The sequence below is a fragment of the Crotalus tigris genome, unplaced genomic scaffold (genome assembly GCF_016545835.1).
Source record: "Crotalus tigris isolate CLP2741 ecotype Arizona unplaced genomic scaffold, ASM1654583v1 scf7180000024167.7108832, whole genome shotgun sequence".
NCBI classification, from domain to species: Eukaryota; Metazoa; Chordata; class Lepidosauria; order Squamata; family Viperidae; genus Crotalus; species Crotalus tigris.
The window spans coordinates 410850-482753 of NW_024100417.1; the positions used below are offsets into that span (position 1 = coordinate 410850).

The window sequence follows — 71904 nt, forward strand, 5'->3', positions numbered from 1 at the left end:
CTCATCTATAAACAAATTCAATATTGTACCGTATTTTCTGGCGTATAAGACGACTTTCTAAACCCTGAAAATCTTCTCAAAAGTTGGGGGTTGTCTTATACGCCCAGTCGCCTTATACGCCAGAATATACGGTAAATAAAAATATTTTACTGCAGATTCCATTCTAATAAAACATAAAACAAAATAGAAACTACATAGTACAAGATAAAAACTATTAAATATAATTAATTACTTTTATTTTTATCTATAAAAGTACTTAGCAATTCAGTGAGATTATAAAACAGCCTACATTATCTGTAAGAAAACTGGGCAAGCTTTTACCCTGTGGAAAGCAGTACCAAATGATAACTTGTTATAAGCGATGAATTCATTTACCTTGTTTCAGTGACCTTGAGAGGACTGCCTGAGAAATGAGATGCTAACACTTTCCAAATCAAGTTTACTCCTTTACAAATCAAGTTTTTCGCTGCAGGTTTTCCTTCCCTTTACTAGCAAGGGTACAAACCGAAATGAAAAACCAGCAATCAGGAAATGGTTGCTGGAAGAATCAAGTAAAACTTACTGGACACAATTAACACTTAGGTTTGTAAGTTTCAGGTCATTTTAATTCTAAGGAAAAAATTATTTCTATTTTTAAAAGTAAGCAGAGTCAAATTAATCCCATAGCTGACTTGGATAGCGATTAAATATTGCCAAGCAAGTCTTTAGCTGGATTTACATAAGCCAAGATTTATTTTAATATACCAGTAATTGTTGAAGCACACAGTGGCTTCATTCACTCATGCTTTTGGTGCATAATCAGAATGCCTTTATTTTCACTCGTAGTAGACTCTTATATACCCATGTCATGCCCTACATCTAAGAGATTACAGCCAGACTAATTGTTGAAGCAGACACAGTGACTTCATTCACAATACAAATAGTTCACCACTAATTCAGCAATAGATTAAAAGTACGACAACACCAAATGAGGAGGACTTACAACTAGTCCACAAAGTTTCAACTGTGGCAATATGAGGTGCTAATACCACTTTATATTGTGAGACAGTGCATCTAGTTTTGGTCACCACTGTGCAAAAAAGATGCCAGACTCTAGAAAGAGTGCAAAGAGCAACAAAAATAATTAGGGGACTGAAGGTTAAAACATAAAATGAATGGTTGAGAGAATTTGGAATATCTAGTCTAATGAAGAGTAGGGTTAGGACATGATAGCAGTCTTTCAATATTCAAGGAGCTGTCACAGAGACGAGGGGGTCAACCTATTCTGCAAAGCACCTGAATGCAAGACAAGAAGTAACAGATAAAAGGTTTAACAAAGAGCGATCCAATCTAGCATTAAGGAGAATTTCCCTGTCAGTGAGAACAATAAATCACTGGAACAGCTTGCTTCAGAGGTTGTGGGTGCTCCATGAGTGGAGGTTTTTAAGAAAAGAGTAGACAGCCATTTGTCCAGAATGGTATACTTCTCCTGCTTGAGCAGGCGGTTGGAGCAGAAGGTCCTTTCCAACTCTGTTATTCTGAAAGTATTCTGTAACAACGATCATTGCAAATATATGAGACACTTTGTTTTTCCCAGATGAAAAACTGCTTAATTTCCCATGAAATATTTTTATAGAGGTGGGAGGGTATCTTTGAGAATAGCTAAGAAATTCTACAGCAACATGATTGACAGAGGAACTAGAACTGATTTGCAGATTCCGTTTTTAAACTTTTTGTTTTGTACAAGTGCTTCTGTTATGTTTGACAGCAGAAGTCCAATGGATTACTTCTTTGCAATTTCATTTACAGAATGCACAATTCCCCAAGGCCCTTTTTGTTTTCTGTCTTCATAGAGACGGCAAATATTTTCCTACTGATTAATACAAGTTCTTGATGCCACTATGACATGGCAAATGTCTACAGTGAGATTTCTGGTAAAAATTTTGAGTCCTCTTCTTTCTGCTCTTCATTGTTCAGCTACTCCAATTTACTGGCTGTGTACTGTTTTATTTCTCCAGGAACTTTTAGGAATCTGGAATTAAGCATTTAAAAAAATCAACTTTTTTTTTTCCTGATGATCCAATACCCATTCTATCTCTCCCCACTCCTTTCAGCAATACACACAGAGTACACACAAAAGCAAATGATCCAGGGATAAAAAGGAATCGTTCTGTATCTTTTAAAATAGTTAATTCCTCAAATCAAACAGTGTTGCACTGGATATGATAATATCCCTGCTTTGTTATATGAAAAGATGCTTTAAAATGAAAAATGTGCTTCTAATCTTATTCATATAGAACTTCAAAACACATTAGTCAAGCATTAAAATGCAATTGTAATTCATTTTGTTGATAGGGGATTATGCTCCAGAATTTCCAAGATTCAAAGAATAAAGTTGTAATGAAGGAGGAAAAAAGCATCCCAAGAAGTACATAAAAGTCATTGCACTTAAACCAATCAAGATTTAATTATGAAATTTATATAGCCACCCATCTCTCCTGGTGATCCTAGGCAGCTCATGGCAACCAGGAAAAATATCAACATAAAAACATATCACACCTTTCCTATCAAGATAACAGATATTGTTAATCCTCTGACTCAACCTCATGGGCAAAAATCAGCAAGGTCTGGAAAACATGAACTCTCAGCAACCAAGCAGGGGCAGGAATGTTCTCTCCACCAGAACAGTTTTAGAAATAAGATGGGGGAATTCCGTTTTCTTCTTTGTTCTTTTGCTTTACAAAGAGGCATCTCTTCAGACTGGCTTCTTATCAAGAAAGGAAAAGCACCTCAACCCAGAGAAGGGTTGGAGAATCAAAAGAAAATAGCCATCTTTTGAAATGTGGAGCTAGATACAGTTTAGAATTTTTTCTAACATTTATTTTATGGGCTGATTTATGCTGTGCTTTTTGTTGTGCTCTCTTTTGGATGGGTGGCTGTTCCCGAAAGATTCCTCTTGAGTTAAAGCAGTGTTTCCCAAACTTGACAATTTTAAGGCATGTGGACTTCAACTCCCAGAATTCCACAGCCAGCGTTGCTGGCTGTGGAATTCTGAGAGTTGAAGTCCTCATGCCTTAAAATTGTCAAGTTTGGGAAACACTGAGTTAAAGCATCCAGGAATTACCCTTTCTTTTTACCCTTTTCCCACTGTTTTTAATTCTGAATAAGTTTCATAAGCTTAATCTATATAATAAAAGACTTGTATCATCTTCTTGGTTCTGGTTATCAGTAGGGTCATTCAAACAGGAAACTTAGCCTTTCACACATCTCAACCATTGATAGAACAAACGATTTGAGAGAAGAATTTTTACTCTGTTCCTCCTAAATAAAGTTGCAGAGAGCATCTCCTAAACAAGGAGGGTGAGAGGGGAATGTGCAGGGAAGGCTCAGGGATACATCTTGACCTCACCTGAATAACAATTTCTGTCCAGTTTCCTTTTTGATGATGTTGAGTTTATAATAATGCCTCAAAGCTCTTGACATCTTCTCATATGTCATATTCCTTCGGTTCTGAAAATTGTTTAAAAATTGTGATTTTTGCTTTATCTTGCCTAATTACTAATTTGAAATAGAAAAGAGTTGTAAGAAACTGCATGCAGGCATAGCCTCTTTCAGTGGAGGTAGGATGCAAATTACGTAACCAAACATAAATATCTTGTTTTACCTACTGGCTTTATGAATTTATTTGGAATTAAAAGAATTAAAAGGGAACCACTCTGGTACAATTATAAGATAGCAAACTAAGACCTAGGAAATCCAGATTTAAGTCCCCATTCACTCTCTAGCTGATTCAGTTGTAATATTTCAAGGTATCGTGCCAAATTGTTCTGATTACAGGAATGCTAGTGCATGCTACCTTGAATTTTTACAGGAAAGTCAAGGCAGACATATAATAAATACATGCAAATACTCCTTTGTCCCAGACTGTATCAAATCATCTTGTGTGCTCTCCTTTAATCTGTCCTTCTAAATGTTTTAGAAGCTCAACATCTCAAGATGGAGATTATACTTTAATGCAGCGGTTCTCAACCTATGGGTCGCGACCCCATTTGGGGTTGATCGACCATTTTTCGGGGGTCGCCAAAGGCGGCAATCCGCCATTTTCTCCCCCAGGGGGCGGCGCCGCGCATGCGCATAACGTTTGTGTGACGGGGGTCGCCGTCACACAAACGTTGAGAACCACTGCTTTAATGTTACAGAGCCAGGCTGGGAAAGGCTGGACCGACTACTGTTGGAGTATTCCAACTGGCCATAGTTCATTATGAAGTCAGGTTAAGAATATTCCCAGCTCTACTTTTAGCAAGACTGACCAAGGTTATGGCAAATGAGGAGGCGCATTTACCCACCCTTTGAGAATATAACTTTGTTAAATTATCTCAAAAGAACATTGGGGGATTATAGGGGATGTACAAATTGGTGCCCTCCAGGTAGGCTGAGAGTGCTACTCCTAATAAGCACATCTGAACAGAAATGTATCTCTACTTATGGAATTTAGGAGGATTGCTTTATTTAGTACCTTTTGATTACCCCAGAGTCCAGCAAGGCCATTGGGATCTACAACCCGAAAGATCTTGGTTTCTTTGTCTTCCCACTTGATAAATGATTCATACTGGCTGTCAGAGAGGAGCTGGTAGATGTAATCCAAAAGTAACCTACAGTCTAAGAATTAGTTACATTGAGAGAGATGTTGTTCAAGTCAGAATAACAAAATAACTCCTACACCACTGCATTACTGTTAAAGACAACTGTAGGGTGTATTTGCAAGTGACCATAGCTGAGCAATGAAAAAAGTTGGAGTCACATGCTTTCAATTCTCTGCTGTTAACCAGTGGGGGGTGGGGGGGTGGAGCAAATGCTCTTGATGTGCAAAAACAGGTAAGCATTCCTGACAACCACATAGCAAAAGAGTAACAGATCTTGATAACCTTACCCTTACCTGCTATTTTACCATTGACTGAAGCAGCAGATTTTACAGGGAAAGAGCAAATATTTCCACCATGGCTGATCTCTGGGTTGCTATAAGCGAGAGGTTTCACCCCAGAAGTAGAGATTGTCTTGGTGGCAAATTGAGATGAGTCCAAATAGCCTGCATGACTAGTGAAGATTGTTGGATAGTCTGAAGGCAATGCAGGGATCTTAGCTGGGAAATTGTCTAAGTTGCACTTGGTACCTGTGAGAAGAGACCAGATTCAAAACAGAGCTTTTTACATTTTCTAAGCCAGCCCTCTTCACTCTGGAACTCACTAAAAACATCAGGTTGGGAAAGACAGATCTACCTCTAATCAACTGGAAATTGATGTAACAGAAGGTACTGCAATTAGATACATTAGCTGTGGTTGTTTTGCTATGAACATACTCATCTCTGAAGTCTGTTTGGTTATATATATATTTCTTTTCACATAAAGAAAACTCTTACCAGATTTGCCTCAGGCTATCCATGCCTAGACCCATTCTTGGACATTTTACAAATGTTTATGATAGAGATCCATACAAATTCATTATTCATTTACCTAAATGAGTAGGTAGGCTGACAGGCAGCAGAGATGGACAGATTCAACTGACTGCTCAGAATACTGGTTTGCTTAAGCCAATGCCATCTGAACTGATGTATCAGTAGAAAAGACTGTGGCTCTGCCATAAAGACCACTTAGTTTATTTTCATCTCAACTCTCCACTTTTTTTTTTTTTTGTCTTTTGAGTCATATCTTTAAATTAGAAAGTTGTGTGAAGGTATGTTTTGCCTACAGAACTATAGTTTCAATTGACTTCCCATAAACTGCTCTAGTGGTGTTGGAGAAAACTCCTGAGAATACCACAGATAAAGAATATAAACAAGTGGCTCAACAAATAAATCAATTCAGAGTTCCCACCTGAGGCACAACCAGGCTCAGATAATCATATTTTGAATACATTATGCAAAGTATCAGTTCCCTTATGAAATTTCTAATGTTGGAAAGGGTAGAAGAAAATAAATGAAGAGATGACCAGAAGCAAATTGGACAGACTCAATTTCAGTAGCAATGGGTACACTAAGGACCAGTTTGGGGACAATATATATGGTCACTAAGGGTCAACACAAACTTGATGGCACCTAATCAATTGAACCTGTTCTGTCAGCATGGTAACTAATAAGCTGATGAGCATTAACAATGCAAGATCTCAGGAAGAGGTAATTCCTAATTTAGGAAATGAGGTGCTTAAGATTGTATATGGAACCATCTGGAGAGATCAGTATGGATTTTGCCTATGTATCCTCCTGTACAGATACTGGCTCAAAATATGAGCCAAAGATTATCTAGCATGATGCATATAACCACTGTTCCATAACACTCACCTTCTGCAGTGTTCTCGGTCAGGTTATGGTCTGTATCCCAAAAGGGAGTGTTAAAGAGAGGGCTACACACAAGGGCTCTTCTCTGGGTCTTTATGTATTGGAGTAATTCATATAATACATCTCCTGTGAGATTAAAAAAAACCCCATAAATACCAATCCAACTTCATTTGTATCAATACCAACCGGTGACAAAAACAAAGCAATTTTGGAGCACCTCCACCCCTCCATTTGTTGTTTATTTCAAAAGGACTATTTCAACTTGGGGAACTTTTGCAAAGCAGAAATATAATTTCAATGCATACATTTGTGGGAATCTGAAATTTTCTGTTAAAACTTGCAATGCATTCAACACATTCAGTTTGAATTAATTTATTACCTCCTACCCTAAGGAAGCACATTTTTGAAAAATGTATTAATATAAAGATGATCAAACAGCTACTAGAGTAGCCTGGTTCTTTCCATCAGACATCTATCACATTGTAAAGCTGCTCGATCCATAGGGCTTTGGTTTCTACCAATAAGTCCTTGTCAAGAAAAGCCAATTTGGAAGGCAAATCTATTTCAAAGGACATTAGAGACTTCATTCATCTCATAGTCTTTGAGTTATTCCTCATTTATACTTGCTATATGGGATAATTTTGAGATAAGAATGCAAACACACAAAGCCTTGACCAAGGAGGGCAGCATGTCTAACCTGAATTAGGAGCCCGAAATTTGAAATCTTCCTTGGTTAGAATACAAAGGGCTTTTCCATTCATTTCAAAGTTACTATCGACGGATTTCCTGAGTGAATATTCTTTTTCAGCCCATCTTAGCCAGTGAATCACATCATCTTTGCTCCATAGAAAGGGTTGGATCCCTGAAATCAAATCAGGTTGCAGATAAATTAACATACTTACCCAGTCAGTTTTTGGCCCTTCTTTTGGAAAGAGCATAAAATGTCTCAAAAAGTAAGTAAAGGACATCTCAGCAATTATTATTAGAACTCATTCCCTCCCACTAATATCACTCCCCATAAGTTGTAAAGATAGATCAATACATTTTCAAAAGATTTTTTCTAAAAAAAAGTCTCTGTGATAGGAAGCAACTTTACACCAAGTCCGACTAACTGATCATCTACTCCTTATTTCCTCAACCAGATGTCTTCAAGATGTATCAGCCTAGAATCCCACCAACTGCAGGCAATTATTTATCTGATCTGATAGACTCCAATTTATGATGTGCTGGACTATAACTATAGCTGGGAAATACTGGAACTGTAGTCGAAACACAACTAATTTGTATAGTGTGTCTTTACATTAGGGACAGATAACACTTTCTAAGCCAAGATTGCTTAACCACAAATGGTAGTGGAACTGCACTCCAAAAAGTAGGAGAACCGCGCCAAAATTTAAGTTAGATTTAATTTAAATGTAATCAAAATCAAAATAAATAAACTTATTTAATACAGATAAGAAGAAAAAATATATGTAATCCTTCTGTTTAGTGTCATATTAAAAGTACAACTTGGTGGCCCTGCTTGGAGAATCCTGTAGAGCACATATCCAAGGCTTTAAGGAACCACCTTTGAAAAGCTGCCTTAAATAATACTTCTTCTACTCACTCAGTCGGCCTGGCAATGTGCAGATTTGTCCATCATAGAGCGACTTTATTGATGTCTTCGAAGTGGGGTGCAATGGTAAGGGCAAAGCTGATGTGGCCACAGGGGTCAAAGAGCCAGCTGCCACTTCAACCTTAAGGGAGGAGAAAGATATTGAAGCTGTATAGATTCCCTACAAGAAATCAGCTGTATTTCCACAGTGCCTCTTCTGGTACTTTGCACTGCCTAGAAGTAGGATAAATGAGAATCTATGAAGGAAAACCGTTTCAGCAGAAATTCTGCTATATAGTCAGGAGAGAGATCCAGGTCAAAAATCTTTGTGGGATGACAATTGCTTTCAAAGCTAAACTATACCCCAGAATCGCTAGGCAGATAAAATGGATCAATTACACAGAGAAAGGATGGGATAAAGGTTGTAGACATATAAAAGGGTAGAAGCATTAAGTAATCAAACAAAAGTTGCTAGAACCATTTTTGAAGACTGTGGACTGGTGAAACTCTGTTTATCAAAGAGAGATATGCAATTGAAGTGACAACAATGGCAAGCAAGAGAAGGGAAAGAAACAGAGAGATTTGCTGAACAAACTGGCTGGTGAAAAAGACTATTGTACACTTTTGGAAAACAGAGCAGATTGGTAAATGTGTTTTGAATCCAAGAAGTCCAAAAAAGAGTCTATCTTCCCTCAGATAGAAGGAAGTCTAAAAGGGAAACTACAGAAAGGAACAGCAGAAGACTGAGAAACAGATAAGACACTATAAAAAGCTTTGTTTGAAATCATCTACTCTATATTAATTATGAATATTAATTTTTTTGGCCTCACTCTGCAGACACTCCTGAAATCTTGAAAGAAAGTAGCTGCAGATTATTAAAACTCACAAATCAAGAAATACCTAAGTTTAGATACTCTACCTAAGAGTAGAGTTCACCAAATATTTGATGAAGTAAACTCTAATTCATAAATGTAGATGCCATAATAAACAAATTACTCTTCACAAGAACTATTGTTGATTTTGCAGCCGCAATTGCTTTACCATTGGATAAATATCTTATGCAGATTTACTTTTAAAAAGTTTCAGATTCATTCTTAAACACCAGGCAATAAAGAAAATGAAAGTGAAAGATGCCTACATGTTTTCATTTCAGTTTTGTTCTGGTAGCTTGTTTAAAAAAAATAATTATAATGGTATAGAGTATAAGGGTGTCAATTTTTACTCGTTTGATATTTTATATATCTATATTTATACGTGTGGTACTTATAATTTGACTGTAAATTGCTCTGTCCTGCCAAGCAGTACATTAATTCATGCATATAAATAAGTAAATGATGTCCAAAGATCTTTGTTTTAAAATAAGTAAATGATTTCCAAAGATCTTTGTTTTAAAAGAAAGAGTAGCATACCATCTCAATGTACACAACAATAATGCCTGGTTTAAACAAATGTTCCCACAGATGGTGTTATCCTCCTCTGTAGAGAAATATACTTTGATAAGGCTTGTACAACTTCTCATACAGGAATGCATAACCCACATGGTCTACGCCAGCATTTTTCAGACATGGCAACTTTAAGATGTGTGGAGTTCAACTCAACTTGCTGGCTGGGGAATTGTAGGAGTTGACCTCTACATATCTTAAAGTTGCCAAGTGTGAAAAAAAAAAACCTGGTTTAAAGTAGAGGGCTAATTGGGAAAGAAAGGGAATAAAGAGAGGGTACAAAGTTCCCCTCCACCCCTGATCTGAAGTAAATTTTCCCAATCAGGCACTATCATTTGTATTAAAGTGCATTACCCATAATTCCCAACAATGGCATGTTATGAATCCCATCAGTTAAGGAATGCTGGCTTGCAGGGACTATGAAGCATGCCTTCTGCCATAGTTCCTGCCCTCTGGATCATTCTTTTTTCAGACCTGAGGATGATCCAGACCCTATTGTCCTTTAGAAAAGACTTGGAAGACTTATTTGAGATGGGCAGCTATGGGAATTGATTGATTTGATTGACTAAATGAATAAATAAACATGCCCTAAAGCAATGTTGATTGGGAATCAATGCAGCACCCCAGGTTGAGGAAAGCTGGTTGAAAATGTACTTTTAAAATAGTTCCCTTCCATTTTGTATCCCAGAATTTAAAACAGAGGGAAAGATACAATCCAGATTTTAAAAAAGTGTTTAAGCTTTGCTTGCGTGAATCAAGCATTAGAACAAGGGATACACTATTTTCCTATTTGAAACAGCTTCACGAACTCACATCTGAATTATTTTTGCCCAACAAAACACTGTTTCTCACAGAAAACAATTAGCTGCTTAATGTCTCCTTTTTCTTGTGAAAAGTCTGGGGAATTCCAGACTTTGTCCATGTTGAAACGCTTTTATTTTGAACCACCAGAGAAATGATTTCAGTGGGGATTCAGCCTAGTCAAGAGAACCCCAATGCTTTCTGAAGCGGGGGAAGCACCCTTGCCAAGACGCCTCAGTTTATGCATCCCGTGTTTCCAGCCCGTAGGAAGGAGAGCAATATAAGAATCGGGGAAGCCGCCTGGCGAAAACGCAGAAGCAACTGTCCTGGTCGGACCTTGGGATGGCTGAGCATTAGGCGAGAACACATGGGGGAAATCTACGGCACTGGGCCAAGGCAGGGAAAGCCCGGGAAGATCGAGGGGTCGGAGCGCCTGCTGCTCTCCCCAAGTTCTTACCTGCATTACAAGGGGAAGCGAGAGGGGAAACGGCAGAGCCGGGATCGTCCGGGTGCGCGCAGAATCCTAGCCAACTCCCCACCAGCCTCCCTTCAGTTCAGGCGGTGCTAGTTGTCCTTCCGGAAAACGAAAACGAAAGGCGCCGCTCCGAAAGCTGCTGGAGTTTGGCCGCGAGTCTTTCTCGCCCCTGTAGCTGCCTTATTCCGCCCCTTGGCAAACCGCCCGCGGGACTGGTGGCGCTCCCAAAGACCCGCGCTGCACTCTCACGATGTCTTTGCCCCTCGCCCGACGCTGCTCGGACCGCAAAGCTCCCCAGACGGGTTGGGTGGATCCGTTGTGCCTGCTAGATAGACCCAGATTGGAATTTCGCACCCGAAAACTAGGGCCATTTGCCCCGAGGCAGGAAAGCCGAAACGAAACCTTGCGGGAGGAAAGGGCGCTTTCTGAGGGAAGCCTGATCTCCGCAGCTTAGCTCACCTCCCATCAATGTTGGCTTATGGTGCGGCGTCAAACCAGGCCGGCGTGCTTATATTTGTTACATTTAATTCCAATATCAACTGGTGCCTCTCGACGAAGTGTGGCTGCAGGTGCACTTTAGGTTCAGAGTCATACATGCAAAATGATTAATTTAAATAGCTTGTACACAAATCATGCATCACAGTTCAATATAATACCGAAATGTATTATAAATAGAAGGGAAAGTGGTGTTTTACTTTCTCCTGGAAACTATGTAAACAAAATTCTGAGATAGCCAAGTCAGAGCCGAAGGCCTGCACAACTTTTTCTGGCTGAGGGTGTGTCAAATCTTTTTCACCTATTAAAAAGTAATGAAGCTAGGACAAAAGAGGATGAAGCCAGGACAAAACTAAACCTAGTTAAACTCACTGTAATTAATCTTTAAATTTCCAAAGTGGTTTCTGACCCATTTTAAAATGTGAAATGGCTGGCAACTTTTGGGGATCAACTGTCACTTCAAGTGATACTTGTTAGGGGGCAATTCTCCTGATACATTAAGGCAATCATGTTCATACACAAGCATAGAATCCTTGAGTTACTTCTGATCTATGCTACTAGTAGAGATTGTCCCGATAGTTAAATGTGATAAGTTTTGAACTACCAATTTGCTTTTTCTTGCTGTAAACTGTCTGGCAGCCTTGGGTGATATACAGATTCATGTAATAAATAAATAACCAACCCACACACTACTTGAATGAAAGGGTAAGGTTCCAGGAACTTTGTTGCCCAAATCTCATTATTAATCTCAGCCTAGATCAGTCAATACTGATTAGTTTTCTGGGCATCAGCGAATGTAGGAAATCAAGTGACTGCCTATTAGCACCAGTTTACAATACATTGAGAACACACCATTATTGAATTGTAAAATTACCAGATCTAGAAGGCTAAAATCTGGATGATCTCTAGATGCAGCAAAGGGTTAACATTGTCTGAATATCTTTAATATCTTTTCTGCCTTCTAGTGAGTATCCAGATTTTTGTAGCTGGGGTCTGGTGACCTTCATAAAAGTTAATTGTACTGATATGAATGTGGTCACGCTTGCTGATGGTCTTTGGCAGAGCTGGTATGGGATGGTGCATCTATCCTTATGCTCCATTTCTTAGTGACTTTTGATGCCATCAATCTCAGTATCCTTCTGGACCAGCTGTAGGGACTAAGAGTGGAGGATGCCATATTAATGGTTCCCCTCCTTTTATGGTCTGTTTCAATTGCTGCCAATGTTAGGAGAATGGTCAAATCCACATGCAATCTTTGTGGCATGATGTGATGGTGAACCTTTTAGAGACCGAATGCCCCAAAACCACCATCCCCAGTCCTGTCCCCACTCCGCCGTGCCCGCTGGACCATCCACCACCTCCACAGCCCACCACAGATCACCCAGGCAGCCCAGCAGCTCCATGGTGGCCACGCCCTCCTCCCACGCCCTGCAGCATCATCATGATGGGGGGCAAGGGTGGAGTCTTGTCCCCACTGCCCGGCTACCATGTCCTTGGCTGTACAGCATTGCGTGGGCCGTGCTCGGGGGCGACTCTCCTCCGGAGGGCTCCTGTTGAGGGGGCCGTGGGAGGAGGCGGGGCTAGGGTGGTGGTGCGTGTGCCCACAGAGAGGGCTCCGAGTGCCACCTCTGGCACATGTGCCATAGGTTCACCACCACTGATGTAGGGGCTTGATTCTTTCCCCCTCCTCTTCAACATCTACGTGAAACTACTGCTTGAGTTCATGCATTGATTTGGGGTTTGCTATCATCAGTATACTATTCCATTGTGCATCTTGATCTTGGACCATCCTTGATTTTCTGTCAATGTTCTGTCCCAATGTCTAGAGGCTGTGAAGATTTGATCCTGGAAAGCTTCCATTTCTAGTCTTGGATAAGGCAGCATTATTCTTTGAGATGAATGGGCAATCTGGGGGTTGCTCTGGATTCAAACTCCTGCTTGAGGAGGATATAGCAGCTATTGCCAAGAGAGTCTTCACATAGACCAGGGGTGTCAAACTGCCGGCCCACAGGCCGGATGCGTCACGACAAAACCACACCCACCCCATTGCCGGCAATGGGGAAAAAGCTCCGATACATTGCGCAACGTCATATGATGTCGCGAGTTTGACATATCTGACATAGACCCATCTAATATGCTTATTGTGCCTGTTCCTGGTTTGGGAGGCCCTCCAGATGGTCATTCATGCCCTAACCACTTCATGAATGAAGTGTTGGGTTCTGTAAGGGTTTGCCTTTGAGAATTTTTGAACTAGAATGTGGCAGCATAGGCAGTAATTAGCATGCCACGGTTTTGGGGAACATAAAACTGTGTGTTTCCATTGTTTTCTATGGTTGAAATGTTTTGGATTTATAGAATTGCTTTAAGTTCTGTCAATATATACTTCAGACTTTTTGATGAGATATTTTGGGTGAAATTTTTTTTTCCAAGCTCAAAACAGCAATTCGCATTTCATGTTTGATCATTTTAAACAAACAAACAAACAAATGGGAAGCCGGCTCATAGCAAAGCAGAGCATTAGCCTCAACCACCAGCTTGATTTCCACAAAGGCCAGTAGATTCTACATGCAGCCCAGTTCTCAGAAACAGAAGATAAATATTGCAGGTGACTGAAGTTCAGGTTTTCTTTGGAAAATAAAAATTGATTGAGCTAATAGAGAACATCCTGGGAGGAAGAATGGGTAGCAGGAAGTAATTTCACCAGCTTGTGACCAACCACTGGTGTTCATGCTTATTGCTGGAAATTACTGAGGGGAATTTCCAGATATCCAGCACATTCTCAGTCATTCTCTCTATCCAGATCAGAGCAAGCACAGAAGCCATTCAGTTTGGATAGCAAACCATCTAGCTTGATCTTTATTTATTAAACGCCAGCAAACACTCTGTCAAACAGAGTTAACTGGCGAATCCAGGATAAAAAGCAAGAAAAATAGACAGCAAGAACAACAAACCACAGGCAACAATTTACATTACGGTATCTATGTACAGTATCTATATCTATCAAAAAGCACAGAATTTTCCAGCACCACTGAAAATAATGCTGTGCATGTTAGCAGGAGAAATCTCAAAGGGAACAGCCTTTACTTATTGCAGCTTTAATCTTTTTATGTACATAACAGTAGCAGAATAAAGATGGAAAATAGGAAACCAGACCACTTCTATTCTGAGCCGTGAAAGAAACAATCTAATGAGTGGGGTTGATGTGTCCAAGACGATGTGTTTTACGACATTTTCTCAACAAGGGTCCCTTGATAGTGAGATGGGCAGCATATAATTTAATAAATAAAATAAAAAATAAAATAAGTTTCAAATGTACCCACTAATCCCAAAAATGTCAAGGGGTGGGGAATAATGTTCACAGAGATACAGTATGCCAACATTTATAAGATGGTAGACAAGAGATCATGACCAGTATATGTTTTTTGCATTTCAAAGACTTTGTGATCTCTTTCTTATTTTCTTTCACATGCTATTCACCTTTACAGCTTGAGATCTCTATATTAAATACCTTTGTGTTTCCTAAATATACCCTATACAGTCTACCATCCTTCAAGCTCTTAGATCTTACCACCAAGGAGGAGGGGTGTGTCGCTTTTGTACACGGTGCATATTCCATGAAGAGTTTTCAGATATATGAGTCACCAGGAGGCAGGTACTATGTGATTGGTTTCCTCCTACTGAGGAGACATCACATATAGTTAGTGGGATTATTCTATGGGGCTCAAACCCTAATAGGGTCTGATGAGTCCTCAATATATGCAGTCCTCAACTTTCAAACTGGGATGAAACTGGGAACTGAAAACATTACACAGTCGTCTCTCAAGCTTTTTAATGTGTTCATGGTAATAGCTAGGCTGCATTAATAGAGGGATAGAATCAAGATCACGTGAAGTTCTAGTACCACTTTACAAAGCCTTAGTAAGACCACACTTGGAATACTGCATCCAGTTCTAGTCACCACAATATAAAAAAGATGTTGAGACTCTGAAAGAGTGTAGAGAAGAGCAACAAGAATGATGAGGGGGCTGGAGCCTAAAACATAGGAAGAACTGTTACAGGAATTGAATAGCTTGCCTTCAGAAGTTGTGGGTGCTCCATCACAGGAGGCTTTCAAAAAGAAACTGGACAGCCATTTGCCTGAAATGATATAGGGCAATGGTTCTCAACCTTCCTAATGCCGCGACACTTTAATACAGTTACTCATGTTGTGGTGACCACCAACCCTCCATCCAGCTGGCCGGGGAGGGGGGGCAGGAAGGCTGCTCTGCCCAGCCTGGTTGGAGAAGCACCATTCCTCTCCCTCTTTCCTCTTTCTCTCTCTCTCTTTCCTCCCTCTTTCTCTTTCTCTTTCCTCTCTTCCTGTTTCTCTCTTTCCCCTCTCTCTTTCTCTTTCCTCTTTCTTTCCTCTTTCTCTTTCCTCTCTTTTTCTCTTTCCTCTCCCCCTCGTTCTCTTTCCCTCTCTTTCCTCTCTTTCTCTCTTTCCTCTTTCTTTTTCCTCTCTCACTCTCTTTCTCTGTTTCCTCCCTCTTTCTCTTTCTCTCTTTCCTCTCTCTTTCTCTTTCTCCCTCTCTTTCCTCTCTCTTATGACAGCATCGTCAGGGGTCCCCGCTGCCCCCGGCCCGGCCTCCGCCGCGTCCTCAGCCGAATGGGCGAGGAGGAGGAGCAGGAAGGGAGGCAGCAGCTCTGGTGGCAGCGGCGGCACGGCTGCATCGTCGAGGGTCCCCGCTGCCCCCGGGCCGGCCGCTGCCCCCACCGGGACTCCGCACTGCCCGGCCTCACCTCCGCCCATCAATGGAGCCGCAGTGGGGACAGCGCCCGACTGAGCCGCCTGGGGGGCAGCAGGAGGAAGAAGGAGAGGAGGAGGAGGACAAGGAAGCAGCTGCCCTAGCCAGGACTCCGCGCTGCCCGGCCTCGCCCTCTGCCCATCGATGGAGCCACGGTGGGGGCTGGTGCCTCGCGGCCCCCGCCAGCCCCTTCGTCAGCCTGGCTGCTCCCCTCCAGGCACCCCTCTTGTCCCGGCGCCCACTCGAGCCGCCTGGGGGGGGCAGCAGGAGGAAGGAGAGGAGGAAGAGGAGGGCAAGGAAGCTGCCGCTAGCGCCAGGCCCCAGGAGGAGGCTCTCCTCTCCTACCATTGCTGCATCTCCTTCTTCCCGGCAGCCTGGACTCTGGCGCACCTTCCCGGCCAGCTGGGCCAATGGTCAGGCTGGCTGGGGATCGCAGGGGCTGGTCTCCCTTGGGCTGCGGCTTGTGGGAGGGCTGGCCCGCTCAGTGGAGCCTCCAGCAGGCTGCTCCCAGCAGGGATCCTGGGGCTTCGCCAGGCGGCTCCAAGGCCACGAGGTCCTGGCCATGCTTCTCCCAGGGGGTGGGGCACCCAGGCGCAGGGCCAATCTCTGAGAGAGAGAGAAGGGAAGCGAAAGTGCCTCTCTCTCTCTCTCTCTCTCTCTCTCTCTCTCTCTCTCTCTGCAAATGGCGGAGGAGGTCATGCGAAGACGGACGCGGAGCAGTATCTCAGTTCCTAAGACCATCGAAAATATGTGTTTTCCGATGGTCTTAGGCGACCCCTGTGAAAGGGTCGTTTGACCCCCAAAGGGGTCGCGACCCACAGGTTGAGAACCGCTGATATAGGGTCTCCTGCTCGAGCAGGGGGTTGGACTAGAAGACATCCAAGGCCACTTCCAACTATTAGTATATGTTCTGTGTTTTAATGTTGTTGCTATTTTTTGTTGTTTAATTCCCTTGTTTTCATTCTTAGGTTTTGCTTTTATCATGTTAGAAATATTTTAGATAAAAAGACAAGTCAATCAATCAGCACTTTCAGATTTCCTTCCTTAGTAGATAGCCACATTGTGCTAGGCCACCGTTTAAGCATGGTTTATTAATAAACCACAAATGGGTTCACACCATATTAAACAAAGTTTAGTTTACAGACCATTAGAGATGGATTGCCTTAACATAAAAATCAAACAATCACTGTTGTTTGATGGTATGTGTTTGGTATCGTATAGATACATTTTAATGAAAGCTTACTTTTAATTAAATTATTAAACTTTTATAATGTGGATATTAAGGTAGAATATATTAGAACAGTTTAAATGTGGAAAGAAGTATGCCCCAAAGACTCAGTGACATTCATCAACAGTATATAGATTTTAGACAAATTACCAACAAGTGGATAGAGAGCAATTATCCAAAGCCAAGAAAGAAAGCAGCTGCTCTTGTAAGAAGCTCCGAATAGCTCTGTCCCTTGCTATTACAAAGCAGTAGAAAAGGGTAGGGCCTTGATCATCCAATCCCAGTCTCTGTCTTTGCTTTTTAGATATTTGTCCCTTTTCTGCAGACATCCCTGGTTCATAAATTCTTGAAACTATATTGTGCTCTTTGAATCCAGATCTCTGCCTATTTCTAGTGGCAAGTGTCTCTCCATTATCTCTGAGAAAGACTGGAGAATAGGGGAAAATATCAGCTCACTGGAGTTATAGGCCTCCACAGGGGCGGGAAAGAGAGTGACAAAATTTGTGCTGTTCTATTGTAATGCAAGCATAAAAGGAAGAGTTTGTATTATGATTTTACTAGATGCCTGGGGACATTGTGGGCAGGAACAGATCCTATACAGCAAATATTTTTGTTTTCAGAAAAGGGTCCAGGAAATATAAATTAATTGGCATTGGTTCTTGGGAACATTCCAAAGTAGTGTTTTTCAAACTTGGCAACTTTAAGATGCATGGACTTCAACTCCCAGAATTCTCCAGTTGGTCCCATGGAAATTATGTAAATACTGTTGTTCTCCATTTGAAATACCTATTTCACCATATATATGGCTTACAGGGATGTGCCACAGAATGAGAATTAGAACTGGTGACTTTATTAGTGAATCCACTCCTTACAAATGTCATGTTGGCTGGGGAATTGTGGGAGTTGAAGTCCACTGATCTTTAACTTGTCAAGATTGAGAAACACTGGGAACCCCTCAGTTAGAGGGGGGCAATAATGGATTAATAGAGCAATATAAGATGAGGGAATAAATATGTAGTATTTTATACTTGTTAAATTAGAAAAAAGTCTCCTTGTAGGGGAGATGGGCGGCATAAAAAATTAATAAATAAAAATAATAAATAAAACGGTGGTTATTGCGATTGTTAAGGCATGCAGTTTGAACACATCCTTTGCAGGGCAGTATTCCCAAAGCAAAGGCGCTTACCGTACAGTATACGCATGTTGCCTCTTGTTTTCCTTTGCTGGGCAGGGACTCTTAATTTGAAATAATGCTCATGAATAACCATTTGGATTTAGAAGGGGTGGGGATTGTTAATATCAGCTCCTCTGCCGCTTCGGTTTATCCACATTGTTATTAAAAGTAGGTTTCCAGGCTGCAGAGCTGATTCATTAGCTGGGATCCTTTAGTGAATGCCGGTAAGTAGATGCTAATAATTGCCTCTCTACATTTTTCTGGAGGAACTTGAGTTCAGAATAGAAATTAATGTCGATCAGACCAAAGTTTTCCACGCGTATATTTGACTGCGGCCTGAAAGAAACAGAAAGTGTATTTCAATCGTTCTGAGATTTCTGGCCATTTAAAGCTAGATTACATTACGTAATTTGAGGCATGGGAAAAGTATTGTCGGAAAGGTTAAACATCAGAATGTGGAAATCTCCCCAGGACGGTTGAAACCAGCCATGAGAAAGAAAGAAAAACTATAGGGGAAAAAATGCCCAGGGTTTTTGTGTTGGAAGGATTCTTTTGCAGGTTTCGTGCAGGGCGCAAAGCGAGCAGGGACCTTGAGTTCATTTTCCTTGCTATCTCTTCTTACAAAGACCCGGGGTTGGGCAGAGGTTGGATTCAGCAATGGCCTACTTTCTTCCAGGGCGATGCTCCTCCATGAAGAAAGAAAGCCCTTCTCAAGGTTAATGGTATCGTACATTGCAGCTTTACTGGTATCGTTTTTCTTTTAATTGTTGTCTACATAAATGCGCAGATTTACTCCCACGTCATTCCGAGATGCAGTTTAAAAAAATACTATATTCGGATCCAAGGGATTGATTCATTTTTCTAAGGCAAATTATCTGACAATTTTGGCGGACAATTTTGGCGGTGTTATTCAGCCGATCTTCAGATAAATTGCTTTGGATATTAGATTTTTTTTTTTCCTAGCAATGAACAAATATAATTTGAGACGGAGGTTTCTCGACACTGTTTTAATAATTAATGCAAATTATAATGTGGGAATATTTTAAAATATGTGCCTTTTCTGTTATGTGAAATAAGATAGTCTGGCAAAACAATAGGTAAAGGCATTTTAAAAATCTAAAATAATTTATTCTTTTTTTAAATTGTCAATGCAGACCAAGGAATAGTAGCAAAATCTGCGTGTTGTGATAAACTAAGTATAACATATTCTCAAATAGCTTGAAGCTGTGAAATCTCAGAAATAAATTAGAGAAGCAAAATGATAAATCGGGTTTTAGAGACCAAATTCAGGAAATTTGAAAGGAAACATTAAAAATGTCATACCTGGCATATTATGCTGCTTTCTGTCACCTGAGCTTTCTGTAACGTCCTGATTAATAGGTAAATTGAAGGACCTTAGTGTTTAATGCAGGGATGGGCAACTTTACAACCTGAGGGCTACAATTCCCAGAATTCCTGTCTCACCATGGTTGGCTCTGGAATTCTGGGAGTTGAAGTCCACGGGTCATAAAGCTGCCATAATTGCCTATCCCTGCCTCAATGTCTTCTGTATTGATGAGGTCAAGAATGTTGCACTTTTTCCTAAAAAAATCTTACCACCACTTTTTCATCCAAGTCATTAATTAAAAATTTGAACAGGCCAGACACAACATCACACTTGGTGAATCTAGTTTTTACTCCACAAAATGACAGAACATTGTCATATGATACTTTAATAGAACTGGAGTCGGAAATCCGTGTTGTTGGGTTCTCTTTTTTTGTTAAAATACAAAGATGGCTTTTCTTTTATTAGATGTGCTCAAGCAGAGGCCAGAGAGCCATCTGTTTTATAGAATCATAAAATTAAATGGTTGAAATAGATTTGAAGCTGATCTAGTCCCACTATTAAGTAAAATATTTTCTATCCAATAGGGAATGCAGTATCATACATCACTGTAACATATGAATTGGCATCTAGAGCACCATGTCTTTAATCATCAGCTGGACCCATTAGTTGCTTCCAGAAAAAGACACATGGCGGAATGCATATGAAATACAGTGGTATTTTTTATTGAATTAGTTGTAGTTTTAAACCCCCCATGTTTGTGTAAATCAAGAATGATAAATAAGTGTCAAGATAGTCTTCATGTTCATGTAGTAGACATTCCCAGTTTTTTCCCATGACTCCTTAGATTTTTGAGCATCTGATTTTGCATCTAAAAATAATTTATAAATTGCTGTTATTACATTTGTAAATAACATCTGTAAAGGATCTTCTAGTACTGTACTAGAGAGAATTCTTCAACTTAATAATAACCCATTCCATTTCTTGAATTAAAGCGTTTTCTTGCTGTTTTGTGGTTTGGATTCTCTGTAGGTAATCTTTGAGGATCAAGTGGGAGCTGCATGCCACACCTCTCTAATAAATTAACATGGCAAAAGGGGAAACTGTGCTTTACAAGTTATTTCTAATGGTCAAATTTTTCCATCCATTCTTCTGAAAAAGAAGTTAATAATTTCTGCTTCTGACAGTTAAAACTTCCTAACTGAAAAATGACTGTTCCTCAAACCTTCTTGTTTTCCAAATAAATAAGAAAAAAAGCATTAAATGTCTGGAAATATGCTTGTCATGTATACTACAAGTTGCTTGAACCAAAGTAATTTTTCTCCAGATGTTTTTTAATGGATGGCTCACCTGTCCATATCTGTTGCTATTTGAATATTAAATGTTGTTCGGGAAGAGCTTCTGGTTTTGTAGGTCTCTTCCTTTTAATTATATATCAACAGTATGGAAAATAGCAGGAGAATGAAGGGAATCATCTTCAGTGCTTCTGTGGTTGCAGAGTGAGTAATGCTAGTAAGCTAGAAGAGCAGCCATTGTCCATCAATTATACATTGGTCTGAATTGCTTACTTCTCTTTCTATATTTAGATGAGCCTTGCATTTCTATTTTTATTCCTTTTTATCTACTTTGTGTTAGTTTTTAATCTTTTTAATTGTGATGTTTAATAAAATTATTATAAAAAGAAGTCAGTGCACCGAGAAAAGCATTTTTCTAATATAAACAATCCCAGTCTCTAGAGCAGGCGTCTCAAACTGCCAGCCTGCAGGCCGGTTGCATCATACAGAGGCCGCGCCCACCCCAGCTCCGGCAATGCAAAATAAGTCATGATACGTCGCAACACATCATGTGATGTGGCGAGTTTGACACCCGTGCTCTAGAGGGACCGCCTTGGAAAAATCAGTTCTAGATGGCTTTCTTGGATTGCAAAAGATTAGAGCCTCCCTAGTCCTAGAATGGGTGGCAGATGCAATGATACAGGGGAAGCGCAGCACAAAGAAGACCCAATTCCAGAGGTTCTGTAGTGGCAAGACTCTTTCAGAGTGGATAGTTAATGCTTTATTTTTCTCCTTACTTGTCCTTATATGTTAATAATTTATATAATTTGACATCTATATATCTAGGACCATCTTTAACACACAAGAAATGTATTCTTTTGTGGGCTTTACTTTTTTCTTCTCCATTTCATTTTTTCTTTTCTTCTGCAGATATTTGCAATGGTGGCAAATTGCAGTATTGCAGGCTAACTCTGCCCACTGCCAGGAATTCAGTCCTGACAGGTTCAAAGTTGACGTAGCCTTCTATCTTCCTGAGGTCGGTAAAATGAGGACTCAGATTGTTGGGGGCATTATGTTGACTCTGTAAACCAGTTAGAGAGGGCTGTAAAGCACTATGAGGCAATATGTAAGTCTAAATGCTATTGCTAGCATTACTTAAAATATATTTTATAAAGTCAATTACAAGAGTACTCCACCAGCCTTCAAGTCTTTCTGGTATGATACAGAGGTCTTCCCTGGAAAGTGGTCTCTCTGCCAGCTGTCTTTACCAATAATAGGTCCCAACTGCAGTGATTATATCTAAGGATATGGAAATTCATCGCCAATTTGTCATCCTTTCCAATTTTCTCTAATCTGCCCTAATAACAAAAGCAAAACCAGACTTTGTGTAAACTGCCTTGGTTAACATAAAAATGGAATTGGTCCCCACCCTTTTCTCTGGGAGAAGATCCAGTAAAAGGAAAAACAGAATTGTTGCACAGTGTCTTTTATTGGCAATATTGCCTCAAAGTTTCCTTTACAGTTGACAGAATGCCCTGAAATAGTCCCAAGCTGATAAAGTTGCCCATGAAGAAATTGGGGTGGAGATAGCTTGACTATGAGAGGAACATGAAGGAAATCCTGCTCTGCAAACATTTATGGAAACTTTAGTTTCTTGGCCTTAACTTAAACCACAAGTTCTTTTCCAAGCATAGTTTGCATTGTCTTTAGGAAATGTCTATGGAAATTCTCAGTTATCCAGGTCATGGTTGTCCCAAAGGTACTTTTTCAAAAGGCAACTGGGCTTTCTTTATTTTTCCTTGAAGACGTTACGCTTCTCATCCAAGAAACTTCTTCAGAAAGCCCAGTTGCCTTTTGAAAAAGCATCTTTGGGGCAGTCTTCAGCAAGATTTCTTGAGAAGAAAGAGATGGGGTACAAGAATTCCAGCAGCTGAATTATATCCCATCTGCAGCCAACATATCCCTATAGTATGTTATGGTGAAATGTTCCCTTGTTTGTTTTTTCTTGCTGATCCCTGTCTGGAAAGCTGGAAGGTGATTCTTTTAAAAAATTGTCTCCTGAATCCTTGTCAATCTGGAAACTAATCAGTTCAGAAGCACTGAGCTCTAGAATCAATTCTGTAGTGTTTATAAATATATCCTGATAGAAATTTAATATTTCATAATGAAACATAAGCATACCTTTTAATATTTCCATATTGGGGGAAAGTGTAATGTGAGAGGGTAAGCAAATCACATTAGGTTTTTATGGTAGTACTTGGAACTGTATGTGCTTCAGAAATAAAGTAAAATGATTTTTTTCTGGGCTCTATGCAGCTCCCCCTCTCAATATGCCATTGCTTAAAGAGCTGCATTAACTTTAATAGTAGATATCTTAAAATATCTGCATGTTTTTCAGACTTCTGCATGTTCCAATGCAGTTCCTTCACATCTTTTTTGGAAACATGCACAGATCTAGTAACCATTCCTCTGTATTCATAGTCCAAACTAAGTTGCCCCATGCCTTGTTTTGATTTTGGTTTAGCTTGTTCAAATATAGCAATTGTGGTTAGTTCAATAAACCATAGTTGATTAAGGCTTGGTATGCATGAAACCAGGCATTATTATATACAGTATACATACAAAGACTAGATGTAATATGTTAATCATAAGAAGAATTAAAAAATACATTAAGCACATATCTTAAGTCAATTTTGCAAAAAAAAAAATTGAAAATTTTAAGTTTGTTGGAACTTCATCAAACAAGACGAGGGTTTGATTGACCAATAATATCTCTCAATTCCTGTAGCTGGCTAAACCATACTGTAATTTGATGATGATTTTAAGTAGGAAGATGAAGAGTCAGAAAAGCAAATCTCTGGAACAAAATTTTTGTAAGTTGCATGTTGTTTTTGAGACATGCAGTGAAATGTGCTGTGTTGAGAAAAGAAATTAAACACATTGATATGTCAGTCTCGTGATACTATTTACAGAACTGGATTTATTTTTAAATGGGAGTATATCAATAGGACAGTTTTGGGCTGCTAATAAAAATGGCTAACTGGAGGACTGGAAAAACAAATAGATATTTCATTAGATTTACAGTATGATCTTAAATATTGTTCAACAGCATTTCACATTGTTATTAGCTGCTAACTTAGAAACTTAGATTATTATTTGGTGTTGTAGTTAAAAGAGCCAGTTTAGTGTGACGGTTAAGGCACCAGGCTAGAAACTGGCTGACTTTGAGTTACAGTCCTCCTTTAGGCACAAAGTCAGTTGGGTGACCTTGGGCCAGTCACCTACTCTCAGCCCTAGGAAGTAGGCAATGGCAAGTCACTTCTGAAATCTTGTTATTAAGAGTCAAGACTAACTCAAAGCACCTCCCCTCCCAAAAGATCCTGTTTTCTGTTTTGCTTTTTTACAGTCAAAGACTTGAGCTAAGAAGGAATGGGCAGCATTATATTGAAAATGTAACAGAAAAGTGAATTCATCACAAAAAAGGAAATTAATTTGCTTTTATTTAATTTTGATATTTATTATTCCCGTGTGCTGTTTCTTCAAACTTCCAGTATGGCAGTTTGGCTTATGAGGCTGCTTCACAAAAGGCATTTTTTGCGGGATGATGTGCAAATCTCAATATTAGTGTCCATGTCTCTTGTTTTGTTTGCTGTGTGTAAACTGTTGAGAATCTGCTGTTAAGCTTTCCAATAAGAATACATCTAACAGAATAGATATTTTTACTATCTGAACATGTGATGCACTGCATTGATGTTCTTCTCCCCATTCAAGAACAAGATCTTGTACGAAATCTATATTCATATTTACCTGCCTATTTGATTGATTAGATGCCATCACGTCATTGTTGATCCCTAGCAACCATATTGATTTTTCTCCACAATGATCTTTCAGATCTTCGAATGATGCACTCATTATCACTATAACTCAGACTGTCCACCTTATTGCTGGTCATCCTTTTCTTTCCATCCTCTTGAACTGCATTTGAGCTTTCTCCAACAAGATAGATCTTTGTAAAATGTTTTGGTAAATGTAAAGCCCAAGTAAGAAAGAAAAACATTTAAATTCTAAGAGAAAAAAAATATCATATGAAGTCACAGTCCACATGGTGAACTGATTAGAGACATACCTTGTGCAGGCTAAACATTTCTCATGGGCACCAAATTGAGTTAAGCTGAGGTAAGAATATGCTGCTGAGACCACAGTCTAAATTTACATTCAGGTTTTATTGGTTTATGATTTGGCCATGTTTTGTGAAAGCCTTGAGCAGTTGTTAAAATTTGGATAGTGGAATTAAAAGATAGAAAGTGAATAGAAACCTTTCACACATATCGTTAAGAGACTTTGGCACCTGGCCTTTGTTTTTATGGGTGATATAATATTCCAGAGTTTATACTGCTTTTCCATATATTTTCTATCTTTTTTGTATTAGCAAAGCATGCGGAGGGGCCTTCAAGGGCTACCTATGGCCTTAGCATCTGCATGTTGCTGGAGGAAAGAATAGACAGAGAGATTTTGTCTTGATGTAAATCCTTTTTTTCTTTCCTGTAGGATTACTTTTCCAGTTAAATATTAATTATGCCAGTGGAATGGAGAAATTGAGTAATCAAGAACTTGAGAATTTAGCTTCTTCAACCCATGATCAGGACAAAGGCAGTGTGAAACAGGGCAGTCACCGCATTAACATGTTTCCTTTGTGCAGAAATCATGGTAAGGACAAAGGTTTTTTTAACATTTAAAATGTACCACAAAACATGATTTTGTGTACCTCTTTGGGATCAAGTTATTAATAGCTGCATTTCCATGGAATCTGTAAGCCAATTGTTACCATACTGTAGCAACCATACTGTGAATAAGATGTACTGTAATGTGTGTAACCCATTAAGTTATATTTATCTCTTCTTGATAGTGCAAAACCTAAATAAATCAATTGTAATCAAGTGAAATGAGCCAAGTGTGGACAGAGTGTGAATCAGTCTTCTGTGTGATGAAACTACTACAGATCTTTAAACATAATACTTTTATTATGTAATCAACCTGCCTAGGACAGGTCAAGCCATTCACAATTTCCATCTCGACTCTTTTTCTTCCATCTTTTTTATATCACAAGAAGGAAGTGTGGAACAATTCTGCATATATTAATTCGGCTAGAAGGGTCTGTCTATATGTATTCTAAATCAGTGATGTTTTTTCTTATGACATTAGGGTATTTATGTGGTAACCATAATTAATGTATTAAATATAAATTAATAATGTATACTGTATTAACCACATTAACCAGTTTGGTTTAGTACTTAAGGCACCAGGCTAGAAAGCCAGAGATTGTGCATTCTAATTCTGCCTTAGCCATGAAAGTCAGCTGGGTGACCTTGGGCCAGTTACTCTCTCTCAGTCTAACCCACCTCACAGGGTTGTTGTTGGGGGGAAATAGAAGGAGGAAGGTGTGTTGAGTATGTTCGCCGCTTTGAGTTATTTATAAAAATAATAAAGGCAAGATACAAATAAATACTCATTCTGAGTTATAGATGAACTTTTTAAATCTAATTATTGATTGCAAATATTCAGATGCTCCTCATATCTGATGTCTTTAGGAGAACAGCTCAGATCTGCTTTTCACCCAGCAAGTGCTCTAAGTTCTAATGGCTTTGAATATGCCAATATTATTTTCTTCCCAGGAGGGAGTAAACGAAATCAAGGCTACTATAGTACACAAGAACAGTCTGGGAGCAGTACTAACAACTTGAGCAATAGTCCACAAGTCCAAGCCCCAGAGAAAGTGACTCTTGTTGTAGATGGAACAAGATTTGTTGTAAACCCACAAATTTTCATAGCCCATCCTGATACAATGCTGGGAAGGTAAGTGACTCTTGAGTTGTAAAGACTTCCAGAAGCCGTTTTGCATGCTTTCCTATCTTAGAGATATGACCAGGCTAAGCAGGAGTCTGAATGGTATGTGTAAAGTTATAACAAGTGCTTAGATTCAGTTTTCCTATTTCAGCGTTTCAAAAAGTAGAAAACTTTGTAAAGCCTAAATAGTTTTCATGATAGTCCCAAATGACAACTTGCTCATATAGAAATTATTCTTTGCTTAAGTGGTCTTAATCTGATCTACCTGCCTTAATTTCTTTCTGCTTTCCAGAATGTTTGGACCAGGACGAGAATATAACTTCACTCGTCCAAATGAGAAGGGCGAATATGAAATTGCAGAAGGCATCAGTGCTGCTGTTTTTCGGATTGTGCTGGTGAGGAATTCCATGATGTTTCAAAAGCAGAGCTATTCTTCCTATTTATAAAGTTCCTATTCTTGCTTTCAACTTCAAGAGAATTCTGAATTTCTTGATAAGTATTTTCTATTCTGTTTAGACTCCAGATTTCTCTCTTTCATTTTCCCCCATTTTGTTCTTTTAAGGGAGTCCATATCATTTGATTTGTTAGATGTATATTTCATCTTCCCTCTAAGAGCTCACACAGTTATATAGGGATCTTGGTGCATTTTATTCCCATAACATCAAACCTGTTAGGTAGGTTAGCCTGAGATAGTGATTGATCTAAAATAACCCAGTGAGTTACAGTGGTTAAGAGCAGAGCTGAACCTAGATTAAATGTATTGCTCTCCATTAAATATATTGCTCAAAGCCCATATTGAGTTTTGAATCCCAAATCCACATGGGAAAAGACTTGGAATTCTTGGAGTTGAATTCAACTCATCTAGCAAAAACAAAGTGAACATGGTTGATATATATCAACATTTTTATCATATGATTTATTCTGTATTCCTTATTTAGGGAGAAAGGAAGAATATAACACTATTAATGGTCAGCTTTTAAAAATAATCTAGGAAAAAATTATGTGCCAACTATATATAAAACCTAACAATATGCTTAAACTATCAGTAGATGACAGATTGCCTGTGCATGCTGTTTTGAATGTTTTTGTTGGAGAAATTTAATAATATTTTATCCTTTGACTTTTCAGGATTATTACAAAACTGGAATCATTCACTGTCCCGATGGAATTTCTATTCCTGATCTCAGAGATACTTGTGACTATCTTTGCATCAATTTTGATTTCAACACAATCAGGTGTCAAGATTTAAGTAAGTATTAAAGCATTTATAATAGCCTTCCCAAAGAAGTGCTCTCCAGACATGCTGTCTTTAGTTCCAGAATCTTCTAGCCATCATGGGTCCATTCATCATGCTGGCTAACATTTTAGAGAGATTTAAAGTAAGTGAGGACACTCACTTAAAGGAGAAATGTATCAATTCTATATATATTTATGTGTTTTATGTTTTGCGCTAGATCTTTCTGTGGAGATGAAATTGGACTGATAGAGTTAGACCACAGATAGGCAACTTTGGCTCTTTTATGACTTGTGGACTTCAACTCCCAGAATTCCTGAGCCAGCCATGCTAAGGGGAGAGGTTTCCAAGCTGAGCCATGCTGGCTCAGGAATTCTGGGAGTTGAAGTCCACGAGTCATAAAAGCCATGGTTGCCTACCCATGAATTAGACGTATAACATTCAACCATATTCAGGAAAACCATATATTTATTTCCTTAGGTGCATTATTGCATGAACTGTCTAATGATGGGGCTCATAAGCAGTTTGATAGCTATCTGGAAGAGTTAATCCTGCCAATAATGGTTAGTAGTGCTAAAAAAGGAGAGCGTGAATGTCATATTGTCGTATTAACGGATGAAGACATAGTGGACTGGGATGAAGACTATCCACCCCCAATGGGGGAAGAATATTCACAAAGTAAGTATTTTTAAATGTTACATAAAATACTTTTTAAACCTAAAATAACATTGCACTTTTATAAAGAAATTCTCTGTTAGTGTCTTATGCAAATATCAATTTCCAAGGGTCTTTGCATTCCAGTATACAATTAAGAATATAAAAGTCATAATGATTGTGATACACTACATTGCTGAATGTAAAATTATATGCTTAAGGCCATATATCGTTATAAATTACAAAATATAATCCTTGCAATAGATGTACAATTTTAGTCTGTTAATTGCTTGGGTGAGAGATAATTTCCTTGTTACAGGAATATAACATTGTTTCTTTTAAAAGCAGTATTTTTCCATGGGAAAAATGCAGTGCTTCCTGAAGTATTGAATGTAAAATATTTTGTATTTTTTAAAATATGATTGTGAAAGTGATACAGATATGAAATGCCTTACAATCAGACAGGGAAATGGGTGGCATATAAACCAAACAAGCAAATAAACGAAACAAACAAATACATCAACCAAACAAATCAGTATTACATTACTAATGATAAGTCATACTATTTATTCCCTCCTCATGTCACACAGTAGGATCTTGTGCTTGGATTGAGCTAGACAATCTAATAGACTTCTTCATCTTACCCAGTCCAGGTGTGTGAATCTATTTCTGTTGCCAAGGCATAAAAAAGTGGCTCTTGGAGTCCCCCGTTTTCCAAAATTTATAAAGTTTTCTTGATCAATGTCCAAAGTATTCATTGTATTTCTGGGTCCTTCCAGAGCATCAGCCTTTGATTTTTCAAGCTTTTACAACCCAGTGTAAATGAAGTGAGTTTTCTACTACATTTCTTATTTGTTGTTGATATAGAGACATCTCAAGTCTAAAACTTCTGCTGAAAAATATAGTCACTCACTGATCTACCTTTATCCTTTGCTTCCTAAAAGTAGGCCAATAGCTGACTGTCTCCCCTTCAGAGCTTCTGTTCATAATGAATTAGCAAAGAACCCTTCTCCTTCTACCAAAAACATTCTTAACATTTTTTTAAGCGCCATTTTGGTCTAGTAGTTAAAGCACCAGGCTAGAAAGCAGAAGATTGTAAGTTCAAATTCTGACTTATCCATGAAAGCCATCTGGGTGTCTTTGGGTCAGTCACTCTCTCTCAGTCCAGCCCATCTTACAGGTTGTGGAGAAAATAGGAGGAAGGTGTAATGGATAAAAACAGGATACAAATAAATAAATGTAAAAAAGAGCCATATCTGAGTGGGGTAATGAAGAAATATGAATATATAAATCAATACACTGAAAAGCTTCACTAACTTTTAGTGGCTATGGTGCCATGTCTATATTGCATTCCAATGTAGGGTAGCAAAGACATGGTGGTGCCAAGACAGCATTTCTCTCTTCAGATGCCTTTCCAGATGTGACCTTGGCAGAAAGGTACTAACCCATTGAAAGGTGGCTGGTGAGTTAAGGGCGAGAGTTTCTGAAGAACATTGGCAGCTTGAAAAACAGGATGACAAACAAGATGCTAAACCTCTTTAAGAAATTAAAAACATTTGTTCTAAGTAAAACATTCACAAACAAAAGGCTATTACAAGCTCCATGAGCAAGATGCAGAATCAATGGAATGGGAAGGGAACGAGAGAGAAGCGTCATCAGGACTGTAGTATTGCTTGGCAGAGCAGAAAGAGGTTGAGGCAAGAATTTGCTCTAGGGAAAATAAATCACACTGTGGCTGCTGAACCACAGTAAGATTTTTCTGAGAAAAGCAGGAACTTCCTAATTTAAGGAAAAGAAGTAAACATTTCTGCTTTTGCAGAAATAAGAACAAGGGAAGAAATAGAAATTGTATTTGAAAGGGAAGACTTTTGACATTATGAAACTGCAAGTCTTTCTTATAGGATAGTAATATGGTCATTGGAAATTGCCTCTATTTTCAACTGTTATTTTTGAAAAAAAGTTGTCCAATTATTGTTTGTCTCAGCAAATTTAAGAATAGCTGTTGTACTCATATTCATTAATTAATGTGGGTTTTTTTCCCCCTCACCTCAAAGTTCTATATAGTTCTAAGCTCTACAGATTCTTCAAGTATATTGAGAATCGGGATGTTGCAAAAACTGTTTTGAAAGAACGTGGCCTCAAAAATATAAGAATTGGCATTGAAGGTATGTACAGTGTTTCCTAAGTAATACAAAGTGATAAAAAGGAAAGTAGCTACACTTTCCTTTTTGAAACATCAATTTATTGATTTTATTAGTCAGCTCTATGTAGTTTTGCTGATTCCTTAATGATAAACTTTGTTGAGGTCTTTGGAATGACCTATCCAGTCAGTTCCTGAGAAACTGTTAATGCTTAACATTCCTTGAGCTTTGCCTATTTTGGGGTGGGGTGGGTGGATGTTATTTAAAGTCTGGTCCTCCCTTCTGAAATTAGCAGCAGTAACCTGACTCAAGGCCAAACTAGACATAACAGTTCAGCTTTGTGTACTGAACACACGAGTCAGTTCCATTTATATTTTCAGTGCAGAGAAAGTATTTTCTTTGTGTCACAGTCTTTTTCAATCTAGTGTCTGCCTCAAGATGTCTTGGGATCAGACCTCCCAGACCAAATGGCTTCCTTGAAGAAGTAATAAAGCTACATGTAGGGACTGGAGTTGGTTTGGGAGGATAATTATACCAGAATAACTGTGTTTCAGGTTATCCCACTTGTAAAGAGAAAGTGAAAAAGAGGCCTGGAGGACGCTCTGAAGTTATCTATAACTATGTTCAACGTCCATTCATCCAGATGTCTTGGGAAAAGGAAGAGGGAAAAAGTCGGCATGTTGATTTCCAGTGTGTTAGAAGCAAATCTCTAACAAATCTTGTAATGGCGGGTGAAGACATAGCAGAAGATCAAGAGATTGTGTTGCATCACCCTCCCCAGGTAGACGAGCTTGATCGATTAAATGCACCATCCTCTCAAATGGATGCTAATGAAGTGGCAGATTAACTACGCAGCACAAATGGCTCTTAAATGAACTTGATTTGGCTTTTGGATGGGGACTTAATGCCCACCTCAGAGCAGAAATTTCTTGCCATGGTTGCTATAGTTCCTAAAATAGTCTCTTCAAGCCCAGGGGACTATTTTTATCAAATTTGCTTCTGGGGTGGAGGCAAGCATTCTCTTAGGAGAACTGGAAATCTAAGGATTGAGTTAACATGCCGTAGCGAAGTAATTGAATTGGAACTAAAACAATGGAAACATATTTTCAACTCACTTGAACTGAAAGGATTGATTGATTATGTGACATCAAGTCGTTTTTTTTATTCCTACCACTTAAGATTTTCTCCATGATGATCTATCCCTAATTTGTTTGTTCAAGTCTCCCAACAGTGCAGTTCCAATGCCCCTGCAACTATCCATCCATCTTGCTGCTAGTTGTCCTCTTCTCTTTCCTTCCTGCTTTCCCAGTATTAGAGCCTTTTCTCTAAAGACTTTGTGTAAAATATTAGAAGTGAGATAATTTGACTCTGGTCATTTGTGCCTCGAGTGATAATTCTACATTGATTTGTTTGATGTTCTATTGAATTGCAAGGAATGCATAAAAATATGTACACTGACTCAGTTTTAAAAGGTACGATATCATGAAGGATTCCATTGTGGTATTACAACCATTGACATTGTCATAGCAATGAGTTTGATACCCTTCATCCTCCATTACCTGGCTGAGATAAGATACTTATACAGAAACATCACTCCTACAATGCATGCACTTCTGTCATCTTTCTTTTCAATTTCCTATCCTAACACTGATATAAAAACTCAAAAAGGAAGATCAGACACAAGGTAAGCACCTACAGAGAAAAATTGGAATCTGTGAATGCCCAATGGACCACTCAAATTAGTTACAAGGAAAGAACCCATTCTACTTTACACATATGACTAAGTAGTGTTTACTGGAAATAAAACTACTGGAATAGAAAGGAAAGTACCACTTGGAGAAAACAATGTGTCATCTTGGGCTCAAACATTCAAGCAGTAACACTGGATGAATGAATGTGGCTGAACATTCCCCCCCCCTCCCCCAAGCAAAGGCTGCAAAGCAGCATCTCTTGAAGGCAAAGAACTTGTGGAAGGATTCCACAGCATTTTTAAGAAAGTGACTTTTCGGGAAAACCTGCATTACAGTAGCTATCATATGAGTCTTGAATATGGAAAAGGCTTTGTTTCATATAATCCATCCTCTTGGCTAAGAATATTAATCTTTGAACTTTGATACTAGCAAGGATGTCAGGTTTCATGCCATCACTTCTCAACATTTTGGCTAAGAGAAGTTGTTTGGAGGAGTAAGTTTCCTAGCTGTCTCAGCACCTTGGGACAATCAGGATACTTAAGGCTGGCCCTTTAATCAATTAGGAAACATAATCAGCAGGACCAGTAGAAAGTCATATATAGCAGGGCTTCTCAAACTCATATACTGCACTTCACAAAATGATAAAATGAATTTGTATGATCCCTTCCCCCCATTAATTTCTATTGGGATTATGGTTGGGCGATAAATATTGTACCTTTTTAATAATTAAAATTGAATTCATGTATCAAATCAAGCCATGATAGAACTTTACATTTATACTCAAAACGACAAACAGTAAAATGAAAAGCTAAAATTTTTAGTGAGAAGGATTTTTTAGTTTTGTGCAATTCCTAAAATCTGGGTTTCATTTTAAAGACAGCTTTTTTCATTCTAAAGTTCGGAGTGGGAAGAGGGGAGAAAAGCAAGTCTAAAGTGCTGCGGTTTACAAAACGCTGGCGGCCTGTCAGTTGCTTTTGGCATTGGCATTCTCCCTGCACTGCCCCTTGACAGAATAGTCACAGCACATATTCTTTCACTTCAGTTCCCCCCTTCCCTTTTTTGTAACTCTCAGCAGGTGAGTTGGCATTAGATGCTCTGCATGGAAGCTTTGTGCCTTACAGGCATGATTGCTTCTCCATTGAAAGAGAAAGGCAGTTTGTTAAAGCAAAAAGAACATTATTTAAGGCTCTGGAACTTTCAGGATACTTTTGCATCAGACTGGAAAGCCTACTCAGAAAGACAAGGAAACATTCCAGACAACTCTCTATTATTTCATGACCCCATTAAGGATTGTGACCCACACTTTGATTAATGCTAGGAATGGCTGGGTTTAGTGAAGGCATTTACTAGTGATTCCGCATGGAACAAAATATAGAGTTTCATTGATAGTAGAAGAGCAGCTACTTTCCCTGATACAACAGCAATTGTGGATTTCTCCATCCATTTAAGATGCATCATTGTGAGAATAAAGAACGGATAGCCACAGTCCAGACGGTTGGGTTCCATCTGCTATTGCAAGGAATGGTATAGTTTTGGAGATATGCTCAATTTTGGAATGGAAAACGAGCTTTTAATGCAGGTGAGAAAATGTTGCAGAAGTTTGTGGATGCTTCCTTTGTCCACAGCATATACTGGAGTGAGTATAGAACTGGAGCTACAGAATCCCTGAAACTACAAAGATATCAATCTCCTGCAACTGATCAAACCAGGAGGCAGCTTATCATATATTTCCTTATTTCTGGGTTGAACTTCCACCCTTGAGTCAGTAGAAAACTGTTAGTGTGTCCTCTATCCCTATCTCTATTGCCTTGAATTCAGTCATCTAACTTTACTCCCAGGTGACAAAGCGTATCAGATAAAGACTGCACTTGGGCTGCGTCAGAAAGAGAGAAGCTATTTTCACACTAATACATGTAAGGATGACTTAGATCTATCTTGCTCATGGACTGTAGTTGATATGAAGGTCATATCACGGGGCACAGGAGAAATAAAAATGTCATCAAGGGTTTATTAGCTACAATCGGATCTAAGTGGAGAAAAGCCAGAAACTGAGTAAAAAAGCAAGATGGGGAATTGGCGTCTGCCTTATACAATTAATGTCTTTAAGATGTGTATAAAATGAATTGGGTTAGTATTCTCTTTGAGCTATTAATGGCTGAATAGTTTCAGCCAGGGAAGATAATGAGCACTTTAATGTAGACTGATAAATACAGATTTATAGATCAGTTAGACTGCAGGGTTTCTCAACTGTGACCATTTTAAGGCATGTGGACTTCAACTCCCAGAATTCCACAGCCAGCATTGCTGGTTGTGGAATTCTGGGAGTTGAAGTCCACATGCCTTAAAATGGTCAAGGTTGAGAAACACTGAGTTAGAGAAACCTCATGGATCAGTAGAAACACAGCTGGAATACTGCTGAATTTTATTGGCTTGAATATCAGGCTGTTTGTTCCCAGAAGGGCTTGCTAGAACTAGTGTAAGTCCTGCTGGACTTGATTAGAATTTTGCTGTTTCTTTAGGGCAAACTTTTCAATCCTGTGTTGTTTCACAACACATGGAGCTTACAATTGAAATGTGTTTTTTTTTAAAACAGATGCATCCAGCACTGAGCTAGATAAGTAGGATCTTTATAATATATATAGTTCCAATGTCCTGAGCAATCAGTGTATAATTGAATGGAAAATTCAAGCTTCTTTAGTCACTAGACATTGATAAGTATCATTTTGAGGCAAAATATAACTTCCTACAAAAAAAAGGAATTGTCCAACATTATAACTCCAGACAGCTTTTAGATTAAAGTTTTCAATCAATCTGTCATCTTCACTTCCAAAATAGATTAACACATTTTGGTATTATTTCATTGCAGAATCATTAGGATAAAGCAGACTTAATTTAATTTCTGTACACATTTAGTCAAGAGCCAGTTTGATATGGTGGTTGTGCAGTGTTTCTCAATGGTGGCTGTGGAATTCTGGGAGTTGAAGTCCACATGCCTTAAAATTGTCAAGGTTGAGAAACACTGGGTTAAGGCATCACGTTATAAACTGGAAGTCTGAATTCTAGTCCTGCCTTAGGCACAAAGCCAACTATGTGTCGTTCAGCAAGTTGTTCTTTCTCAGCCCTAGCAGGTAATGGTAAACCAACTCTGAAACTTACCAAGAAAATTTCAGGAACTTTTCCAGGCAGTCATCAGGAGTAGACACGGACTTGAAGGCAGCAGGAAAAACACACACACACAAACACATATTTACAGTAATGGGAATTTCAGAAAAAGACATACATTTCTGTATCAGAATTCAATAGCCAACTATAAAGCTACAATCAGGGACGTTCAAAAAAAATCTACATATTCTTCTGAAAGGATTCTCCCCTTTACTGTCAGGGAAACAAGTCATTTTGCATCTTTTAAAGATAATTTTATCATAAAAGATAATTTTATCATTGTTTTAACTTTGTACGCCGCCCTGAGTCCTTTGGGATTGGGCGGCATATAAATACTATAATAAATAAAATAAATAAATAATGACCAATAAATTATCCAAAGAATGATTTAAGTATTGGAAAAAAAATGTATCTACTGTAATCTTAAAAGTTGGTCATATTCAAAGACAACATTACATTGGCTAATACAGTTATCTCCAACTTTAGTAAAATTCAGAATAGAATTGGAAGATTGTATTTTGATACTGTCTTAACCGTGTTTTCAGGGCAGGGATGGCAATCAAAGTATTGCTGAGTTTGGAGTGACCTTGTACTTCCTGTTTGAATATATCCAGTGAGAGCATTCCCCACTTGATAAATGCCAAAGTTCTCTTAATATTAAGGGGGTGGAAGTTTTTTTTCCCTTTCTGTTCAATTACAATCTGCCTTCTTATAATTTGAAATGATTTATAGAGCATCTTGCACTTTGGAATGATGGAGAACCTGCCTTGTCCTTTTCATTCAGGTACAGTATTCCTTCAGGTACAAGAATATTGATATCACCCTGCCCTTTTCTTTTTCAAAGCTAAGCATTTCTAATTCCTAAATCTTTGTAATAAGACTTGGTTTCTAATTCCCTGCTAATTCTTATTTCCCTTTCTGAATCTGTTTATCTAAATCTTTTTAAAACTGTGGTACCTAGAATTGTATGCTGTAGTCAATATGGGGACCAGTGAATGCAAAATCTTACGCAAGCCACATTGTAAACTAAGTTTGAATAAGCAGTACAATCAGCTCATTCTCATACAAATTAAATATTTCCTTGGAGGCCAATCATCTTCTAGAGACAAATTTGTTTTAAATTTGGCCATTTCTAAATTGGTTGACAATTTTTTTTCCATTGTTGAAATGTGAATAATGCACATTTGATTAAGATATCTAATGTACTCCGTGGCATTTACATGTTGCTGGACTACATTGTTCAACAATGCCAAAAAATCATGATTGATGGTGAAGGGTGCAGGGCACCATAGTTCAGCAACATCTGGAGGCCATAGCTTTCTTGCACCTAGAAAAATTTGCTGTAGCAGATATAAGGCAATGATTATGCCATTGGACCCAGATCCAAGTCACAATTTTAGGAAAATCATTATTTCAGTGGGTACAGACCAAATCTGAATCTAACTCACTAGATAGATAAAATAAAAAGCAACTTTTAAATCAAAACGATGACAAATTCAGGTCTGTGAAGTTTAGGCTCATTGTATCCCAGTGAACTGAATATTACCTATCTCACATACAAAGGCCAGCAGCACTTCTTGTAGAATCACTCTGATCTGTAGAGTGAGCTGTAGAGGCAATACAATTCAGAAGTTATTCACACAGGTTTATTCTAAAAATATATTTCTTAACTGATGCAAGTATTTATTTTCCCATTCCATTGCATTTCGGAAAATGGAAAATTTCAATTCAGGAGTAATTACAACTTTATTCTTTTATTATTGTGATTTATAAGTTAATTCAATGCTTAGCATTTAGAAAATCATGTGGTTTCAGTATTTTTTGTAAAGGTAATTTTATATACTTCATAGACTTTATTAAAATACTTTTTAATCTGTTTTCCTGTGACTTTTCTTTTGATGCCTTGACAGCCATGTACCATCAGTAGAAATTACATACATGTGTATCTATATTCACTTAATAGGCTCCACCTAACGTAGATGTGCACATAGAAACAAGATACAGTATATATCTACAATTGATGTTACAAAGTCTAAATGCTGACGTATAATTTCTATCACATGTGAACCAGATTTGGTTATAACCAAGGTGGTTTGCATGATATGCCTGTAAATGAGCCGAGGTGGCGCAGCAGTTAGAGTGCAGTACTGCAGGCCACTTTAGCTGACTGTGTTCAGCAGGTCAGCGGTTCAAATCTCACCGGCTCAAGGTTGACTCAGCCTTCCATCCTTCCGGGGTAGGTAAAATGAGGACCCAGATTGTTGGGGGCAATGTAAATATATATATATATATATATACATTGCTTACTGGTGTACACTGCTTAGAGAGTGCTTGCACTTAAAGCGGTATATAAGTCTCATAAATAAATAAATAAATAAATTTCCCTATTATTGTAACAAAAAAGGTTTATATAGACAATTCTAGTTTTCCTTTAATCAACATCCTGATGCCATGTATCCTTTTCTTCCTGCCTTCCTTTCCTAAATGTTGATTTTTTGCAAGTATATAAATTTAGTAACGGGAATAAAATTTTGCATCAACTGCATTTGAAAAATATGCTGAACAAATACATCTACTCACATACTGATTATAAATTACAATGAAGCAACTTTTAGTACATTTTCAAATTCAGAAAACCACAAGAAATAGCAAAACTACATTTATTGAAAATGAATTTTAAACATTTCAGAATGCAAAGATTGTTCCATATAGAATTGGTCTCTAAATAAAACCAACAAATCACATACAAAGTGTACTAAATTGTACATTGCATTTCAGAACAGCCGTATGCAGATACAAAATAATTGTCATCTACCAAAATAAGGCAGAACCCAGGCACAGCGGTTAGTCAGTACCTAAGTGTAGTATAACCTGCTAGGAATCATACACAACCAGCAGTGTGTTGCTTATATTTAGCTTAGCCAGGATTTTTATTTTTTGCCATATCCCAACAGGCCAAAATTCAAAACTTTTGCAGTTTTGGAGGTATGTGGGAGATACACCAGTGATTACCTAATAATTCAGCTCAGCAAAATATAGCAACTTGCATTTAGTAGTATGATAGAATTGCTTGGCCAATTAGACCTAAAATTACTTTAGAACAAGGAAGTGTCATCCTAGAAAAGTGACTTTCAAAAAGTACTATGAGCTTGTGCAAGATGTCAAGAGCCAGCAATATGAAAGTGGCAGCCTATGGGAATTGTGTACTTCAGTGCAGCCAAATTATGCTTATGAGTTCCCAATAACATTGACAATAAGAGCAATTAAGGTTTAACAGGGTTCCCTTTAAGTTTGAACTTAATAATTTTAAATTTACTTAGCTGGGACTTTTAATTCACTTTGAGATCAATACCAATATAGCTGGGGTTAAGATGAGAAGGAATAAGGAGTCAAGTTCATATGGACCACTCACTAAACTGGGTTAGGTGCCAACATTATGCATTAAAATACATGACCCATTTTGTGAGAACCTTTAGTGTTCCCAAATCACTGGAATCCAAATTCTAATGCTTCCATGGAAGGAGAAATGGCAGGGTTTTTTAAAAAAAGAATGAAATAGATTTAATTTTCATAAGCTTGTTAATATACTATCCTTGTTTGTGAGTGTCCTTAATTTAGCCACAGTCATAATGGCAAACAAGCACACTACAGAGTATCAGGATAGTCTACTGAGATCTTGGCCACTGTCCAGTTGCAGAACTCCAAGTTAGTCTTTTGCTTATAGCAATATGCTTTATTCAACTTCACTAAAATAAAAAAAAAATCCCTCTAGATATTTCCTAATTACAAAAGACAAGTAAAATCACACCTTGTACTGTAAATTCAATTTACCGACATGCATACTATCCTTGCATTCATAATCTATCACACTGTGGCATAATGTCATAATGAAAAAGAAATACATTACTGTAATGGACATAGAATGTAACACAATGTTCTTCCCTTTGAAAAGTTATTGGCTGGTCAACTCTCTTAAGCTATCTGGTTACCCTGAGAGTTTTCTACAGCTTTTTTTTAAGGCTTATTAAGCACCAGTTATATATGCTACATGTTTTCAATATTTAGCAAGCACCAGAATCTAACTTCAAATCCATCATTATCTACAAGTAAGCAAAACCTTAGCCTCATTATGGATGAGACACGTCCAAACATGGTAGTTGTAAAACTAGGCACATAGATACTTAAAAGCAGAAGCAAGTCTTGCTTCCCTTTAGGCTTCTCCAAGTTAAATGCAAATATTTCATTTGCTTTTTCCTCACTGACGTTTCTATGTATATTCACATCTAGAAAGCTACTTGGAGTAGCAGCGTTTCTCAGACTCTTGGGAGATAGAAAGCAAAACTTGTGGCATTGAAAATAAGGATGAGGAGAGTTTACATTACTGCTTTATATGGTAGAAAGGCACATGCACATTCTCAGAGAACAGGTATGTCACTATGGCATGTATGTAGCTACGTTAAAAGAAGTTTTTGTTTTTTAAAAGTCCAGTGGGTAAGAACAGATGAAACAGAATGAAACAATTTATGGTCAATGTGAATGGTTGAAGCAATGTTCATTGTGATATTATTGCAAGCTGCTTCAGATCTTTCAAAAAGAACAGAAGCTTTTGAATAATCCTCCTAAACCGGAACTAACATATCCTTCCTGAATTTGATCTATATGAGCAAAAAACTTTAGCTGCTCTTTGCCTATTAATATATAAGAGCCAGAATATATTAAAGCTTCATAGTTTTATTCAATTATTTTATTAAAAAATTTAATGGACCTAAAAGTATTCTGCAACATAATTTTCAGGTCAATCCTGATTTTCCTTTTTTTTTTTTTTGTTTCCAAATGCATTAGGTGTATGTTTCTTTATAATCATTGTGCCGCAAGTGAAAATCAATCATTCTACGTACTTAAAAATTAAATCACAGGCACAGATCAGTAAATGAGAATAGTAAATGATACATTGTGCAGAGACTAGGGATTTGCGTGGATAACCTGAATATCATAATACTGTCAAAGAGCCCAGTGTATGCAACCACAATAACCAAATAGAAACTTCGATTTAATGATATCAATTCATGTAATTTGCATTACAAAACTATAGAAGCTCTCCACTCAGTGGTACCAAACATTTTAAAGATAAAATTCCAAATTCTGAAATCTTAGAATCATTTTCTTTTTATCACAATTTATTGGCTTTGATATGTAAAAGATCTGAAAGTATGAAGGGAAGGATGACATATTGTTTCCCATTTCCTTACAGTATTGCCTACAAAGTGTTAATATTGTTACTAGTGATCTGCTTTTTTTACCAAATAGAAAAAATGCTCTTTAAACAGGTTTTACTAGAAATTGCCCCCATTGCTCATAACATTGCTTATAGAATACATAATGTTATACATACCAGAAATTTATTAAAAGGCATAATACTTCCAGATGACTACTTTAGTACCAGCAGTAAAGTGCAGCAAGTTTTGAAGCCATTATTGGACCAAAAAGATGCTATCTCAAAAAAAAAAAAAAAAAAACCACCACGAATAGCCCTCTATTTAAGGCAAAAGAGATTTTGCCATCCTATGGGATAAACTACTGAGAATCAGCTCTCTCACCATAGTAATTACTGCTCTGCTTCTTCTGTAATGCCTTAGCCCTTAGAATTGAGCTGTATTTTCAGACAGCACTTGTAAGACAGAACATGTCATATTCGTAATTAAAAGCCTGCTCTTTCCTTTGTTGATGAAGTAACAGTCTTTAAAAAGTTACCTAAGCCCAAAGATTAATTAATAAAATCTGCAAATGCATCTGTAAGTGCGATTTGTGGAATTTCCCCATTCCATCACTTGTAATGTAAACAGAGCATAAGATGTTATTTTGCACTCTTCAAACATTCACAGCCCTGGGGTAAAAGTTTTGAGACAAAAGTAAACCATGTAGCAAAGAGCTGTTATTTTCCTGATTTCATGTAGGATGGTATTGCCCCTCGAGCAGTCAGGCCTTCAAACCGCTTGTATGTATAATTGATAAAGACCCAGTCTTTGTTCTTGTAGTCTGTTTCTGGATGGTTACCTGTGGTCACTGATGAAAAACAAAATTCAGAAGGAATATTAGACCATTTAATACAGGACAGAAATTTGTTGCAAATATTAGAGAATTGCAAGATGGAAGAATATTGTCATTCAGCTTGAGTGTGTATTATTGAAGTTAAAAAAAAAGAAAGGGAGGGAGGGAGGGAGGGAAGGAAGGAAGGAAGGAAGGAAGGAAGAAAGAAAAGAAAGAAAGAAAGAAAGAAAGAAAGAAAGAGAAAGAAAGAAAGAAAGCCATTAAAGAGCATGACATCAACCCTACCACAGAACGAGGAGGCAAATTAGATCGGTTGCTAAACTGAGAGAACTAGTTTCTCAAATAATTTTTTCAAGCATTTAATCATGTATGAAATTAAAAGGGATCCATGACAATGCATTTTATACCAAAAATATCAAAAAGGGGGAAAAAATTTTTAAGATCACAAAGATGCCAGCTGCTTTATATCATTCTTACTCTATAGCCCTGGCCAGCCTTCTTTTAGATGTGATCTTAAAACTGGACTGTAGCAAATTCTAAACTTTGGGGTTCTTTTTTTTTTTTTAAAGCTCCCAGTTCTGGGTTTTATCTACTGCAGTGGTTCTCAACCTGTGGGTCGGGACCCCATTTGGGGTCGAATGACCATTTCACGGGGGTCACCAAACCATGCTGTCCGCCATTTTTTTCCCTTTTCCCTAGCTGTCCTACTCCCTCTTATTGGTGGCCACACCCACTTGGGGGTCACCACAACATGGGGAATGTATTATGAGGTCACGGCATTAGAAAGGTTGAGAATCACTGATCTACTGTATCCAGGCACTAATAAGGATTACCCCAGCTTTGCTTCTGAGATCAGTCAAGGCCAGTTACGTATTGCCATCAGCTAAGGCAAAATTAACAGCATGGATATGCAAAACATACCATTCTAGGAAACCCTACAACATTCTGATTTTCTTTCTGATAATGTCAATCTGGACATTTCAGAACTGGTCTGCTAATTTTCTGAAATAAAACTTCTATAATGAGAAATAGTTTATTACGTGTTTTGTCAAAAGAAAAACAGAACATTTTAATGTTCCCAGAATCCTCTGTGTCTGGAGGAGAAACTTTTTCATACAACTTAAGAGTAGATATGTCATCCCCAAAGTAGAGACTGACTCTCTACTACAGATCCACCCTGATCCTAAGTGATATTTTTTTCTTTGAAAAGGCTATTTCTTGAGAGAATCAGTGAAAGCTAAGGCCCCACCCTAAGAATAAAATAAAACAAAAAGATTAATAATATACCTGCAGATTTAAGGATATCAGATTCCGGAAATTCATCAAAGTTTGATGTGTCATCAATACTTTTGATTTCTATGGAAATTGCCGCGGGTCTCTCCCTGTAAAAGAGAATCAGTGTTAAATAACTGGTCTTGCAAGGGAAAATAATATGTTCAAAACCAAATTTACCTCACAAGTGCTTTTGAAACTCAGTCTGGACCATGCTTACAGCTATTGCAGCCTTTCCACTGTGTGATTCGGTTAGAAAACTGAACAAAAGCTGAGAAGAAAATACTGCACCTGATATGCTCCCAGTCAACCCCTTCAAAAAAGGGATTTGTTTTAATTTCTTCAACACCTGGGGCACCGATTCGATGTTCCCATTCACAGCAAAATCTGAAGACAAAAGACACCATGGAGGATTCAGAAGTAGGTAAATAAGAACTACTAACTAGAAAAGAAAGTATCTGCAGTAGACAAATATATTCATTCCAACTGCTTCTTAAGGCAAGCCTTAATAACCTAAAAAAAAATAAGAGTGTAAGTGCTTATCCAACACTGGAGGTTTTTAAGAAGAGATTGGACAACCATTTGTCTGAAATGGTATAGGGTTTCCTGCCTGAGCAGGGGGTTGGACTAGATGATCTCCAAGGTCACTTCCAACTCTGTTACTCTGTTACTACTGCTATAAACAAACTGGAAAAAAGTGCAGGGCCTTACAACTTTCCAGGAAACTAGAGAACATACTGAAAAAATACTGTTTTTGATATATCAAAATGCTAAATGGATGAAATCAACATACTAATGAAATACTGTTTTTGTATGAAAAACACCGTTTTCCACAAGCCTTGAATGTCTTATAAGAACTTTTCTGTTGGACTTTCAGATACATAACTTTCAGTTTCTAGAAAGTAAAATATACAGGAATATGATCCCTCCCCACTTTCTACAATGTGATCAGGATAAATATTTTCTCACTGTAAGAGCAGGCTTTTCAAGAAAATAGGAAACAATTTAAGCCCCCACTGGATGGTGAAGGTGGACTTGGCCCAGCACAGTTCTATGCTAAAGTATTACGAGCTCTAGTATTCTACTTCTTAATAATCAGTCATATATTTAAGGGAATCCCACAGTAGAGACACAAGTGCAATAGCATCCACCCACTCATGTTCCTCAGTAATAGTATTCAGAATCAGACCACCTCCTGGACCAAACATTACATATAATCATGATTGCAGCAGCCATGTTAGCTATACATTCCATTAATTTATTCATGAAATGTTAGTTAAATAAGTACAACCAAACCTATGCACCATTTGGAACAAACTTAAATACAAAAGAAAATAGTCAAAAAACAAAGAAAAGACATGGTACCATTTTAAAAAAGCTATTTAGCTCTTTTGAATATAGTATATTCAGTTTATGCAGAATATGGACCAAGCCTGACAAATCTCGTTTGTTTGTTTGTGTGTTTGTTTGAAGGAAACAAACATGTTTCGTGATCTGGAATACACCCAACAGTCTCCAGTTTGTTTGTAACACTAAGTATAGGGAAAGTGCTAGGTGAACCAGATGGGAGGAGGGGGGCTGAAAGCACAGGCTGAGAGAAAGGAGGGAATGGTGAACCTGGGAAGATAAGAAGGCAGATGGGCCAACAAATTACTGTTGGAAGCAAGGTAGAGGACAATGTGCATCAACCTTGCTAGTTTTGCTCTCCAATCCAGATTCTGTTCTTCTGAAAATCAACCTAAATTTTTTGAATTCTATTTCTGCCAAATCATGGCTTACCCAACAGTTCAGGAAAATGTCTAGAACATGATGGTTCGTTCCTAGCTCAAAACAGAACTATTTTTTCATTTCTTGAACATCTCTACTTATATTCTTGAATATCAGTTGGATAGGTTATAAAAACACAATTTTATAATTTCAGAAAATGACAAGCCAAATCATTGAAGACTGAATATTAAAGGTTGTGCAATGAAAACCAAAATATCAGTTTCATCACTCTCAAAGACTTCAAAGTTAGCAATTATAGATTTAGGTACCTTAAAATGAGATCTTTGGCTCTCTCAGAAATAGGAACTTCTGGGGGGAATATCAAAGTCTCTTTCCAATTCATTACTTTCTTGTAAGTTTCTTGAGGAGTCTCTGAACAGAAAGGAGGGTAACCTGAGAAAAATATTATAAAAGTTAGATCAGGGATTTATGAAGCCTATACTGGTTATCAATTCCCATCTGTATACATTTCATTTCAAAGTTAAACATTACAACTTCAAATAAAAATCAAGATAATGTTATACCTCAAGTCATATTCTATTTAGAAATTAAGGAACAGATTAAGATCTGTGACCATATTATAGCTCTAATTTGGATCTACTATGTTATCCCTTACCAATTAGCATCTCATACATTATGACTCCAAGTGACCACCAGTCACAAAGCTTATTGTACCCTGTCTGCATGAAGACCTCTGGAGCAATATAATCTGGAGTTCCCACGGTGGAGAAAGCCTGAAATGAAACGGTATCTATTCAACGATTTTAGAAATATTCCATCTGTGAACAAAGGACTGGAGTAGCCAAAGAAAATTATGCAAGACATACTGCTTTTGTAATAATTCCCTGAAACATTCTTGGGATGTGAAACCTGGAGATGGGGTAGTCTGGATGGTATTTTCTAAGTCAATATTTAACACAAATGTTATACTTCTGGTGAGCAGTTTACTTCAGACTGAATTATTTATTAATGCAAATATTATAAGATATCATTTCTATTTGCTAAGTTGGTTTGGCTAACAGTTGCAATATTTAATATCAAGTCTAATGTCAACAAGTGTTAAGATTGTGCCATTGTTTGGATTCTATCCTGCAAAGCTTTTCCCAAATACATATACCTGGTGTCTGTCTGCAATGCCTTAAAGCAGCTGCTTTTCTCCAGGATTTCATAATCCTGAGAAAAGATAATTTGCTTCACAGCACTAAAAATCGATGATACAGTTTCACTTGTGCAAAGTCTGTCAGATCTTTCAAAAATCACATCTGAGGCACTGCTCAGCCTGAATATCTTTCACACAGGAAAAGTATGATTTACCAATGGAGGAAATCTAATATGCTGCTAGCTAGACCATGTCCTCTATCAATATCAACCTGATATTATAATGCAGGTTATTTTACTCCATCTTCCAATGCTCTCCAGGGGTTTGTAGGATCTTATAGACTAGTCACAATACTGCTCTTATGTGAATTCAGGCATTGTACCATCTACGTATGTAAAAGGTTCCCCTACACAAGAGGAATACAGTTTGGATGAAAGTCCCTCCTTGCCTTGACCAGTAGCAATGCTTACCACCTGTACTCTTCCTGTACAGAACAGCCTTATCTAACCTGCACTAACAGAACAGAGAAATATTAATTACAGAAGAGCCCCTCCCAGAAAAGGGTATCTCCTGCACCTGTTTTGCTGAGACCCCAGTTCCACTCATTTTTCACTTCCCTTCGCAACTATTTCCATTTGTTTTAAGAACTAGAACCCAAGTTTGTTTTTCTTCCCTTATCTTTTTTGTTTTGTTTGTTTGTTTTGGTGTTATTTATGATCACATACTTATTTGCAAGGACTCTCCTGTTTGTAACTAATTTTATGTGAGCCACTAAAGGAATTTCTTTCTTTCTTGGTTGAACAGCAGAGTATTGCTTCAAATGAACCAATACAAGATACATTATCCAGAGAGCGCTACCTACCAATTGTCTTCTGTTTCTTTTCCAAGTTTCTGCTTTTCTTTTGGAATTCATATTCTGAAAAGCTGAAGATAAATAACCAAAGATAAATGACACTGGTATTTTCCATGTGAAATTGTTTTAATCTAACAATACGCTGAAGAGAAGAAATATTTATAAAACGATTAATGTCTTTTTACATATTTGCTCTCAATTCTAATGGCCCACATTCTCTCCCCTCTTCTTCCCAAAAAATGCGAAGAAAAGAATAAACTAGTGCAAGAAGAAAGTGGCTGTATTTGTATGAATATCACTAATAAATATTTCTAAAATATATATTTAATCAAACATGTATTTAATTTTTCATCTAACTGAAGACCATACATTCTAGATAGCTGCACTTAGTTTGCCTTTAAAGAGGCATGGACTTGCTTAGTAGATGGATGGGACACCACCAGAAATAACAGGGCTGAAGAATAGACTGGGAAGTAAAACTAATCCTGTAAGAAGGCTGGGCAAACCACTTTCATGTTATTGCCAGAAAATGTGGCAAAATTCATGATGCTACCAGGAATAGGAACTTTCTCCTTAATTCCAGGCTGCTTCTCTCTTTGGTCAGTTTCCGACCATTGTTTCTTGTCCTGCCCTCTGATGCTTTGGTGAATAGTTTGATGCCCTATTTGTGGCAGGCCCTCAAATACTGGAATATGGCTATCATGTCACCCGTTTCTTCTTTTCTTTAGACTAGTTAAACCCAAGTCCTGCAGCCGTTCTTCATATGTTTAAGTCTCCAGGCCTCTGATCATTTTAGTTGTTCTCCTCTGAACTTTTTTTTTTCAAAGTCTCAACATCTTTTTTTGTAGCATGGTGACCAAAATTGGTTGCAGTATTCTAGGTGTCGTCGTATTAGGGTTTTATAAAGTGGTACTAATACTTCCTGTGATCTTGATTCTATACCTCTGTTTATACAGCCAGGATTGTATTAGCTTTTTGGCTGCTGCTGCACATTGCTGGCTCATAGTCAAGTGATCATCAACTAGGACTCCAAGGTTACTGTTACTCATAGTTACTGTTTGTGAGCCAGGTCTTGCCTAATCTGTACTTATACTTGATTTTTCCTGAATAAATGTAAAACTTTGCTTTTCTCCACATTAAAATTCATTTTGTTGGATAGTGCCCATTGTTCAAGTTTATCAAGATCTTTTGGGATCCTGAGCTTGTCTTCTGGGATGTTGGCTATTCCTGCCAGTTTAGTGTCATCTGCACAATTTGATGAGTTCCCCTCCTATTCCCTCATCTGAGTCATTTATGAATTTGTTTTGATAACTGTTTTTATGACAGTCATAAAGCATGCCACCATGTGGCTGTTAAGCAAAATCCATTCTCTCAAAGGGGCATTTTTTTGCCAGAAGCAGGCAAAACCATTGGAAATCTGGGCCACATGCCTGTGGGATGTTGCAACCAATCAAGTACCCAAAATGCAATTATGTGAATTGGTGTGTGTGTGTGTGAGAGAGGGGGGGGGAGAGGGAGGGAGGGAGAGAGAGAGAGAGAGAGAGAGAGAGAGAGAGAAGTTTGGGGAGGGGTTGTAAGTTTAAACAGTCATTAAGTGACTGATTATTAACCAAGGACTATCTGTATATCATGACAGGCAAGAGTGACAATGTGCCTGTTTATAAGAGTTTTATGAAGTAATGCCCAGGTTTGCTTGTTTTACTTTTTTCTAGTCAGTACCTTTCTTTTTTGTGTGTATATTGTGCCTGAACATAGCCTGCCTGAAAGTAGAGAGAGTTTTGTTTGTTACTTACTTTACATAAACTACTTTTCTGCTAAATAACTAGAAATCCTTTAAATTAAATGTATATGAGAGCCACCCACAAAGGAAACAAGCTCTTCTAAACATACAGACCACCAGGAAGACTCAGAGTTGATGAAAACAAAAGAATATTTGAGGGCACTAATTATTTGGGTGATTACAAGTTTGATATAAAAAGGCTTACTGAAATCACTTGGAAGATTATAGCTCAAATTCCTATAGAATTCTGTTCTATGTGCTTTCTTCAGTCCTGTGCAAAGACCAAAGTCTGACAGCTTCACATGGCCCTGAAAGTAAACAAGAATGCGAAAACAGGAGAATTAAGTAACAGCACACAATAGCATTCAAACACTAAATATTTAGCAAATATTACACATTTGGTTTTCTTTTTAGTTAACTTTTGCATTTTAAAATAAAATAAAAAAAGAAAGTTTCTGTATGCTACTCTTTGCATATTAATCTCACAATCAGATATGCAGAATCAGGTGGGTTCTTTAAATCAATTAGGAAAACAAAAGGTAATCTAAGTAAGAACCCCAGGAATTCTTAATCAAATCAATAATATCATACAAGGATTCAATCACATCTGTGTCATTCAGTGGTAGGCATCCATACTTTTCTTGTAACAGTGAACAGAAAAGTGAACTGTGCAATAGTTCCATTAGATGCCTGCCAATTATTGTTCAGGGATCTTCCCTGAGAAAAACCATATATATTTTCATTTTCAGCAAAGCTAGAATGATCAGGTTTGCCCAGGCTGCAGAATCCCTTTTAACTGGCTAACATCTTGGGCCATAATGACAGAATGCAAACATGCATGTTACATGTTCTATAAATGCAGATATTTACTTAAGATATTGTGGAAGTATGTTTAAAAAGTATTTTAAAACAATAGTTTGCTTTCAGTCAAAATCATTTAATTGTCATGAGTCCACTTCTACACATAAAGCTGCTAAGAAGCAGCCCCATTTGAATATGTTCTTTCTTGAAGGCAAGCAAAAAGTATAAGGAAATGTCCTAAAGAAAGGCTATTAGCTAACAAAATTGCATATTTTCCTTATTTATTGTGCCCCCTGCACAATATTTCAAGTGCCATGACAATATTTCAACTAAGAGCTAAGTCACGGGTGCTAACAATAGACTTCTACTAGACAACCCATGACTCACTGAATCATCGTTTTAGAGATATTTCCTTACCTAAACAGAGAAACAGAATGACCATGGGCAGGCAAAAAAAAAAGGTTAGAGGAGCAATTTCCAACTTCCTGCCGTTTCCCCATTGACTTTCCCTGTAAGAAGCTGGCAGGGAGCGTTGGAAACATTGATCATGTGCCACAGCTGCAATAGAATTGAAGTGGCCATAACATTGCCAAATGTCAACACCATGGGACTAATGGGTCCCAGATTTTGGACCCATTCTTTAAGTTCAAATGGATTTTAAGTTGATCCATTTGAGATATATTAATTCAATAATTGTTGCTTTATGATGCACTATTTTGCTCAACTGAAGGTTACAAACAATCAATCAGACATGAGAGTTTTAGTAGTATATAGAGTTCAAACCTAGAATAGTGATAGTTTTATTCTAGATAACGTTATTTAGAATTATTCTAAATAATTAAAAAATAATAAAGCCTAGCATTCTACTAAGAAATGCTAAAAAAAGCTAGCTAATAAACAGCACTCATACTTTACTGTCCAAGAGAAGATTATCTGGCTTGATATCACGATGAATAAAACCCAGTTGATGAATTGAATCTATAGCTAACACAGTCTCTGCTATGTAAAATTGAGTCTCTTCTTCTGTAAGGGTATCTTTTTTCATTAATAACGTCATCATATCACCTGCATGCACAAAGGAAAAAAAAGATAAGTTAATTCACCTCTTTTATAAACACAGTATCAGCACAATATTTTATAAACACAATATCAGCATATCATTTAACGGAGGCTACACCATGAAAGGTACTCTGTATTCTTTACAAAATCTTTATTCCTGTAAAACAATTTCATCTACTCCTTTTTATTTGTATCTTGATTTTATTATTTTGAGAGGAGAGGAGACCAGACGAAGGGAGAGGGAGAGACTTTTGAATATACTCTTAATTTCCTCAGACCTATTTTTTTTCTTTTTAAAAGTTTCAGATTATTTTGTAGCTAAGAAAACTAGTAACTACAAGTTTAGCTATGACTCTAAAAAGATAGATATTGAGCAATAAGCTGACAGGCTTTGATTATGCTCCCTTTTCACACAGAAAATATATAAAATAGAGCACAATCATTACTTCAATAAGCTGACAGGCTTTGATTAAACTCCCTTCTCCAACAATAAATTGAGCCGAGGTGGCGCAGCAGTTAGAGTGCAATACTGCAGGCCACTTTAGCTGACTGTGTTCAGCAGGTCAGCGGTTCAAATCTCACCGGCTCAAGGTTGACTCAGCCTTCCATCCTTCCGAGGTAGGTAAAATGAGGACCCAGATTGTTGAGGGCAATGTAAATATATATATATACATTGCTTATTGGTGTACACCGCTTAGAGAGTGCTTGCACTTAAAGCGGTATATAAGTCTCATAAATAAATATAAATAAATAAATAAATAAAATAGGGCAGTCATTACTTTGGTAGGAATGCCAGCACAAGCAGCAAGTTTTTGATGGGCTAAACTCTCACATACTACTTCATTTTACAAGCAAGTTTTCACCTATTAACAAGAACTAAATTCAGAATCAGACTGTATATCTCCAACAACTGATTCAAATAAACAGCTTACAAGTAAGCAATTCAAAAACAAACAATAATAAATAATTACCTCCAGGCAGAAATTCCATGATAAGGTAGAGGTTTAGCTTATCTTGAAAGCTATAAAACATTTTTACAACCCACAAACTATCTGCCTCCACTAGAATGTCTCGTTCTGCTCGAATATGACCAACCTGGAGATGGATATATAAATGAATGTTTAGCTGGAGGTACATTTTCAGATATTTGTAAAAGGCATTCAGGCATTCTACATCTATCATATTTTTTATGAATACCCAGTAGCATGACTGCCATTTGGGACACATAAGCCATCATGAAAATAACAAACCATGATCTAATACAGATACTTTTCTGTACAATATACTCATTAAAGTCTTCAGTGACTAGATAGGAAGCATGTGGTCCTTCACATATTGCTGAGTTACAGCAAAAACAATTATCTACTATTGGCTATACTGAATGGGTTATTAAGAGAAATATATACAGGGCCACACTGCTTTATTATTAGTCTTTTTAACTTTTGAATCATAATTTCTGGCAAATGTTCTTTTCATTGTTAATTCAGTATTTATTTTGTTAATCACTTGCATTTCCACTGTGCAAAGGGTAGTTTATAAATTGCAAAATTAATATTAATGATGTAGCCAAAGAATATTTTAAATAACATGCAGTTGGAAAATCTATATTAGTAAGTCCTTTTGGGGGAGGGGAGATTTTCAAATTACATTTTAAAAGTGATCAGAATATCCTTCTAGGTGGGTCTCCTTCATGGGCAACATCTTCAGCAGATCCTTAGTAGATAAACAGAGCTCCGGGTTAAAGAATGATGAGTCATTATAGCTAGGGACCTGCCCACATAAAGGAAAGGCATTTATATGTTAGACACTTTTGAATTTGATTTGGAACACAATGGGTAATTAGTGGAGCTGAGCTCTGATGTTATGTGCCTCCAGTGAGGGATACCCAACAGAAACCTGGCTACTGCATTTGAGACCCACTGTAGTTTCCATTAAAGGCATATCTATTAAAAATCAAAAGCTGAAATAATTAGCCGGAAACACATAGAAATAAACTTAATTTGTTTTTAATCGGTCAATTTGTCTTCTAGTTACATGCTGAAATAATCACCATTCATTCAACTCTGGTTCCTAATATATCCTTTGTTCAATATTCACAATTACAATGCCATTCAGAACAATTTCTTTAGGCTTTCTGCAAATGTTTATTTCAATGAGCGTTACATCCATGTCAATAGTTTTTGTAAAATAAATGTTAACAATTCAACAGTATTTAAATGAAGATGGAAAGGACACAAATTCAAAAGGAGCTCATCTACAAGCATACATTTTTTTTGCTAAAGTTTCAAAAATATCAGAATTATTATTCAGTCAACTTAGTGACTCAATTGACTGTTTTTGTTTCCTCAAGAAAAGTATTGTTTACCTTCCAGAAATTCCAGTTATTTTCAGAGTGGTAATTCAAGAATCCAATTACCAGTCTAAAGGCTTGATCAAAAAACATGTTTTTTCCCCCCAAATGTCAATAGTAAGAATTAGGTGGCAAAACCATTTGGAAACTACATTTACCTGCTCTTTTTCCAGCATGTCAGCTTTTCGTAGGATTTTCATTGCATATACATGCCCTGTATCTTTCTTCTGAACAAGCCGCACCTAGAAAGACACCAATTGTTTTTGTGTTAATATACTTCAGATATTTCAGGTTTTCTCTGCTAAGGTGAACAGTGACAGAAATTGACTTCTCTCTTTATAACTGCATATACATGAGGATCAGCGGGAAGAAATCTTGTGCCCTCCACATGTTTTCAGCTGCTATTCTCATAAGTCCCAATCAACACTTTCATGACCTGTAGGACTTGATGTATAAAATATAATCTAGGACACTGGGTTACCTACTTCTGTTTCACTGCAGTAAGGATGAATGATAACATTTTCTGCTTCCTTATTAGTGTAACAAACAACTTCAACAGCCCCAGAAAAAAAATGCTATCTAAATGAACACTAGCCAATATGGTGATATTATTTTAAATATTTATATATCACTTCTCAATGTAAACATCCTGAAGCAGATTACAACATTTAAAAAATGATTATAACTTTAAAATAATTCCTTAAAAAAACCCTTATCCCTGCACTGCAGGGGTATGTTCATACCATAGGACAGATGCAATCACAGAGGTGGCTTCAAAATCAACTCCAAAAAGTAATATTGGGGACATGATTACCAAAAGATAAGCAAAGATTTTGAATAATTTGTAACAGCACCATGATGAAACTTCAAACAAAACGAAAAGTGGCTACATTCACTCATTATGCTAAACCATAGTATGTTTTAATAAATCAACATAATGCAAAGTTATAAAACATGGTTTATAAATCATAATGACTAATGAATTCATTGGTCTAAGTTAAAACCAAACTGAAACATATATGAATCCAATGCAAACAGTATGCTGGTTTCCTAGTGGATAAATTAAAACTTTTAAACAGTTGAAAAAATGAAGTTAACTGATGTTAGCTGATTTTCAGATTAGCCAATAAAATACTGTCTTCTAATTAATCAAATATTCAAGTTTTTTTTTTTTAAAAAAAAAATATAATTTAGGATGCAGAAATTAGAAGATTATTATGGAGGTCAACATGAAACTCCACATCATTTGGCAAAATATAATAATGTTAAAAATCAATTATTGCCTATTTATTCATTTGTTTTAGAGGGCATACTGAATTATTGACATCTTTATTATAGTCATATAAAAAGAACTGGTAATCAGAACACATGCACTAAAAATAAGACTACCCAAAACTGTGCATCTTTTTATGTAAATCAGCATGATTTCTGGACAAGAAATTACCATTGCCTTCTTCCAGGATATATTTTCAGTTTCTCAATCTAGCTTTTAGATCTGGTACAGACCCATCAAAGTACTAACCAGGAATGACCCTGTTTATTTTCCAAGGCCGGAAAGGGGTGTGTGTGTGTGTGTGTTGCAAATGGCTCTGCCATTTGCTAAAACTTCAAATCCTTAGTCCTTCTAACATTATTAGTCTCAAGATCATACCTCCCCAAACGCTCCTCTGCCTATTACTTTTAAAGACTCAAAATCCTCTAGTCCAAGTCTTGTTCTTTTCAGTCGCAGAAACTCTGTCTCCTTTCGGGCGTGTGCGGATCTTCTTATTCTTTTCTAATATATTTTCAAAGGAAGAAACAACAAAAATTAGAGTCTAGTCATTCACAGCAACAGCTTTGGTACATAATCACCAACAAGTTTTAGCACATTGAATAATACCTCTTCATCTTTTAAGCCTTCTTCTTCCATCACTTTTTCTAGCTTCTTTTGTCTAAAAAAAAATTAAAAATACCATGGATTAGGAAATTCCTCTTTGTCTAGATGCATACAATATCAATATTCAACAAAATCATTTCAAAAAACGAGAAACAATGTGGGGAATTTGAGTTTGTATTTTCACTACATTTCTTGATTAGAACTAAAACTGTTTTAATTTCAGAATTAAATTAAAAATTAAATTCAGAATACGTTATTTTCCAATATCCTGCTTAGTATATGGGATTTGATCAATAACCTTAAGTCATTTATCTTTTTATTTGTTAAAGAAGATCACACCAAAGTATGAAAAATGATGTGATTACAGCCAAAACAAGTTTTAGACATTATGCAACAATATAAGTCAATCATGGAACATCTTACTACTTTGAGCAATACAGATTTATGATAAAAAAAACAAGTAATTGAGATAATAGGGAAAATGTAGAGGCTTCATATTAAACCCTATCTAATATCTGATCCTCTGTGCACAAAACAATTTTACCATACTGCAGAGTAAATATGAAAAGCAGATTTCCTATACTTTCACATTAATTCTCATTTTTTAAAAGTAAACTTAAGTATGACAAAACAAAAGAGAAATAGCAATATAATTTTGAAAGCCCTTTAAACTTCTCATATTATATTATTACCTTCCTTTCAATAAAAAGCAGGGTAATTCTATCCTTACCATAAAAATGGTCTCAATATAATTGTAAACTATTTAAAAACTCAGTAAAATAAACACTGATTGGTGCAAAAAAGGGGAGGGGGACTTCTTCCATCATTTTCCAGTATATAGAGATTATAAAACAAAACAGCTGGTATAAAATTTTCATCTGGTACTGAAATTAGCCAACCTAATTTCCAGTGAAAATACATTCCAGAGCCAAAATGCCACCCCAGAAATGTATTGTTATAAATACCAAAAATCTTGGCTTCATTTGATAATAATATGAACACATTTGCATTGGCACTAGTGAACAATACAGATAAAGGTACTCATTTAAGTAATCAGAGTTATATGTGTTAAAATTAATATTTTGAACTGAGATTGGTAATAAATTGGGATCCAGGTCTGTTCTTTAAGGGCTAAAATTATGTGGATCGTGCCATAGTCATTTCACATCTGCATACTTTGCTACAATATTTATAATATACAGTATTTTATCCCATCTAGTGCCCTTTAAAATGATCTAATTAGCAGGTTACAAAAGCAAAGTCTGCTGTGATCAGGCTATTTATATTGAGGATGGCCAGACCTAATAAACCAGACGAAAGAGGTAATAAGAGATTCTATTCTGCTAGTTACTAGCCTCCAATGACAATGTAGAGTGCATGAATACCTTCAGAGTGTGATTTTAACCAGAACAGTCTTACTTCCCTAATCTCTAGATCTAGGAAGAAATAATCCATAATCCACTCTCTTGTTGATTTTCATCTTATTATCTTATTGATCTTATTGCCTTCAAACATCTGTACAGTTTCACCTGATCTTAATGGACAAGAGAAAGAGCTAGGTGTCATCAGCATCATTGTACCTTATCTCTTTTCATCTGTTGATCCCATTCAGTGGTTTCATATAAATACTGAACTATATGGGAAAAAACATAAATTTATGCGGGTTCCTTCATTATAACTACTAAAGGGCAGAAAATATTTTCAGAAACAGCTATGGAAATAAAAGCAGAGCCACTGTAATACAGTGCCTCCAGCTCTCCACAACTCTAGAAGGTCAAAAGCAATAAACAGAAAATTATAGCCCTCACTGGCAAGTTAAACTAACAATCACTCTTATTTTTTATAATTAAAAGGTAGAACTGCTAAATATATTTGAATTTATTTCATACAATTTTTACTGGTCTTTAATTCACAACATACAAATAGCATGGCTGTATACTACAGAAGAAGACTGTCCAGCACTCTTTCTCTCTTAGGAAATGTTTTGCCCCATAACTGATCTTTTAATTGAAAAGATTACTGAAAGTCCCCCTCCCCTTTAAGTGATCAGAGACCATCACAACTACATCTGTGATACCATGTCTATCTGCAAAGACAAGGAAGAGCAACTCAAACAGCCAAATAATTCCAAAAGCCTATACAGTATGCAAAACTAATATGATCTAACATGGTCCAAAACTAGTAAAACCAGTAGAGGATCCTCACATTTTCTTCTCCTGTAGAAGGAGGCCTTTAGTAGAAACACAGCTTTGTAGTCTGTTCCATTATGTGCCCCAATGAAATTTCTTATCAAGGAAACACCTCACAGCAATAAGCAGCAAAAGGAAGGAAAGGGTGGGTAAACAGATAACTGTTGTTAAAGGGAAAGCTGTAATTATTTCAATGTCTGACTAGAATGAATGAACTAAACAGTTTTTCAGAAATATAGAATCTCCCTCAGGAATGAGTTATTTTCCAATCCAAAATTTATTAAAAAGCTCGGAATTCTGCATAATTTCATGTCCTTCATGGCAACAGAACACTACATTGTGTTTCATTAAGCTATTCTTCAGAACCCCAAGATCTTTTTCCTGGTTATTTACTAGTGATGTAGATAGAACACCTTAGCATTCATGTAAATTTAGGATCTTCTTTGTAAAAGACCATTTTGTACTTGTATATATTGAAAACTATTACACATACTAATGCCCACTCCTCATATCTAAGGAAAAAAAGATGGTAGCATCATGGAAATGGGTTTCCAAAGGCTTCAACGTTTACATTTTGCTTTAGATCTATTCTATGTACTGTAATGTGCCCCATGTGAGCTGATATGTTGTGGAAGGAAAGCCGATGTAAGCTGCACAGCCTCCACTGTTGATTGCATCATATTTCAGTCAGAATTAATTGGATGGATGTTACTCCGCCATCTACCATTAGGATTGGACTGTCTGATGATCAGCTTTAAAATTGTTTTTAGAATTGTGAAGACTCAACAGAAAGGATTAATGGGAGAAAAAATGTTTTTAAAACAGTATATTCATAACTTGAGCTAGTTGGTATAACGGTTAAGGCACTCAGCTAGAAACTAGGAGATTGTGAGTTCTAGTCCTGCCTTAGGCAAAATATCAGCTAGGTGACCTAGGGCCGATCATTTTGCTCTCAGCCCTAGGAAGACAAACTTCACAACGTATATGTATGCAGATTGTTTTTATTTTTTCATTTACTTATTTAGTTTTTACATCACTCAGTTCAACCCGGTGACTCTTGAAAAGTGAAATTAGTAAAAGGTAATGAAAGATCCATTATCCTGATTTATTCACCTCATTAATAAACTTATTTGGGTGAATAATAAAGAATAAAACTGAATCTATATTAACTAAATTGAAAGTGAAGCATAACCATTGGCTTATAAATGTTTCCATTATTTAGGTTTGCACTACCCTCCTTTTCAATTTAGGTTGTTACTTTTAGTCTCCTATTCAAAAAAGCTTATCCACTTTCCATATACTAATGGAGTGGAAGAGCATCTTAAATTTTTAATGCTGCATTCCAGGTAAATCTACAAAAGTTAGTTATTATTACACTGCCTGATTGATGGCTACTTCATTCATTACTGCCTCCAAAACAGAAAAAGAAGAAGAGATAGAAAATACTGTATTGTTAAAGATTTCATTCACTGCAGACTATTAGAAATACAAGATGAATGCTACTTTTCATGTAAACTAGGTAACTTAATTTCAAGTTAAACTAAGTTGTTTGTGTTGTTTACAGCTAAACTTGCTTTTTAAAAGAGTCAACCTACCCAATTTGAACTGGGGGGGGGAAAAGGAAGGGAGGTACACACTCAAAAGTTATTACAAAAACAACTGAAAGGTTCTTGTGGTTTAAGACATAGCTATAAAACTTTAATATTTCCATAATGGGAACATATTTATTAGGTTTCTATTCCAGCTTCCTTTCAAGATTTCAAGTTAATGTACACAATAAATTATCCACTTATTTTTCCCAACATATAGGTGGGATTAGGAGAAACTGGCCAGTTCAAAGTTATCCACTGAGCTTCAGCTGAATGTGGACTAGAATAAGATCTCCACTCCAATATCTTAATCACTGTACCACTTTTAAGCTCCAAGAGGAGAACTGAGTGAAAATAACCAGAACCTGTACCAGAATTCAGAACCTGTAATTTTATGTTAAAATGTCATTGGAAGACAAGAAGAAGAGTGTAGTCTAAATAACCATTATGCAAAAGGTATCTCAGTCCACAGGAGAAAGGGGCATGGGAAGTGTCAGAAGGGGCTCTTTAAGTTTCCTGGAAAGTAAAAGAGGCAAAAATGCATTCAGACATGCAAGATTCCATCATTGTAACACCTTACAATAAAGATAGTGTTAGGACTCATGGTTTGTGCTTCTTGTCTAGATTACTTCAAAAGGTTGGCAGAATCTGATCACCTCTACTTCCTACATCAAAAAGGCTTTACTACCTCAACTTCAAATACATATCTTTAACCCATTGTTTTTCTAACTAACATTTGTCAGCCTTTTAGCATTGAGGATAACAAGGTGGGGGTGAAATAATGAAATATTTTCTCACAAGAAAATTGAAGAAATTGGAAAACACATAGTGCAGAAAGTGTATCAGGAATATGTATGATGACAAAGTAATTATTTTGTGCTCCCTTTGCTACTGATGAAGACTGATTGGGAGGAGGGGTGTAAGTCTCTGCTTACTGCATACTAAAATGTTTTTTTTCTATTGATTGATACACATGATATATAGCTAGTGAGATAATATTTGGAAAGTTATCGTTGTTTTAAGATACTAACGTGTTTTGTGTGGGACTGCATTTCCCCAAAAGTCTAGCCAACATGACATATGGAGTTATAATGCAATGTGTTCATACAAAATTGTCTTCAAATATACTGAGCAACAATCTAGAAAGAGTATAGGAATTAGCAATATAACCTACAACCAATGAGAGTATTCAATTACTGTGTACATTATGTATAACACACTCTGTATTCATGCAGAATGTCTTTCAAAAGCATTCATATTAGTCCAATGGGAATCTGAGCTCTGCTCCAAAAGTTACTATATAAAAAAGATAGCAAATGTTTTTAAAACATAGAACTTTAAGTTTCTATCAAGTTTTTTTTATGTTAATCAAATTTACAAATGAATTCTAGAATCCAGTGTAATTTATAAATTCCCAGCCTCAGTTCAAGAGGATTAATTAAATCAGAGTGTCTCTGAACAATCAGAAATAGTGCTTCATGGTTTCTTTTCACCTGGGCTAAATTACCATTTATGAGATAAGCCAACAACAGGCTCATCCATTGCATCTTGATTACTACCGTATTACTCTTATACTCCCCTACAATCTGAAAATTTAGTCTTATTTCTCCACTACTTAAAATAAAAAATCACATCTAATTTAAGTAGCTTAACACACATGTACCTTAAGAATTTCCCCCTCACTAGGAACTCTACTTTATGGGCCTTCCTCCCAATCTTTAAAGATCCAATATCATGCTGCTGGGAACCCCAACTTCCAGGCCATGGACTAATATGGGTCTGTGATCCACCAGAAACCAGGCCATGCAAGCAAGTGAAGCCCCATCCATGCATGCACAGGATCCAAGCAGTGTGGAAAACCACATCCCCTGGTCCACAAAAAACTGCCTTCCATGGATCCAGTCCCTGGAGCTCAAAAGATTGGGGGCCATTGTCAATGTCTATATTTACTTTCCCAACTACTATATTTAATATCATGCTTTTCTACTGTACCTAGTGCTCTTTTAAAATTGTTTTATCTTGTTTAGTTTATGCCAGGGGTCCCCAAAACCCGGTCTGTGGACCAGTACTGGACTGCGGCATGCCAGCAACTGGGCCGCATAAACAAGGAAAGCCCCATCCACAGGATGCAGGTAGCACACAAAACCATGCCCCCTCCGGTCTATGGAAAAACCTCTCTCCATGGAGTTGGTCCCTGGTGCTCAAAAGGTTGGGGACCTCTTGGTTTATGCAATAACTTCTAAACTGAAAAATTGAGATATGTATTAAATACTGCAAATGAAATAAAATGTGTATATATTGAACCGTACATTTATAAAAAAGTATTTTCTGACAGCTATCTAAAGAAATACACAAACTGCTAAGGACCTTCTCGGAGCACAAAGAAGTTTTTTAAATAAAAATATATGATTTAAAGGGAATGATTTGCAAGAAAAAGAAAAAGTGTATTTAGAAAGCCTGGTTTTGATTATCATGCTCAATCAAGCCAAGCATATTTCGCAACACAAGTTATGTTTATACTGGACACCCTGAAATCAAAAGAAAGAAAGCATTAAGCTAGGGGAAGAAAAACAACTTTTAATTCAGGAAAAACTTTCCACGTATTTTCATAAAGTAGAGACTAGTAGGGTAATCAAGAAATATTTACTGTTAGGGCACTTTAAAGAAATGTTACAAAAACTGTTCATTATAATAAAAGATCAGTGCACTTGAGGCATTCAAGTTTTTAATCTTGCAATTAAGAAACTATCCCATATTCATATAACAAAGATTTTACCTCATTTCTCTTTCTTCATGCTGGGCAATCAGATTACTGTAGAAGTTTTCTAATGTCACTTTTGTCATTGTAACTCGCTCCTTAGTATGGTTACTCATAGATGAACAAGGTGCCGGACCCGTCATTGCCATAATTACTTGAGAAGGGAAGAAAAATAAAAAACAGATTTTGAAAGAAAGCTAGGTTCTTTACACACTGCATATTTTAATTGAAGGAAATATTCATACTGACTACACAGAAATTCAATACAAAAACAAGTAGTAATCCAAACTGGAAGCACATTAGAAGACTATATTGTTACAAAATATTTCACACACTAGACTTCCTCTTTTTTTTAACCGGAGTTATAAACAAGACAGAAAGAAGTGCAGTATTTAAGTCACTGAATAATGTTTGGCACCCTCATTCTTCCTTTAAAACAACATGTAAAAGATTACTTAAATTATTGGAAATTAAAGATAGCAAAAGCAGCAGAATTGGTTGCAAAGCTGTCAATATTTATGACGCTTAAAGCAGTTTTAATGAAGTTCCTGTGCCTATTTTCATGCCGCCAACATAATTAGCCAATCTAGAATCACCTTCAGTACTCTTTACAAGGAATGATATGCAGTTGCTTAGAATGGTATCCCAGTTGCAATTTCTCCTTAGTTCGACCCAAAAGAGTCTTCGAAGAGATGTTCAAAGATCACTAACATCTTTTTTTTTCTTGATTTCACATCCGAAAAAGTTTCCTGAACGATTGCAGCTGCTACTCAGCCATTGTTCATATACCACAGGAATCTTAAAAATCATCCCTGATCATTTAAATCCTCCCAGATCAAAGGCTTTCCTTTAACCAAGCCCGCGTGTCAACCATACTTGGAAATATACCCTTACGAAATGAGTCGGGCACGCTTTCCTCCTTAAAAAAAGTTCCGCGGAAAGGAAACAAAAGACTGCAGGTGTGGACAAAGAAAGCAGAGGAGGAAGATGCCAGGTGCGCGACCCGCTAAAGATCGACAGAGCAAGTCTAGAAAAGGGGGCGAGGAAGCAGAGCCCCCCCTTTCCGCGGAATACGGCCACGCCACCAAAGAGGGAAGAGCTGAGCCCAGCACGATGGGCACCGGAGGAGAGGTCTTCGCCCGCCGGGCATAACTTTTCGAGGGAAGTAGAAAGGTGGATCCTGAAGACAGAGAAAGGACAAGGAGCCGCGGGGAGGAGAGTAACTTACCAGCGCCCTCTTCCAATGGGGCAGCCTGGGAATCGAAGGAAGAAGCTTCGCCGATGAATTCCCGCTCAGGCCCCGGACACGAGAGAGAGAAAGCCGCTCGGGAGGCCTAACCCCGCCTCCCCCTCGGAAGAAAGCCGGAGCCTGCGACGGGACAAGCGCCAGCTCAAAAGCCTGGCCTCATCCGCATGCGCAAAAGCTCTCCAGGTTCCGCCCTCTTTGGGAGGCGCGGCTGGCTGGCTGGCCAGGGTCTTCGCGGAGGCGGGATCGTTCAGTTTGTTTAGATGAGTGCAGAGGCGCGCGTGCGCTGGTTGTCTCATCGGCTATTGCGAAGTTGCGATTAAATTAGTTTTTCGCTGTATAAAGACTTTGGTGATTTTTTTTTTCTTGCGCAACGCGGGTTGTGCGTTTTACCACCAAGCGTATTCATACGGAAATATATTCCAGGGCAATACTTCCTCCCGAATAAATATGAATATATTTCCAGTTTGCAGCTTTAGCAATGAAACTCAATAGTGATATTAACTTGCAGATTAAGAGTGTGATTCCCAACTCTACATAGGATGGCGATGCTGAAAACTTTTGGATATCTGTCTGTTCCTGGATGCAGTTATTCAAAGTTGTACCTCGCTTCCTGTAAGACAGCTCTAGCCTCTACTATCAATTCAGAAGTACTCTAAAAACCTGATCAAGTTAATGAATCTGAATGCAGAACACGGAACGGGAAAGCAATTAGGTACTTATCATTGCTACAGTATATAGGTTACTCCATTTCCAGAAACTGAGCGGAATACAGTATATGAAAACGGATATAGGAATGAAGCGAAGTTTTTATCTGAAAACCAGACAAGGGATTATTGTCCTAATTCCCAGGACAATAGTTATGGAAATTAGCAGTTCTGTGTGTCTCTTATCAAAAACAATCTCCAAGGAGTACAATCTTACTTTACCCAGTTAGGTTTGCAAATTGAGCAGCATTTAACACTAAGTCAGAACAAGTAACACAACAAGTACCCCAGGGTACTTCCAAATGGACATCTAAAAATCCAGAGACATCACATGTTTTCATTTGTAAAAGATAACTGGTTTATCATTTTTTTTCCCTAAAAATTTCTGTAGTGTCCAAAAAGTGTAATGCAGTTAAGAAAGGAGCAGGGCTTCAATTTCATGGTTGGCTGCCATTATGACTTTTTTTACTCTCAGAAGACATCCCCTCCCCTGGTTTATTTTGTAGAAAGAAAGCAGAAGGTTGAAATGGTGTAAAAGCGTAAAATGATGTCTGGTAAATGAAAGCTGGGCAATTCCACAAGAAAGCCTCATCAAGAGATTTCCCCTGATACGCATTTGGTGAAAACTACCATAGTAAAAAAGATGAAACTTGAGGGAAATACAAAGAACTGTGTCCAGAGAGGAAGCCATGTTAACCTTTGACACATCTCCCTAATTCTGCATGACAGTCTTCCTTTCATCCCAGACAAGGCCAACCAGCTTCCTAAGTTTTAAACTGAAGCTGAAGTGGCAAGTTTAATTGGGATAAGTACTGTTAACTGCATGATTTGTGCCACTTTCACAAGGCTTTCATGTTAATGTTATGGCCAGGAGGTATGTAGAGGGTAAGGAAGATGGCCTTAAGGGATATATGCAGGCTCTGTTACCTAGGCAAAGGGCCTGCTTATCTTCAATAACTCATCTTCTTTATTCTCTACTAGCTGTACCCAGCCATGCGTTGCTGTGGCTTAGTGTGGTTAAATGGAAAAGAAAGAAAAGAGAAAGCGCACGTTTGTAATATGTTTAATTTCACAATGCTTGTGGGTATAAAATATTTTTTGTTGTTCCATTGTGTGTGCAGATATAGAGATTACATCCAACAGATGGCGCTGTTTTTCAAAAAAAGCATGTTTTTACCTGTCACAGGTGTGACATCTATATAATATAGGTATATGAAAACACGCGTGTATTCGAATGCAACGTTGTGTCAAAATTTCAAAGCAATCAAAGAACTTTCGGAGATTTAAGATTTTGAACAAACGAACATTTACATTTTTACTTATATAGAAAGATTGGGTGGAATCTGAGTAGCTGCTCTTAAGGTAGTGAAGGGATTTTATTGTGCTTATGATTTTAGCATGTTTAAGTTTGACGTTAGCATCTATTTTATATATAGTAACCATTTTATATTGATACTTATAGTGTTATGTAATCATCATTATTTTATTTTGTAATCATTATTTTGTAGTTAATCGCCTGATCAGATGCTTTATATATATATTGGAAAAGTAAGGGCTTCATACTTTAGGTACAGGTGATTGCTTATATGAAAAGAGCACAGTAAGGGGAGGGGGGAAAGGAGTTACAGATGGAGCCTGGGTTGATGTGTATGAGTCATCATCTAAGAATTATTTTTTTGTGCCATCTTATGCCTGGTACCAAGGCCTGATCTTTTTGTTCTGGAAAGGTATAAAAGGTGGAAGACATCTTTTCTGGTTGTTGCCTTCATTCCTCTACCAGCCACGAAGAGGAATCAGGCAGCCTCTCTCTGTTTCGATCAAAATAAAGTTGTAATTTTTGTTGAAACCTTGGCTGAGGAGTTTCTTTCGCTCTTTTAAATTCCTGAGTAACGCTGGGGCAATTGTGAGGCTAAGTGGAAAACCTTACAGTAGTTACTGCAAGCTCATTGACTTGCATCTTATCTGGTTGCTGGGCAGATTGCCTGCAGAGTCATTGCGGTTTTTACTGTTGGACTGAGAAGGCACCTGATTTCCACAGGAAACCATTTACTGGGCTGCTTTCAACCACTGGTGTGTGTGGGAACACAGCATTACAGAGTATTTGGGGCAGTTGTACAGCTCTCTTCCCCAAACATATTTTTTGAAGACGATTGAAAGACCAGAAATGCAACTTGAGTTTGACCAGTTTTCATATATTCTGATATGTTCCCCAGGTGTTCTCTGACTAATCATGTGCTTCATAAACATTATCAAATGGTTTAACCAAATGAGGTTAATGTATAGCAATGATTGCAACACTTTTCTTTCCCCTGTTGTGAGACCTAGATAGCAGCTCCTAATTGCAGGAAATGTTGGGAGACAACATTGCTAATGCTGAGTTCTATCCTTCTTAAGCAATGGTAGTTATAACTCTGATGTTCGAATTGATATATTACTGAGTAACTTCATCATACAGTATGCATGAAGCTTATTATCATTCAGTGACAAATGAGGAATCACCTATGAAAAAGGGTCAACATGGACAGCCAGATTAAGTATAACCTAATGGTGAAAGGAGGGCAGTTCAGCAGGATACATGGTGTAGATCTTTGGATCTATCATGGTAGGATTGTAATGCATGGATGAGTTGTGTCGCTAGTACCCCTAAGCTTAAAAGTGCTTAGTGTACTGCAAAATGGATTATAGCCCATGCAGGCACCTGCTGCATGGCAACCAGCCATTTTATGAATGGCCTCCTTAGATCATTATTTGTCTTATCTTGCCATCCATGGACAGGATCCCAGACAGCCTGACCAGGAAGCAATTTGCAGAGGTATCAGTGTTCCCAGGAAATCAAGATGCATGACACTGTCAACGAACCCTATCAAAAGTCTTCCATAACTAATTCATTGCAGCAGGCAGGCACTTCAATGTCTCACCCCCACTCAAGTGTAGAGAGTGCCTGGTGGCCAGCAGGGATTCGGTTCCAAAAATTAGTCCTGTACAAACAGGCCAGCCTCCAAGGGGCCTAGTATCCCCAGGGGTTGAGGAGTAGCCATTGAAGGAAGGAAGGTACATTAAAATCAGTGTCTCGTGGACTGCACAAAATTCTTGCCATGGCCATAAACCATAGGAATCATCTCCAGTGCACTTGTGCTGGAGAGCCAGTCACTGCTGCAACAGGTACAGCTAAGTTCACTTATTACAGTCTGCTTTCATCTGGTTGGTGATGGGAAAGTGCCTTTCTAGCAATCAGTGAGCCACGAAGCACACTAACACTATGTATTGTTTTCAGCCTTGATATATAACAGTTTGTTCTAGTCCTCAAGAACAAGTTGAGCAGTGTAGAACTTTCTTCAGGTAAAACAAAACAAAATAGAACTGGATTATGCACAATAATATACCAACATACATGCTGTTATCTGGACTTTCGTAGGTATGAGATTTCCACACATCTCAGCACAGGGCTAGGATGAAGATATATACCGCTTTATCCTCAATATACTGATGATACCACAAACTGATAAATAACCTTTCTCCCTACCTTCATGAAAATATGAGAATGGAAAATCTTGGGAGATATAAGCCCTGTGATATTCCAACTATTCTAATGCTAAGCCAATCTTTCTTCCCCAAATAGAACTACCTGTTTAGGAAGGAGTGGTATCACTATAATATAGTAACTATAATATGGCATGTTATAGTGCATAATGCACTTTCTTATTATATCAGTTTATGTCAATTTTCAGCAAGGAATGACCTGTATCATTGAATGAATCTGTAGATTGTATCCTGCATGGAAAAAGGAATTAGAAAAGCAGGAAGGAAGACCCTATTATTTTTTAATGGGAAGCCTTAGCATCTAATCCATGAATTAAGAGCTCACATGGCTTTGTACAACCTCTCAGTTGGGGCATTTTTATCTACACAAATCAATAAGCAAATCAAATTCTATACATCTTTAACAGACAATATCTACCTATCAAAGAGCTCAGTGGTACGCGTGCCAGAGGCAGCACTCAGAGCCCTCTCTGTAGGCACACGTGCCATACCCCGGAGATGGCAACTGTCCCTCTTCAACCAGCCATCTGCTAATTCGCCAAGGTCCTATGTGGCTGAATGCATCCCAGTATGGCTGGTTTCCCTCCTTTCCCCCACTGTCCCATCCCTCCTGACCTCGCATGCTCTTCTATTCCTGGGCACGACCCACTGCATTGCCTCCTCAGCTGTTGGCCGGCCATCCAGCTCAGAAGTGGCTTCTCTGAACTGCTGGGGGTGGGCTGCGGAGCCCCAGAGTGCACCCGTCGAGGGGCCGGCAGGCTGTGGCTGCTGATGGACACTGTCAGCCCCCATGTGCTCGCTGACCTCTGTGTGTGGGGGCCCATGGTGTCAGGCAGCAGCTGCCCCGGCCCCTGCCTCACTTTGCCCTGCGACAATGGCACCCCCATCCTGCCTCACCTTGCTTTGTCTCACCCTGCAGGACGAGCCTCCTGCCCACTGCCCCATCTGCCAGAGACCCCCTGGATCTACCCCAACCCTGCCCGGCCCCCACAGGCCCATGGGCAACATTGAGGTGACCACATCCATCTTGGCCACACCCACCCAGTTTGCCATGACCACCATAGCCATGCCCACCCAGTGGGCCACGCCTATCTGGCACCCGGCAATAAATAAGTGGGTTTTGGGTTGCAGTTTGGGCACTCGGTCTCTAAAAGTTTTGCCATCACTGAAATAGATAATCTGCAGTTTCTGGTCCACAGGATTAAATCCAATAAAGCAGGAGTGGAAAACTCCCACCCATACTGTGGATTAAATTCTGACAGATGGTTCAATCTACCACAAGCTGTCAAAACTCCAATTACCTCCTAACATCACCACACATTAGTAAGAGTGATTGATAGATATCATATTCAGTGAATCCTGAGGAAATATTATGCCCAGATAGAACAGCTATAGCAGTGATGGCGAACCTTTTAGAGACCGAGTGCCCAAACTGCAACCCAAAACCCGCTTATGCATCGTTGAGTGCCGGGTGGGTGTGGCCCATTGGCTGGGTGTGGCCAATTGGGTGGATGTGGCCATGGTGGTAATGGCAGACTGGGTGGGACTAAAAAGTTCAATCAATCAATTCCAACTTTGCAAGATCTTTTTTTCCCCACAAGAAGTTGAAATTGACTGATTGAACCTTTTTTTTTTTTTGTACATGATGGCAGAGGCCTAAAGTGAAAAGGTTTTATAAAACCCAGCTGAAGGCCTAGGACTGCGGCATGGTGCGCGTGACCACAGAGAGGGCTCTGAGTACTGCCGCTGGCACCCGTGCCATAGGTTCGCCACCACTGAGCTACCATTTTAAACATGCTACAACATTTAGTTGGTTTTTTTGCAATGGATGAATATGACTATTACTTTAGAATTTAAAAATATCACAGCTCATTAAAACAAAGATTAACATCTTTGGAAGAACAGAGAATAATAATTTCTTCACGTGGTAATTTTCTTTCCAAGACAGACATTTAAGAAAATGAACAACAGTAGACTTCTCCAGTCTGTAGATGATTCAATCCAGTCCAAGGATCTCATCAGTCAAGAAAAGAAATTCTGGTCTCAGGTTATTAAGCTGTTAAGTCATATTAGTGTAACCTCTCTATATAACCCAACTATAAATAACTTGTAAGACATAACCATGCATCATATATTGGCCGTATCAAAATAACTGTTCAATCAGAGAAAATATTTATAAATAATAAACTGATTTATTATTAGGTTGTGTGCAATTCAAAAATTAAGTACTTTGGACTTTGCACAATGCAACAAAATCCATGATGCATGTTTTCTTTCTAGCGCACACAAATGTTGGGCTTCCTTAATGGTAACGAGATGCTGCACTTGTGCTTACATGAAATCAAAAGCCCTCCTTCTGAATCATTTTTAAACTGGGTACAGCTATATTATTTATTGATCAGGTAACTATTAAACTCAATTTAAAAAATAGGATGTAATTGTAGTACAATTTTTGGAAAATGCTTTTTAAAGTTTTACTACTAACTTGTCTGATAAAAGTATGCCTGCTAATTCTGTTTCTTTGTGGTAGCACAAAGTTGCTGACATCCTGAATGTGACACATAAGTGAAAATTCTTTGGATAAATCTACCTAAAGTTCAATATTCTTGTAATAATTGTAAGAAAAAACACACACATTGCTTGAGTAGCCATCCTCTCATCCTGTTTATCAAGAGACATTTTCTTTCTAGAGCATTTTGACAGGAATCTGGAATTCCACTTATTAACATTTTTAAAATTTGCTTTATTTTTTCAATTTACATATTTACAGAAGAAGTCTTTGCGATATATTCTACATAAAGAGTAAGTAAATTAACATATTTCATGATACCACTTAAAATATTTATCGACATTTTCTTATGACAAAAATGTGTTTTAAACAGAGTTTGTCTATTACATGGTATAGTAATAATATTTGGTTACATACTATGTAATATATAACAATTTTTGGTTACATACTAAAAGGTATGGTCCATGAAGGAAAATAAATTCAAGCTTGATAGAGGGGCAATTCCATTATTAGAGACCAAACAAAACTTTGCAAAAACGTGCATCTGAATAGTACAACTGGCCTTTTTATTTCTGGAAATGAAGTATTACACATTATGCTCCATCTTAAGCAAAAGTTGAAAAGCCATAAAATGATGGCGTTAACATCTACTGTAATTTTTTTAAAAAAAATTCAGAATAGTAGTATCACCTGATAACTGTAACACCTTTAACTAGCTCACTGAGTGTGAACTATCACAGCAATTATATCATTTTCCACTTTACTCTTTTTGTATCATCTCTTGATTTTTTAAAAATTGAAGATGTCAAATGTTTGCACACTCTTTTGTGACATGTTTGGCAATCTATAATGAAGGTACATTTTGTGTTATTTTTGTTGTCCCTAAAAACTGAATTACACCAATACTACATTTTTACATTTTGTATATATTTTAGCAATTGTAGAGTGTGTTTTACTCAGACATATTAGCTTATGTGCTTGTGCCTTTTATTACTCCTTCAGAATGTATGAAAGTGGCCTTGTATGTTTTCTTGTTTCAAAATAAAATGCCAAAAGTCCATTTTTCTCTGTTTTTGTGGAAATAAATCCTGCTGTGTACCATGGAGCACATTATTAGTCTATTTCCAAATAAACTAGAAACTGAGAAACCACCATCTTTATTATTAGCAAAAAGAAACACAGATGTTTAATTTTGATGTCAAGATTCTCTGAAAATGTACCAAAAATATATACAGTGTCCCAAAAGTAAGAAACAGATTTACAATATGCTTAACACCATCTAATAGGCATTCAGCTAGACTCCTGAAAAATATTGCCCTGCACTATGGACATTAATATGCACCTGCACCTAGCAAGCAGTTTGGTCACATATATGTCCATTACATTAATCAGAATTAGGTTACTTGTGTTATAAATGTTATGATGTTTATGCAGCACCTGCAGCATTAACATTAGCAAAGCATTACCGGTATTCTTGGCTGATAATCAAGCTAAATTGATTAACTCTCCCATTAAGTATAACTTACTCTTATCCTAGATGAGAAAACAAGTCTAAATTCCTATTTGAGTGATGGGCCAGGAAACTGAATATTATCTTGCATTTTTATTGAATGGTGCCTGAAAATAACACGTTCTGTTTCTCCTGTCATTTCACATTCCATTCAATATTTTTATCGTTGGAACATGTAAAATCATGCCTTCTTTCTTGGAACTAGTCTTGAAAGACTCAAGAACTCTTGGATATAAAGTTTTGCACTTTTAACAATTTGGAAAATTACAGCCAATTAATTCAAAGTAATTCTTCCACATATGTACCTGAACGGGTTATTTATATGGAAGTAATTCCAATTATTCCTAATTCAACTGATTATTCCAGTAATTTTATTTAAAATCTATTCACTTTTTCCTGAGAGTGACTGGTAGAATCAAACTCTCATAATAGGCCCAATTTACATATACAAAGCACAGATATATCTTAACAATATTTATCAGCAGCCAAATCCCAAATATGTGTTCCTGGACAGAGATGAACTGGAGTCAAAACTAGTATTTATAATGGGACTGAGATACAAAGAAGCAGTAGTTCTAAAACTGTTCTTCCAAACTGAAAATAGGAAGAAGGAAAATACCCCCAAAAGACTTCCTAGTTTGAGTTTGTTCAAGCCAACGGGATTTTAAAAATAGTACAAGGCCTGTTATCAAGTACTTTTAATAATTTAAAATAAGCCATGATAAATTAGCCTACTGTTGTTAAAGTCACAACAGATGGCTGCATCTCATCAATCTGGACTTATCTTCTGAAAGCTATGTATGGGCAGATCTGGTTAATGCTTGGAAGGCAGATCATCAGGAAATCCCAAAGCTGTAGGCTACACTGAGAAAAAAAAATCTGGAAGAAAACAGTGGCTAATCATTTCCGTATTTCTGCCATGAAAAAATATAGATGTGTCCATACAATCACTAAGAGTTAGGTTTGACTAAATATATGAAAATTCTTGTACAGTCAGTGTTGACAATAGCCAATCTGGCTACTGCAAATAAGATGTAATGCATGGAAATTGTCCCTTCTGTGCAACTAAGGAGGCTGTGTGATTCATTACAGAGAACAGGGAAGATTTGAATATTTGGGTTTGTTCTTGAAACAATCGTTTCAAGAATACTTTCATTATGGCTTCCTAATTTTTTTCCAGTAAGGATTATTTATCAGAAGTCTTTGAATTTGGATTCTTATGAGCTTGCTTAATAGGTTCCTCTCCTGCCTGTTAGATAAAGTTTAACATACGAGTGACTATTTTAATTTTCATAATATTAACATAGATACTTTTCCATGATGA

The 71904-nt window shown here is 37.5% G+C and overlaps 3 protein-coding genes across 14 annotated transcripts; 1 reads left to right on the forward strand and 2 right to left on the reverse strand.

Moving 5' to 3' along the window:
- Window positions 1–219: 219 nt before the first annotated feature.
- Window positions 220–11228, reverse strand: ETV7 (ETS variant transcription factor 7). Its single transcript, XM_039323358.1, has 8 exons — window positions 10605–11228; window positions 7917–8046; window positions 7008–7172; window positions 6314–6436; window positions 4916–5149; window positions 4496–4638; window positions 3389–3489; window positions 220–2011 (listed from the first exon to the last, which is right to left on the reverse strand). Exons 1-8 carry the CDS (start codon window positions 10608–10610, stop codon window positions 1957–1959), a joined length of 957 nt encoding a protein of 318 aa, XP_039179292.1. The 5' UTR covers window positions 10611–11228; the 3' UTR covers window positions 220–1956.
- A 7118-nt stretch (window positions 11229–18346) lies between these two features.
- Window positions 18347–37505, forward strand: KCTD20 (potassium channel tetramerization domain containing 20). Of its 11 annotated transcripts, XM_039323298.1 has the most exons (13): window positions 18347–18527; window positions 18980–19049; window positions 21832–21937; window positions 23690–23774; window positions 25450–25608; window positions 26574–26754; window positions 27038–27140; window positions 27874–27994; window positions 28460–28657; window positions 29224–29286; window positions 30688–30798; window positions 31329–31555; window positions 33915–37505. In XM_039323298.1, the coding sequence occupies exons 5-13, from the start codon at window positions 25488–25490 to the stop codon at window positions 33993–33995; spliced, it is 1206 nt and encodes a 401-aa protein (XP_039179232.1). In that variant the 5' UTR covers window positions 18347–18527; window positions 18980–19049; window positions 21832–21937; window positions 23690–23774; window positions 25450–25487; the 3' UTR covers window positions 33996–37505. The 11 variants fall into 11 exon arrangements, with proteins under 11 accessions (XP_039179232.1, XP_039179233.1, XP_039179228.1 ...); XM_039323299.1 differs by lacking the exon at window positions 23690–23774 and having other exon boundaries at window positions 21832–22027; XM_039323294.1 differs by lacking the exon at window positions 23690–23774.
- Window positions 37506–38273: 768 nt separating this feature from the next.
- On the reverse strand, window positions 38274–62483 carry STK38 (serine/threonine kinase 38). Of its 2 annotated transcripts, none has more exons than XM_039323291.1 (14): window positions 62297–62483; window positions 61087–61222; window positions 54536–54587; window positions 54308–54430; window positions 52815–52898; window positions 51278–51401; window positions 50158–50312; window positions 48652–48754; window positions 46676–46737; window positions 45331–45448; window positions 44984–45107; window positions 43239–43334; window positions 42963–43057; window positions 38274–41690 (listed from the first exon to the last, which is right to left on the reverse strand). In XM_039323291.1, exons 2-14 carry the CDS (start codon window positions 61215–61217, stop codon window positions 41560–41562), a joined length of 1398 nt encoding a protein of 465 aa, XP_039179225.1. In that variant the 5' UTR covers window positions 61218–61222; window positions 62297–62483; the 3' UTR covers window positions 38274–41559. The 2 variants fall into 2 exon arrangements, with proteins under 2 accessions (XP_039179225.1, XP_039179226.1); XM_039323292.1 differs by lacking the exon at window positions 62297–62483 and adding an exon at window positions 61665–62103.
- Between the last annotated feature and the right edge of the window lie 9421 nt (window positions 62484–71904).

Excerpts from the sequence above, each read along its gene's own strand:
- ETV7 (XM_039323358.1), bottom strand. Across the intron at positions 7,173-7,916 it reads CACATTGCCAGGCCGACTGA|GGATCCAACCCTTTCTATGG; the intron begins GTGAGTAGAAGA and ends ATTTGATTTCAG. Across the intron at positions 2,012-3,388 it reads GGACAGAAATTGTTATTCAG|ATTCCTAAAAGTTCCTGGAG; the intron begins GTGAGGTCAAGA and ends GCTTAATTCCAG.
- KCTD20 (XM_039323299.1), top strand. The coding sequence starts at position 25,488 with ATGGAGAAATTGAGTAATCAAGAACTTGAGAATTTAGCTTCTTCAACC. Across the intron at positions 25,609-26,573 it reads TCCTTTGTGCAGAAATCATG|GAGGGAGTAAACGAAATCAA; the intron begins GTAAGGACAAAG and ends TTTTCTTCCCAG. Across the intron at positions 29,287-30,687 it reads CTTCATCTTACCCAGTCCAG|TTCTATATAGTTCTAAGCTC; the intron begins GTGTGTGAATCT and ends CTCACCTCAAAG.
- STK38 (XM_039323291.1), bottom strand. The coding sequence starts at position 61,217 with ATGGCAATGACGGGTCCGGCACCTTGTTCATCTATGAGTAACCATACT. Across the intron at positions 50,313-51,277 it reads CATGGAATTTCTGCCTGGAG|GTGATATGATGACGTTATTA; the intron begins GTAATTATTTAT and ends TTGTGCATGCAG. Across the intron at positions 48,755-50,157 it reads ATCTTCTCTTGGACAGTAAA|GGCCATGTGAAGCTGTCAGA; the intron begins GTATGAGTGCTG and ends GTTTACTTTCAG.